The sequence below is a fragment of the Leptidea sinapis genome, chromosome 6 (genome assembly GCF_905404315.1).
Source record: "Leptidea sinapis chromosome 6, ilLepSina1.1, whole genome shotgun sequence".
Classification (NCBI taxonomy): Eukaryota; Metazoa; Arthropoda; class Insecta; order Lepidoptera; family Pieridae; genus Leptidea; species Leptidea sinapis.
The window spans coordinates 3,248,545-3,320,633 of NC_066270.1; the positions used below are offsets into that span (position 1 = coordinate 3,248,545).

Consider the following 72,089-nt stretch of genomic DNA (forward strand, 5'->3'; position numbering starts at 1 on the left):
TAAGACGGTGCTTTTTAGATTTACAAAAGAAATTATGTATCAAAAATATTTTAAAAAAACCGACTTCAAAAACTGAAAAGTATCAAATAACTAAAAATTTAATTGAATACACCTCAAACGTAGTTTTTTTTTTATTTTTTACTTTTTAGTGTCAGTTAATAATTACAATATAATTATAATCAACCGGAATGAATACTCCTAAAAAAGCCGTACACAAAAAACAATTTTATCATTCTCGTAGACAAAAATTTTCATAAAATGAAAACTACTCGACCAAACTATGTAAAATTTTATAGGACAAAATTTATTCTGCATCGAACTAAAGAAGAATTACGTAAATCGGATTATAAATCTCAGAGTAATCGGTGTACATACATAAAAAAATACCGATCTAATTGAGAACCTCCTCCTTCTTGAAGTCGGTTAAAAATATGAAGTTAGCTGACAAATTGTCTTTATATGTTAGGGTTGGGTTAATAATTCCTTCAACAATGCTTCATTTGCTCGATATTTTTGCGATTTCAAGCCAGTTTGTGCTAGAACGCTACGTTTAGTATAAATAAAAAAATATTAATATATAATAATTGTGTAAATAACACTGAAAATACCTACTTATGCTATACTAGAAATAGAAATGGTACAATGTAAGACAATGTGAATGACAAATAGCTATAAAGTACCAACTTTCAATGGAAATATACTAGAATACACAAACTTTGCAAAATCAATCAATTATTCTTAAACTTATATGCATAATATCAAAATTATGGCTCAGTTCGAAGCTTAAATTTGAATAAAATCTATAAGTATTTTTAACCATAAAGTGTAACTAAAGGAAAAATAAATATTCTCAAAACATGTCAATGTTTATTTTTAAATTATTGCAAAAGAATAAGATGCTCCTGGTAAAACTGGTAAAAACATTAAATCCCTAGTACAGGCGTGGAGCGGTGTTAATTATGGCGCTGAGCAATATAGCTGTTGTACCCGACTCGGCCTTCAATCACCGCTCAATATTTAAGCCAGAGCTAATAGGTAGAAGTTGTGCTAGTAAAATTATTGACACCGAAGTTGTACTTTTAACTGCAATGCAATATTCTTGCATTAAAATATTTTAATTTGGCCCATTTATTGGTTTTATGTGTAAGTCCATGAAATTTTTAATAACCGATATTAATAAGAATTTATAAAAAAATGGCTCTGTCGTAAATCCTATTACTCCACTGCTGAATATCTAAATGATCGGACAGCCTGGGACTAGATTGTGATTATTTTATAGCAACTGTACAATATTGTATATTTTTATTGAAAAGAGCGCAAAAAAAAAGAATGCTGGGAGAGTTTCTTGCGCCGCTTCTTCTCTCTCAGAGCGCCATTTGTTTCCGAAGCGGTAGTAGTATCTAGTAGTATAAGAAATGACATCAAAAAGAATTCTAAAGGAATCAATTTTGAGAAAATAAATGCCTTTTATGCCTTTTATGCCTTTTAATCAGAGTCTATTTATGAGATTTTGATCCATTTTCTTTATAATCCTGGGTGTTTTCATCATTCTTGCTTTTGTCGATAACAATTCGTTAAATTTTTTCCTTGCTCTGTTCTTTGCTTAAAAATGAAGGTTCTTTTTCATTAGCAGACGGTTTCTCTTCAACTTGATTTACTAATTTACCGGTACTATCAAGTTTTCTTGTGGTTCTTGTCACTTTCATATCACTTTTATCATTGTTCTGTTGTAGGATTTTATCCTCTGCTTTTACTTTTGTTTCATCATTTATTTTAATGTGATCATTATTGTTGTATTTTTGCGCAGGTTTATTTTCAATTTTATTAACTGTTTCTTTACTTTCTTTAGTTTTTGGTAGAGCATTTTCCTTTTTAGATGGATTTAGATCATTGTTTTCCTCTAATTTACCTCCTTCATCAAGATTTGTGATGATTTTCGTCTTTTTTATTTTATCTTTAGCATCCATAATTTTTTCACCATGTTTTCCATTATTTACACTATGTTCAGCTTGTTTTTTTTCTTCTTTAGATGCGTCTTTAGACTTTGTTTCATTCTTTTCTATTAAGGACAAATTATCTGTTTTCACATTGATTTTATTTGTAGTTTTACTATCATCGTTCTTACCATTTTCATTCTCATCATTATTATTTTGTCTGACAAATTTTTGTGGATCGTATTTTGTGAACTTTGGGTTCCAATAGTACTTTTTATAAATTTTATCCCAAAACATAAAGCTATCTTTCAGCAAATTTTCTTTGATATGTAATCGCTTGGAAATTTCTAGATATTTAGGTGAATCCTTTGTAAAAGGTGGCCACTTAACGGTTATTATAGAGCTTTCGAATTTCGTAGGATTCCTGTAATTATTTAAGACAATATTATTTACCACATCTGAATGAACATAAGAAGGCTTTTCTTACTTTTCATGATTATTTATAACTAGACTTCTTAGTAATATGCAGTATGACTGGTGAGAAACCATGGATACTTAATACTCAGTACTCGATTGGCGTTCTAATTAAATAATTAAATTAGGTTCTTTTTTTTAACAAAGTTACCACTTTAAAAAGCATTGATACTGCGTGACTTTTTTTTGCTAAGCGCAAGCACTATCAGGTTCCTGTGTCCGTCATCCCGAATTTCACGCTCCGCGATTTGCGCGATCTAGTGGTTTACTTACACTTCGTTATTAATTACTTAATTTTCTATTTAGTTTACTGTGTTCAATTAATGTTTATTTTTCGTGTTAATTGTCCCTTAATTGAGTGTCTTTAGTGTCGCAACAGTGATGGGATTTAATATATATACTTAAATCTATATGTTTTTTTCATAATTTGATCACAATGTTAATGCCATTCTTTTATTCATAATAATTTCTTAGTAAAAATAGGTCGTTAAATGTAACGATGACGTCAAGATAACTAAAAATTCTACTCATTGAAACTATATATTAAATTCACCTATAGGTAAACCAGTAACGATGTTGGCTACATATATCAAGTTATAACGATAGAAGCAAAGACACAAAAATAATAATTCAAATCAAACCATCAATTATATATAATAACATAACTTTTCGAATGTTTGTGATTTTTGATGACACTTTGACAGCCGCCAGTCCAGTGGAATAAACTAGAGGTCAGTGCACGACAGGCATTATACCTCTAAGGTCTGTATAAGTATTCCAAAATGTAATATGTGTAAATAGTACGCAATTCGCGATCAAGTCTAATAAGTCACTTATTTCTTAACTATTTACAAAAGAGAGATAATATTATGAATATCAACAATATCCATGATCATACACTTGATTATGAATGGAAAAACAGTTTTAATTTCATTTAATCATATTATTAACTAGGTTTATTTATTATTCAAATTAAATAAATCTTATAACTATATTTACAATACTACGACTACATAAAATTAAAACTATCATTACGTGGAAGCGTACCAAGAATACTGGCAGCATTACCGCGTTGGATAGCAAGGCTGATCCGTTGTCCGAAATAGCTGCCAGCGCTTGGCCCCACGGGCCAAGTGTCTCGACACCAAACGGCATTATTGTTAATATAGTTAAAAATATAGATTTGTTTTGTATAAATATGTTAACTATATATAAACTAATAATATGTTCCAGTAACTTACCCATACTTTGTGAAGTCGGTCCACATTGTAGTCATCCTCTCTCGAGTATCTAAGTCTCTATAGCTATTTGTATAGCCGTAAAAGTCCAAAATATAGGCTGTTTGATCCCTATGACTGGCTCCTTTAAGTCTATCCATATAATGATGTTGTATATTCAAATTGCCAACATAAGAAAATTCATACAAATACAAAGGGTTCTCGGAAGCTGAAGCGTGCAGATAAGCTGACTTTAATATCCAATATTTAAACATGGAATCTGAGAAATAATCTACATAGTTTCGAAGACTTTCATGTGTTATGTTTTTGTTATTGAAATAATAATGTTTTATCTCTCTTATTGCTTCATTTTTTTCTTGCTCTGTATTAAATTGAAGATCAGCGGGAAGGAAATCTTCAAAGTTTTCATTCATCATATCTCTCCAGGTACCGAACTTTATGGATCGACTAATACCTTCCATGTTAGAAAAACCTGTTATTACAGGTATTTTTTTGAAGTTGCCTTTCACTAAAGTATCCAATGGGGACTCTGTTAGAAATGGTTCAATACCATCTTGTATATTTTCAATGCACGGTGCAAAGCCGAATGTACTATTTGTCAAGAAATAGTTTACACTTTTGATAGCTAATGCTTTTTCGTCTACATTTAAATAAAACTCTGTCAAGTCTTCCAAGCTTTCCGTACCATTATATCCTAAGGATAGCGCAATATTCCATGCAGTACTGAAAGGATCACGATTAATTGTAAATGGAGATAGGGCAGAACCACTTTCTAATATCAATTGATTTATTAAACCATCTGTTTTTGGGTTGAGTGCAAGTAATTCAGCCATAGAGGCCCCAACACTGAAACCAGCTAAAGTTATCTTGTCTGGGTCACCACCAAACTTCTTGATATTAGTCTTTATCCATTGTAAAGCAGCTAACTGGTCTTTCAGGCCTGCATTACCCGGTATATCTTCGTTGCCAAGACAAGCAAATCCAAATGCACCAACTCTATAGTTGAAACTAACCACAACGACATCATGTCTCGCAAGGTAGTTGAACTTCGCCATATTACCACTACCTCCTGAGAATGCTCCACTGTGGACATATACGATTACCGGTACTGGATCTTCTTCACTAGCGGATAGAGGAGTAAGAACATTAACCGTAAGACATTCTTCATCTCCTGCGAGTATCGCTTCATCATCACTGTTATCTGTGTAATAACTTTGGTGGCAGAGATTAGTATTTTTACTTGTAGAGATGATGCCTTCCCAAGGCGTTACGGGTAATGGTGCCTGAAAAGTAAGGGTCATTGAACTATCAGCATTAGAATATCAAATCATTAGCTTTTATTTAATGGAAATATTTTCAACCTTAAGAGTTCATACACACAGGTAAATGTTGGCCCTGTGCTTGCCCGGGTGAAAATAGAATAGGGCAGTCCAAGGCCCAAGGATGTCGTATAAGGCTACTCAAGGCTTTTCGATGTGGGAGAGCCACGCTGCTGTCCTATGACGATAGCACGAACGGGCTTGACTTGTATGGATTGAGTACCACACTAGTACAGGAAACTGGCGTGAAGAAGCGGCCAACGCTGTTTTATTTCGCATAGGTTATTGCTCAGGATTTTGATTGGTAGCGCAGAAAAGTATCTAAATAAAATACCAGACTTGGACATTGGTGTAGATGGGCTTGCAACATTTATAAATAAATTTACTAAAATTCGTTAGAAGTAAAGGTACGGACAGACGTGCTCAAAAAAAGCGTGCTTTTAAGTATGCTTAAAGTTAGCATGCTCATGCAACTGTTCACATTTGCCAGCAATAAGCATGCTTGCTTAAGCATACTCATAAATAAGTATGCTCAAAGCAAACGAACCGAACAGACGTGCTGCTAAACGTCTGCTGCACCAGCTCCGGACCGCTTTAAACTGCTGATTTTTCACACTTCAGCATGATACACAGATCTTAGATTTTTAATTTTACTTTTAATTATTTTAATTGTTAAACTTGAATCATTCGTGTTCTATAATTAAGCCTCATAAGCATTGTTTCGTGCAATATTATTTTTATATAATGGAGAATGTGTGTTCCACAGACATTCGTAACTTCGATAATGTGACACAAACAACAAAGGTTTTTTCTTCTACCCAACTCCTAATTTGACGCAAAAACAGTCGCCTGCCGCGGATCGAGATCAAATCGATAATAGCATGCTAATAAGCAAATCTGTCGCAAACGCGCTCGGAGGATGCCCCTTCTACCCGCGCCTCAGGTAGCATGCTCGAAAATCAAACGTCGATTGATTTTTAAGCACGCTCTAAATTAGTATGCTCATTACAGTACACACGTGCTATAACTAATGAGCACATGCTCAATAAAAGCATGCTTTCGTGCTAGTAATGAGCACGTCTGTCCGTACCTTAAATACTGTTGTTTTGTATTGGACTTAATTTGAATCTCACATATTATTTTGATAAACTGTAATTTTACTAACATATTCAACTATTGTAATCCAAGTTGTATAATATGGTAAGGAAGATTAAACAGCTAATGAATGATGTGTAACCATGTAGTTGCGTTCAAATGCCATGCCAATCGTGATTGCACAGATCCCGTCCGCTGAAATTGTAGTCATAACTTCAACGGCCATAATGCCAAATGGCTTGGGTCGCGCACCACAGGACGTACACGTTACTTCAACAAATTGTCTATACGAAATTTATAAAAACCTTTTTTTTGAGTTACATTGTAAATCAATAGTTTCATTAGTCAGTTGTGGTACAGATTATTAAAAACTTTTTAACAGAAGTAATTAGATAACAAAATGGTATGTTTAAAATATATACTTTGGATGTTTAAAAATACACACATCAAAAAAGTCTAAGCAACATGTACTAATTTAAATTTTAGGATGGTTTTTCACATTATAAACTTGTATTTTATTTTTAAAATATTTTTAGCGACCTATGATGTCAAAATAGCAGCTGTTGTCTTTATAAATTCTTTTAATAACAGAAATTAACAATATTAGAATACCATTTACAAAAACGAGCTCAGTTTGCCTGTTCTTCATAATACCCCGAACCTACCATAACTGTTGAGCCGCTGTATGGATGAACTTCCTGAATGCACCTGAGCCTTTCAGTATTTCCGGGCCGACGGTACTCCGCATTCTTCTTGTATCAGGCCTTAACCCGAATCGCGACTCATCGGAAAAAATAATTTTATCCCATTATTCCTGGGGCACCTAATTGGGCGTCGAGCTCGTAGGCCGTACTCATGCAGTCGATTTCACACAGTTAGGGGACTTTCATCTACACCACTTCAATTTTGTAGCCTCAAACTTATCTCTCGAGCGGTTAACATCGGCTGGCGTCTTGCAGTCTGTTGTAAGTACCGGTCTTGCCGGTTATACTCCTTTTACGGCCTGAATTCTGGGGTTCCCTTGTATTATAAGTAATGCCAAAATACCTAGATACCTGAGATTGATTACTTCCCGCTTGCGACATCCCTACAGCTCTTTGAATTTCATTTGCCGTCAAATGACGTCGCTCCATGACGTAAAGAATATCTAATAATTCAATTTTGTCGCTAACTTTATTTAAATGGTTGGTAAAATTTTACAATCAAGACTTAACGTAAGAATAAAAAAAAAAATCCTTCAAAAACACTATTCCAAAACAATAGATATAATGTGCACTAAAAAGTATTAAAATAATTGCATATTTTTATACAATCTAATTAATTAAACTTATTCTAGTTACGATTATTGTAATTTTTGGAATCGGTGTCCTTCCGCCGCAACCCGCTTTCGCCTCTCGCCTCCTCACGACTCAAGCACATCTCACCTATAACTATGTATTTGCCCTGTGCTTCCCCGGGGCGTAAAAAGAATAGGGTAGTCCCAGGCCAAAGGGTGTCGTAAGACGCGCCTACGGGCTTATTGAAAGTGGGAGAGTCACGCTGCCGTCTTATGACGTCAGCACGATCGGGCCAGACTCGTCCGGGTTACTTACCACACTCGCACAGAGTACCGGCGTGAAGTAGCGGTGACCTAGTGCCGCTATGTTTCGCATAGTTTAGTGTCGAGTACCGGAGGCCATCCCTTCCCCCCTCCCCCTCCCCATCACCCCCAACAAAAATATGAGAGCGGTCCTAAAAAAGGTATTACTCCAGGAGGGTACCGGCTCTACCAGAGCCGGAGAATCCCTCCCCGAGCATTCACGCTCGGGCTGCCCCTCGTATTCTGGGGAGGGCACAGTACTGCGTATTTCACAGGACAAACAGGGCAGCAACACCACGGCACCCCACTCCACGCTTAATGTGGACTTCTGTAACATCAGGGGAATTCACTCCAATTTAAACGCCGTCCACCTTGAGACGGCGCAGCCGGCCTTGTGTTTCCTAACGGAGACGCAGATATCTCAACCTAGCGATACGTCATATTTAACGTACCCCGGGTACGAAATTGAGCATAATTTTTTGCCTCATGCTGGGGTATGTGTGTACGTTAGGGAGGATATCTGCTGTCGCCGTCTCGGCAATTTTGAGGGTAGGGACCGGTCTACTCTCTGGCTCCACGTAGATTTAGATGCCCGCGTCCGCATCTATGCGTGTGTCTTCAGGTCCCATAGTGGTAACGCAGAAACGGATCACCTCATGGGCTGCGTTCAAGCAGCATTTGATGACGTGCTTGCACAGATCCACTCCGCTGAAATCGTAGTCTTGGGTGATTTCAACGGGCACAATGCCGAATAGCTTGGATCACGTACCACAGACTATGCAGGGCGATCTGTGCATAATTTTGCATTGGCGTATGGTCTGTCCCAATTGGCTGAGTCGCCAACGCGGCTCCCGGATATGGATAGCCAAATGCCGTCCTTATTAGATCTTCTGCTGACTACACATCCCGATTGTTACCAGGTCACCGTCCACGCCCCTCTCGGAACGTCCGACCATTGCCTGGTCAGGAGTGTAGTGCCTATCCGACGCCAACGTCGCAGAACACCAGCGACCCGCCGCGTTTGGCACTACAAGTCAGCAGATTTTTTTTTTAAGGAATAGGAGGACAAACGAGCGTACGGGTCACCTGGTGTTAAGTGATCACCGACGCCCACACTCTCCTGCAACACCAGAGGGATCACAAGAGCGTTGCCGGCCTTTAAGGAAGGTGTACGTGCTTTTCTTGAAGGTACCCATGTCGTATCGTCCCGATTGGGATAGGATGCGTTCCTTTTTTGCATCCTACCCTTGGGGCAAGGTTTGTTTCCCTTCGGATGATCCTAGTGCCTGCGCCGTTGCAGTAGCCGATGTGATACTGCAGGGCATGGATATTTTTATACCAAGCTCTGTAGTACCGATCGGTGGCAGATCACAGCCCTGGTTCGATGCGTCAGTTAAAGCAGCATCTGACAGCAAAAAACAGGCGTATCGAACTTGGGTTGCGGCGCTGGGCTCAAAGGATCCGAACTGCAAAGTTCTGAAGAGGAAATATAACCGTGCCTCCAGATTTTTTAAGCGGCAAATCGCCCGTGCGAAATCGAAGCACGTCGTCAAAATTGGCGAGCAGCTTTCCAGTTACCCGACCGGAACACGCAAGTTCTGGTCTTTGTCGAAAGCTGCTCTTGGTAACTTCAACCAGCCGTCCAAGCCGCCGTTGCACATGAGGAAATACACCCTGGCCCATACGGCAAAAGAGAAAGCCGATCTCTTGTGCCCTCTTTTTGCCTCCAACTCGAAAAACACCGCCGACCATCCCGCGGTGTCAGAGCTCCATGCCTGAAGAACAGTTCAGACAAAAAACTGTTCGGCGAGCTCTGTTTTCGTTGGACATCAGGAAGTCGAGTGGGCCGGATGGCATTTCTCCAACCGTGCTTAGAACATGTGCCCCTGAGTTGACGCCGGTGCTAACGCGTTTATTCCGGCACTCTTATTCAAAAGGCGTAGTTCCTGACTCATGGAAGTCAGCCCTTGTCCATCCGATCCAAAAAAAAGAGACAGTTCGGATCCGGCAAACTACAGGCCTATAGCGATTACCTCCCTGCTTTCCAAAATCAGGGAGAGCATAATTAACCGCCAGCTCTCGGTATACAGTCACCAGCACCTTCGGTCACCAGTTGATCAACGACCGACAATACGGATTTCGCCATGTTCGGTCGACTGGCGATCTTCTGGTATACCTAACACATAGATGGGCGGCGGCTATTGAAAGCAAGGGGGAAGGCCTGGCAGTAAGCATGGATATAGCGAAGGCCTTTGATCGTGTATGGCACAAGGCGATCCTCTCAAAACTTCCATCATTCGGGCTTCCCGAGAGCTTATGCAAGTGGACCTCCAGCTTCTTCACTGGGTGCAGCATACAGGTCGTTGTCGACGGTTATTGCTCGATTCCAAAGCCCGTGAACGCTGGAGTGCCCCGAGGCTGTATGCTATCTCCCACGCTGTTTCTTCTGCATATCAATGATATGTTGGACACCTCCAACATACATGCTATGCAGACGACAGCACTGGTGATGCCGTATACACGGGCCATGCAGGTCTCTCTCGGGAAATCGTCGACCAGTGCCGGGAGAAACTTGTATCTTCTATCGAGTCCTCTCTCGAGAAGGTCGCGGAATGGGGTAAATTGAACCTTGTCCAATTCAACCCCCAGAAGACTCAAGTTTGCGCGTTTAACACTAAGGAGCTTTCTTCCACGTACTACTAAACTGTGGAATGAGCTTCCTTGTGCGGTGTTTCCGGGACGATACGACATGGGTATCTTCAAAAAAAGCACGTACACCTTTATTAAAGGCCGGCAACGCTCTTGTAATTCCTCTGGTGTTGCAAGAGATTGTACGCTTGTTTGTCCTCCTATTCCATAAAAAAAATGTATGTAGTAACAAACCTATCTTGCATGACACCGACTCAAAAAATTAAAATAATCGTAACTAGAATAAGATTAATTAATTAGATTGTATAAAAATAAGCAATTATTTTTACATAATATCTATTGTTTTGGAATAGTGTTTTTGAAGGCGGTTGTTTTTTTGTTAATTTTTTTTTTATTTTATTATTTTAAGTGAATTTTAAGTACACTAACTAACAATTTGTCTAAATATACAAAATTTTTCAATGCAGCAATGAACGTAAGTACTTTGCAATTTGATTACAGACAGTGTTCCGTTACTTTGTAATGGTTCCGTAATGAGAACCTAACCTAACCAAACTATCTTTGAAGTATATCCTTTCCAATAAAAAAAGAATCATCGAAATCCGTCGGCGCGATATTGAGTTGTTCGTAAATTTATCATCCATTTTGCTATACGTATGCATAGCAAAATTTAAGAATTTTATGGTTTTCTCATGGATTTCACTGTCAGATCTGGACCAAATTACAATGGGACCACTCGAGAAGCACCAGTTTTCAAATAAAAAAATAATTAACAAAATCGGTTCACCCAGTCGACAGTTTCGGGTAACAAACACAAAAAAAAATGCCGACGAATTGAGAACCTCCTCCTTTTTTGAAATCGGTTAAAAACGCATTTAAATTCAAACAAATTCCCTTTTAATTAGTTTTATGAAAAAAACAAAACATAATAGAATTTTTTTTTACAACCAGCCAGTATGTCATCAATAACAAAAAAGTTTACATACCTATTCACTTTCAGTGAATAAAGACTTAGAAATTAATTAATAAAAATGGTAAATTTGTAATATCATTCATATTCTGTAGACTTTTTTGATGTGTGCATCTGCGTTATCTTAGAATTCAGAAATAAGAAGGTATAATAATGTTTTTTTGTGAAAATAAGGGTCGAGACGAGCAGAACGTTCAGCTGATGGTAACTGATACACTATGCCCATCACAATGTAGTGCCGCTCAGGATCCTTGAAATACCCAAATATTTTGAGCGGCTCTACAACTGCGCTCGTCACTTTGACACATAAGATGTCAAGTCTCATTTGCCCAGTAATTATTGCCCACTAGCTACGGCGCCTTTCGGACCGATACACGGTTAATGCTTACACATTACTGCTTCCCGGCAGAAATAGACGCCGTTGTGGTACCCATAATCTAGCCGGCATCCTGTGCAAAGGGGTCTCCCACGGGTATAATGCTGGGTTACATCTATTAATAATGGGAATAATTCTTAGAAAACTGTGACGCCTTTTGTGTGGAGTTATACACCAAATCTATATTGCAGAATCGATGCGACTTAGTGACCTTCAAGTATAGCATCTCATATGCCGCAAACTCATCTCAGAATCTCCATGTGAGCTCACAGCCCCTTCTAATTTTAACTGTACGGTACCTATTTTTTTATGGAATAGTACAAACGAGCGTACGGGTCACCTGGTGCTAAGTGATCACCGTCGCCCACATTCTCTTGCAATACAAGAGGAATCACAAGAGCGTTGCCGGCCTTTGAGTAAGGTGCACGCGCTTTTTTTGAAGGTACCCATGTCGTATCGTCCCGGAAAGACCGCACAAGGAAGCTCATTCCACTGCTTTGTAGTACGTGGAAGAAAGCTTCTTGAAAACCGCACTGTGGAGGACTGCCACACAGCTCCTTAGTGGTAAACGCGCAAACTTGAGTCTTCTGGGGGTTAAATTGGACAAGGTTCAATTTACCCCATTCCGCGACCTTCTCGAGAGAGGACTCGATAGAAGATACAAGTTTCTCCCGGCACTGGATAGATGGTGGGGATGATATCCTAACTTGTGGCGTGTCGTACGAAGGTGGAACCTACTTCAAATATTTACCTCTATGGTGATACTTAATATTTAAATATTCTTAAACATTGAAGAAAATAGTAACGCTAGTTAAGCCAGTAATTTAAGCCCCTATATGGACTGGATAGGTACTTGATATATTTTGTATTATAAATATAAGTTACTAGTTGACCCGACAGACGTTGTTCTGTTCATGATAAAAAAACTCATGGAGTTGGAAATTCATAAAATCCTGACCTCTACTCGGTAAAAGGAATATTCCTACCAAATTTCAAGTCTCTACGCCTTATGGTTCCAGAGATATCGTAATGAGTGACTATACACATTTTCACTATATACAGTTCATTACACCAAACACAGCGGAGGTACAAACCAACGTACTTATAAATGACCAGAGATTGGAACTTGTGGACACCACGGTCTTCTTGGGTATCACGTTAGATAAAAAGCTTCAGTGGGGTCCACATATTGCCCATCTGGCAGATAGACATTGTTCATTGTCAATACATTTATGAAAATTTAATATAATATGTGCACAAAAATCGTCACCTTTTTTCTCTTAATAGTGATTTTCATTATTATAACACTAGAAATAAGGGATTGCTTGTAACTAATTCTACTAGGCTTCATAAAATACATAATAGCTTTAAGGGTAAATGTATACACTTCTATAATAAAGTCCCAGCCACTGTTCAGGCATTATCTATAAAACAAATTTAAATGTTTTATAAAAAAAATGGCTCTGTCCTTTCCTATTAATCCACTGCTGAATATCTAAATGATCGGACAGCCTGGGACTAGATTGTGATTATTTTATAGCGATAGAAATGACTGTACAATATTGTATATTTTTATTGAAAAGAGCGCAAAGAAATAATGCTGGGAGTGTTTCTTGCGCCTCTTCTTCTCTCTCAGAGCGCCATTTGTTTACGAAGCGGTAGTAGTATCTAGTAGTATAAGAAATGACATCAAAAATAATTCTAAAGGAATCAATTTTGAGAAAATACATGCCTTTTTATGCCTTTATACGTGGAAATCTCTTATATATTGAGAAGGTCGCGAAATGGGGTAAATTGAACCTTGTCCAATTTAACCCCCAGAAGACTCAAGTTTGCGCGTTTACCACTAAAAAAACCCCATTTGTCGTATCACCGCTCTTCGACAACACTTCCCTTAAAGCCTCGCCTTGTATCGGAATACTGGGTCTCGAAATCTCGAGCGATTGCCAATTTCATGGTCATCTGGAAGGCAAAGCCAAATTGGCTTCAAAGAAACTGGGCGTCATTAATAGAGAACGGCAATACTTCAAGCCGGCCCACATACTAGCGCTCTACAAAGCGCAGGTCCGGCCACACATGGAGTATTGCTGTCATTTCTGGTCTGGCGCACCCCAGTATCACCTCGATCCATTTGACCGCGTGCAACGCAGAGCAGCTCGAATTGTCGGGGACCCAGTGCTCTGTGAACGGCTGGATCACTTGGCGTTGCGTAGTGGTGTGTCTTCTACCGCATTTATCACGGGAGTGTTCCGAAGAGCTGTTTAACCTGATTCCTGCCGCCGAATTCCACTTTCGCACGACACGCCACAAGTTAGGTTATCATCCTCACCATCTGGATGTGTGGCGGTCCTCCACAGTGCGGTTTTCAAGGAGCTTTCTTCCACGTACTACAAAGCAGTGGAATGAGCTTCCTTGTGCGGTCTTTCCGGGACGATACGACATGGGTACCTTCAAAAAAAGCGCGTGCACCTTCCTCAAAGGTCGGCAACGCTCTTGTGATTCCTCTAGTATTGCAAGAGAATGTGGGCGACGGTGATCACTTAACACCAGGTGACCCGTACGCTCGTTTGTCCTCCTATTCCATAAAAAAAAATATATATATAGATTTATAATAGTATACGTTTACAGGTTTCTACTTAATTATATACAGTTATTATCAATAATTGTTCTTATATTTATTATTATAACATCATCACACAAAATACAGTCCATTTAAAAATAAACTAAAATGTACTAACCTTAAACTTATTCCTTCCCTTTGGATTAGTCGCATATGGAATACCGTAAAATTCATAAAAATCCCCATTCCAATATTTTTCACCGCTTACGCCGCCTGATTCCAATATCACAATCTTTTCTTCCTCTTCCGTAAATACATCTCTTATGAAAATACAAAATATTATAACAGATAGCCTCATGTCCACCTGTTGTGGTAAACTTAAAATAATGTTAAGTATACCTAAATGATAAGCTATAAGTTACTGACATATCTATTGATAAGAATGATAATTTTTGTATGATTCTTGCTCTAATTAATAAGAAATACGTGTCCCTGCGTTATTGATTAGCGTCAGCTATTTCGAGAAATTATTATTGACATCGTCATTAAATTAATTTAACCATTCAATTTTTATTTAAGTACACCAATGGTAAGCTACTCCTTTGCACGGGATGGCGGTTAAATTATGGGTACCAAAACAGCGCCTATTTCTGCCGTGAAGCAGTAATATGTTAGCATTATTGTGTTTCAGTCTGAAGGGCGCCGTAGCTAGTAAAATTACTTTGCAAATGAGACTTGACATCTTATGTCTCAAGGTGACGAGCGCACTTGTAGTGCCTCAGAATTGTTAGGTTTTTTAAGAATCCTGAGCGGCACTGCATTGTATGGACAGGGCGTATCAATTACCCTTATTTTCATAAAAAATCCCGTTTTAAGAGTTTCGTACCAATAGAGCTAGAGGTTTTTTTTGGGAAGAAAAATACATTGACGTATTTAGAACCCGAATCAGAGCCCTTATCATGTCGGGCTGACGTAAGCAGACCTCCCCTACCGACTAAAAATCTCTCTGCTGGTGGCTCGAAAGTAATTCCAGCGGAGCCGGGCGGGGACCGAGGAGGCCATAGTTTGTAGCTCACAGGCGCGGGGCGTCTCGGAAGGAGACTCGAACCTTGGACCGACTGCTCGCTAGAGGATACCCTATTATTAAAGCACCGCTATACATCTGTCCATATGTCGCTCAGCAGGCTGTATACAAATAATACTTACAGCTGAAATATTTACCGAGTGTGTTGCCGCTATAATAACAAAAAAAGCGACCAATTGCGAGTTGGATTCGCCCATGAAGGGTTCCGTAGTAGCAACTAACATAATATAAAAGTTCTTGTAGTTCATTGTAACTTTGATTGATGTCTTAATAATAGTGTAAGTGATAATACGATTTAGGATGTATAAAAAAAACTACTTACTAGATCTCGTTTAAACCAAGTTGTCTTGTCGGGGACCCAGTGCTCTGTGAACGGCTGGATCACTTGGCGTTGCGTAGAGACGTCGCTTCATTGTGTGTCTTCTACCGGATTTATCACGGGGAGTGTTCCGAAGAGCTGTTTAACCTGATTCATGCCGCCCAATTACACCTTCGGACGACACGCCACAAGCTAGGATATCATCTCCACCATCTGGATGTGTGGCGGTCCTCCACAGAGCGGTTTACAAGGAGTTTTCTTCCACGTACTACAAAGCTGTGGAATGAACTTCCTTGTGCGGTGTTCCCGGGACGATACGACATGGGTACCTTCAAAAAAGCGCGTACACCTTCCTTAAATGCCGGCAACGCTCCTGTGATTCCTCTGATGTTGCAAGAGATTGTGGGCGGCGGTGATCACTTAACAACAGGTGACCCGTACGCTCGTTTGTCCTCCTATTCCATAAAAAAATAAACCAAAACTAAGCTCTATTTTCGGTGGAAGTTTGCATGGCAATGTACATCATATATTTTTAACACGAGTCAAAATATCTTGAATTTAGATTTTAAAAATAATATTTTATTTAGTACTTAATAAAATTACAAAATTCTTATCCTACCTTAACAAACGTTTTACTTAAGCTATGGTAACGTGAATGGTGCTCTTCGATACCAATACTACTGTATATATACTGTACTGCGGTACTGCAGCGCGGAAAGAAGACTGTCTTTGTGTAGGATGTGTCTTATTGTTTAATAAACTCGTTCTTCGAAGTCCAGGGTGTTGATATTACTACGTCCTCTCTCTTTGTGTCTATAAGGTCTTCTTATATTGATACCTTTGTCTTCATTATGCTTCTTCTTAACATGAACTGTTAGGTTCTGGGTGGCTTCACTATCCCCCTCCAAATTGTAATTCCATGGTTTTGAACAAACCTTGGATCGCAAGAGTTTACAAGAAGAAATACAACAATAATTACATGATGATGGTTACACTTGTTATCCAACTATACTGTATAATTTCATGTTGTGTATTTTCACTAAAAGATTCTATTTGTTTTAGCTGTTTTAACTTAGATTTTATTTCTAAAGCATCAAACGTTAATTCTATTTCTCATTTGTTTCTTTTGTTTGATATAGTTTAACTCCAGACTGAAAAAAATGTTCGATTCTTTTGTCCACAAGGTTTATTGATGATTATTACACTAAACACTGACTTCAGTTGTTTTATTAAATTACATATATATTGCTTTTGATGATATTTGGGATATCTGTTCGAAAGGACATTTTTTAGAATCAGTTTGACATTTATCACTTTCTATTTTATATAATATTTCAGTTTCACAGGTATTTGTTTTAACTATACTTCCTATACAAATTAAATTATTAAGGTCCAAGCAGTTATTAACTTCATAGATTTTTTCATCGTCATAATATTATGCTAGAGTAACTTTTCGCATTATAGGATAGGAACAGGATAGGTTGTTATGGATAATGGGTACAATTTAATTTTCGTGACTTATATACTTTTATTTTAACTAAAGCTATATTTGTTATAAAATAAACTAATTCATTTATTATCTTACTGTCAACTGTTATAATTGGCTTTATATCGTTAGTATTACTTGAAATAACTACAACTTTGGGTATATTATGTAACGTTTCTTCTAAAATATGAGATTGGAGTATACTATAGTGATACATTTTATGCTCAGCAAAAGAATAGCTGTTGTTTACATTTCAGCGACATCTTGTAATATTTGTGCTAGTAACAAGCTATAGCGATATTTTGTTGAATTTATTATTAAATACACCAAGAAATTGACTATAACTTTCTTTTTGTATTTTAGTTATGTTTGCAATTTGTTTATTATAATCCTCTAAAGTATCATCTATAATAGATATTTGCTTGTTATAAGCTACCCTTAAAGTTTCCAGATCTTACAATATATAAATCATTTTGATATAAATTTCCAGTAATTGATTTAATAACTGATCCTAATCTTTTTATAAGACCTCTTTTTACACGGCTCTTACTTTGAATATTTAAATACTTACATGTTTCTTTTACATGTTCTAGGATAATAATATTTATTCTTTGATAAGTATGCTGCATATTTTATTGAACTCTGTGTACTATCTAAACTATACTATAAATCTAACATATGGATAATTGTCCACCCTCCTTCTAATTTACGAGTAGTCTTAGTTATACTAGTATTAAGTTTTCGGTTGATGTAAATTTTCTGAACTTGAATCCAATGAAAGAGTTGATTCTGAAACAATTATGAGTTCTTCTAAATGATATTATACTCTACCATTATTTCATATTTCTATACTAACGATTTAGTATGGACCTAAAAATATTGATTTAGTTTTATGTCGTTCTGCCATACTATTCTTTAAATTAGCTATATCACCGCTTTAGAATGTTTAATTTGTTTATTTATCTTTAATTTATTTTTTTAATTTATCAAGAAAATTCTTATTTAACTCTCTTCCAAAATAACGGTGTTGTGCTGTATCTTTGTATAGCTACTCTTAAATTGTCAAAACTACGCAGCTTAGGTTTTCTACCAAAATGTACCTCAAAAGGCGTCATATTTATAGAGGTATGTATTGTGTTATTATATGAATGGGTAATAAAATTTATCTTTTGTTTTTGGTCTTTTTCTGAGTCTCTTTGAAGACGATATAATTCTTGTATAGTGTTATGCAAACGTTCTACATCTGAATTTGATTTGTGATGTTGAGGTGAAGTCGTATGATTTCTTATATTATAGGTTTTGAAAAGTTCTTGAATTATTTGACTACAAAAAAGGATTGTTCTTCATCATGAACAATTTTATTTGGTGTTCCTATTAAAGCAAAAATTTCACATAAGGTATAATAGACTCTACTCTTTTCAGTGGATTTGACTATAGCATATTTGGAAAATTTATCTATAATAGTTAAGTACCATTGTCTTTCTAAAGACATGAAATCAATGTGCCATACCTCCATAGGTTCGTAGGGTGTTCAATTCTGTGCCTATTATCTATCAAATGATATTATTTTATTAATTTAATTTGTTCTGCTCTTAATTGAGGGCCTGTTCTCACAGAGACATCCTCAGTTTCATTTGCTAAATTATTTTGAATAGGTTTTTGACTTTGGTTTTGCTGGAAATATTGATGTTGTGGTCTAGTAAAAACATTATTTGGATTTGGATTCCGTTGTTGTCGATATTATTGTTGTGTGTTTGGTCTCACTGTTTGTAACCTTTGGTTTATAGATCTTTGTGTTGGTGGATAATGTTTATAATTTTGTTGGTTTTGTGAATACATGGGCTTAACAATTTTCGGATTCGAATTATTAATAATACGCGGTGGTGAAAGTATATTCGAAAACTTTTGATTGATATTATCGAATCTTCCTTCAGCCTCTAGTTGTAATATTTTTGTCACCGTTTCGTTAAAACTACACTTCGAAACATAAATTTGGTCATGATAAGGTAGACTATTTCGTAATGTATTTTGTGCCATATGGATGTATGGATTCATAACTTCTTCTACTATGGTTTGTTCATTATATTTATCCATTAAGTTACTTTTTATGAAAAAAAGTTTTTGTTTAAGTTCGAATATAAGGTCTTTATATGATCCTTCCCTCTTAACATTAGCTAATTCTATTATTAATGTATTAAATTCACGGTTGTCTCCGCATTCTTGCTTTAGTGCTGATTCTACATTTGAAAATTTAAAGCCGTGGTCTACCATGCTGATGCTTATAGCAGCTTTACCTTCTAGATTACTCAATAATAACATAACGTTTTCAGGTTTATCACCTCCTGCTATTGTCAGCCACTGCTTTGCACAATTTATATAATTATATAAAGTAATAGCGTCTCCATTATAGGATGGAACGAAACCAATAAGGCTTGTTGGGTCCATTGTAGCGTTATTTTTCTTTTCTATGAAGACTTGTTTGCTACTAGGGACTCTACGGCCGTTTGACAAACTATGAGTCGTACTTAAAGTGCCCTCGCAATTAGAAGGAGGGTGATTTACATTACCTTCTTACTTAGACTTGAATACAAAAGTAGGGGATTTTAGGAATAATGGAATTTTGATCAAGGATAATGCTACTCGGTACTCACAATATGTTGATAACGACCGATGTTCTCAGCATACTTCTTTTTACTAATTTATTTATGCAGCTCCCAGCACTCTGTTCTACAAGACTCCGCGAAAATTTACTGAATGCCGAATGAAATTACTTATGATTGCGTTATTATTTCTGTAAATTTTAACGTTGCTGGGCCCCACACGATGGGTGCCAGTCAAAATATCTTGAATTTAGATATTACAAAATTCTTATCCTAGTTTAACAAATGTATTACTTAAGCTATGGTAATGTGAATGATGCTCTTCGACAAGCTACTGTATATACTGTCGTGCGGTACTGCAGCGCAGGAAGAGGGCTTTCTTTGTGTAGAATGTTATTGAAAATAAATACCCAGTATTCGTCCATTGTGTTCTTTAATGAGTTCATTGTGTCACATTGTTTAATAAACTCGTTCTTCGAAGTCCAGGGTGTTGATATTACTACTTCCTCGGTCCCACCCACTGTACCAGTGGGAGGCTCCTTTGCACAGGATGCCGGCTAGATTATGGGTACTAGCCTATTTCTGCCGTGAAGCAGTAATGTGTAAGCATTACTGTGTTTTTCGGTCTGAAGGGCACCGTAGCTAGTGAAATTACTGGGCAAATGTGACTTATTATTATGTCTTACGGAGACGAGCGCAGTTGTAGTGCCGCTCAGAATTTTTGGAGTTTTTCAAGAATCCTGAGCGGCACTGCATTGTAATGGGCAGGGCGTATCAATTACCATCAGCTGAACGTCCTACTCGTCTCGTACCATTTTAATAAAACAAAACCATAATATGTCTACTTGCCTTCTCGCCTGATAGTAGATAGTAGGAACTTCATTAAGTTTATTAATTCGAACAGAATTAGGAAATCCTGGATCTTTAATTGGAGACGATCAAATTTTAAAACTCGTAAATTATTAATTTACTTCAAAGTTGTGTATTTTAGCAATATTTCGGGGAAGTTGAGCTTTTATGAGAAGAAGCCACAAGGCTTATTGCCACTTGTACGGAACCGTACATATTTTTCAATGTAAGTGACATCATGCAATATGATTTGCTAATGTTATAACAATATATTAACTTGAGCCAGTTAGCATTCGGAAGTCGTACCGGGCGCAACTGTCCAATCTCATCTCACCTCAGTAGTTTTGGCCGCAGTAGTATCTAATAATAATAAATAATAATTCCTTTTATATCTTTATAATTTACCCCAGCACTGGCCACCCCTCTTTGAAATTAAAAAATTACAGCTTTTATAATTATTCTAAATTTTTTTTAAAAAATTACCACAGTAGACACTTCATTCTACGACACACACTTTCAAAATATAAAGGTATTCATACAAAAATTTTATAAACATGTGAATTTATAAATTATAATCATTAATACTATTGACACACTTTTACACAAATTATCTGGCACCAAACTAGGCAAAGCCTGTACTATTTAATACAATATATATGCTTAAACATATATAAATAAATTCAAATTCAAATATTTTTATTAAAAATAGGATGTGAAATCACTTATTGAAAGACAAAAAACTACCACCCATTCCAAAATGAATGCCTCAGGCCTGAGAAGAATGGGCGCAAAAAACTCAACGGGCTTTTTTTTTTTCATCAAAAATATGTTTTACAATTAAAGTAACATTAACAAAGTAATATTGTACAATTAAACTTATTATTTAATAGCCTGAGGGCGGTCGCTCCATTCCCAATCTGTGGTATCATTAAGAAAGTCATTTATGTTATAGTAACCTTTACCACACAAACGTTTTTTATCAATTCTTTTGAATAACGTAATACTTTTGTTTTGAACATTTTCTGGGATCCTGTTGTAAAAGCATATACATCGCCCCACAAAAGACTTGTTAACTCGACTTAGTCGAGTAGTAGGCATTATAAGCGTATGTCTGTTCCTAGTGTTAACATTATGGTTATGACAGTTTCTGGAAAATTCACTTATGTGCCTATGAACATACATTACATACATAATTATAAACATCCGTGACTAGGAAACAAACATCAATATTCATCATAAAAATTTTTGCACCTACAGGGAATTCGAACCCACGACCTCTAGCTTAGTAGTCAGGGTCACTAACCATTCGGCTGTATGGGTCTTCAACTAATTAAAAAAATATATATAATTTTAAACTTAATGATAAAAGCGGAGTTCTCGAGAACACGATCGTCCAGCAACAATTAGTAGCGCCCGATTATGAATACAACCGATTGACCAGGCATCGCTTCGCCTCGACTATAAATTTTAAATTATAATGAAATCATTTAAACAGAAATAGAAACAAAAATAAATAAACATGCATGTATCGGATTCCAATAAATTAAGCTATAAAGATGAACAATATATTTGAGTATTTTGTTGAAATTTATTTCACTTGCCTGTAATTGGTACAAGCTGTAATTTCCCGGAGGGCAGGTTTGGTCAAAGCTACAAGCTTAGTATTTTTTATTTAAAAAATACCGTTTCAGTGGCACAGCGAGCTTAAATTTAAAATTTTGTTAAATAATAACAAAATTTGAAATGAATATCTTTGAATAGCTTCTATAAACGTTACTAATACTATCTCTAAGAATCCAATTAAATTTATTAAGTTCCAATTTTTTCCACAACAGACAAACAACTAGTTCAAACACTACAAATAACTTAAATTACTAAATTTACAATGTATATTATATTATACTCTTGATTTACATGTTTTTATTGTATTTTTTTGTAATAGAAACGGTTTGGCAGTGATATTAAATGTGTTGGAACTCTGACCCCGAAACTAGTTAAAAGTGTATCTTCGGGGTCAGTGACTCCTCGACAATTGAAACATCTATCTATCTATCTATCTACATATATATATATAAAAATGAATTGCTGTTCGTTAGTCTCGCTAAAAATCGAGAACGGCTGGACAGATTTGGCTAATTTTGGTCTTGAATTATTTGTGGAACTCCAGAGAAGGTTTAAAAGTTGAATAAATAGGAAAATGCTGCTAAATTAAATAAAAACAACAAATTAGTTTTTCCTTTGATGTGTCCATAATATATAGCATACATTATTTCTATGAGAGAATTGATTGAGGCACGGTTTGACAGTTCTGCTTTGAAACAATTTCATTACGACAGCAGGGTGCATATCTTACGAAGTAACTTTTGATGTTATGATATATTATTGACAAGTTTATATAAAAACATTATTTTATTTATTATATACAGAACAACGTCTGTCGGGTCAGCTAGTAATAATTAAAATTAAATGTGTATGTGTGTGTTTAATTCTCAGTGATTAGGTTACAGTAGACTTTCCGTTTCTAATTATGATAATTGCTTTTTTGCGGTGGTTTTCTTTTTTACCTCAAAATTGCTTAGTTAGATAAAAGTCTTCTCATGAATCTTATTATAAAGCTTAGAGGAGAGAGCATGATATTGACGTTTCGCGAAGGCCGTTTTACAATTATTGAATTGACACAACAAACTGCAATCAATTGGAATTGGATGGCCAACTATTAATGAAAATTATTATATTTTAAAATATTAACAAAAATAAAAACCGAAAAATGTTAAGACGATTATTGGCAACAATACATTGCGCGGATTTCACACTACGGCATGTATGAACGAAGTAAGACTCCTTACAAGATTGAGGGTTGTTGATAATTCTGAAATTGGAAAACGAGCGATGGCTGAAGGGAAACCGCCGAAGCTTATCTGTGTATACAATAAACAACGTGTTGGATATATTGGCGATAGGGTATTAGTTGCTATAAAAGGAGAAAAGAAGAAAGGTATTTTAGTTGGGCTAAAGCAGAAGCAGTCTGTAAGAGTACCCAAATTTGATAGTAATAATGTCGTATTGATAGACGACAGTGGCACACCACTGGGCACCAGAATACATGTTCCAATTCCTACAATACTAAGGACTATTCTAAAACAGAGAACACATGCCAAGGGTGCAGATTATACAAAACTATTAGGAATAGCAACACGATTTGTCTAGTGACTGTCTAACTTTTCTAAATAGTGTTACTTGATACAATAAATAAATATAGTTCTTATGAAACATTTTACTATGGGACATATGGGTGTGGCGTTGTCCAAAAACACGGGTAGGGTAGCATGTTTTCTTATCTCAAACTTAAATCCAACTGTCAGCGGGTTTCTTACATCAACCGAAATAGTTAGACAACCGAAATTTTCAGTGTCACTATCATACTGCGAGTTTGACCATCATTGTGTGAAGTTCAGTAAAATAGGCATCTGCTGTTACTTATTGCTTGACTGGATTTGAGGAAGCTGTAGTGAATTGAGCAATGAAGTGACATTTAAACAGTTAAAGTATTTTTTGTATGGATAGGCACACTTACGGACATTGTTGCGACGTTTGACTTGGACACAGCCTTAATAGTGATTTTCATTATTATAACACTAGAAATAAGGGATTGTTTGTAACTAATTCTAGTAGGCTTCATAAGATACATAATAGCTTTAAGGGTAAATGTATACACTTCAATAATAAAGTCCCAGCCACTGTTCAGGCATTATCTATAAATAAATTTAAATGTTTTATAAAAAATGGCTCTGTCGTAAATCCTATTATTCCACTGCTGAATATCTATATGATCGGACCGTCTGGGACTAGATTGTGATTATTTTATAGCGATAGAAATGATTGTAAAATATTGTATATTTTTATTGAAAACAGTGCAAAAAAAGAGTGCTGGGAGAGTTTCTTGCGAAGCTTCTTCTCTCTCAGAAGCGGTAGTAGTATCTAGTAGTTATTAGAAATGACATCAAAAAGAATTCTAAAGGAATCAATTTTGAGAAAATAAATGCCTTTTTATGCCATTGCAATACTTACTTGTAGCCCTTGTATGAAATACAATTTCACAATTACCGATTTGCGGCGGCCAATATTTTTGGTGTGCTAAAATTTTTGTTTTTTTTTTTTTTTAATTATAATAACGGGTACGCCTCAGCCATTACAATGCAGTGCCACTCAGAAATCTTGAAAAACCCAATGACTTCGGAGCGGCACTACAGTTGCGATCGTCAACTTACCGATATCAAGACATGAGGTTTTAAGTCTCATTTACCCCGTAATATCCTTCAGACCGAAACGCAATAATGCTCGCACATTACTGCTTCACGGCAGAAATAGGCGCCGTCGTGGCACCAATAATCTAGCCGGCATCCTGCGCAAAGGAGCCTCCCACATCAAACAAAGCCACGAAGTCGAAGTTATTTTCATTTGTATTTAGATCAATACCAATATTCGAGATTTTTACTTGTACCACACAATTTCTATCTCTTACCAGTAAAATAATCCCCCGACCAGTTGAATTATGTGCTAATGCGTTTTAGTAATGGCCTCCTTCTGATTACAATTAGCTGACTCTTGATTTGTTTGTTCTTAAACCCCTCGAGATTTAGTATCGTGCTCTTTAGTTAATTAATACCCAAATAAATATTAGTTAGTGTCTTATTACAATAAAATTACTATTTTGACTTCGTTCAGTTCATATTAAGAGGAATTCGGACACGAAATCTTCATAGTGAATCAATTCCTTTGTTCTGCCGCTAAAATATCTATAAAGCTGTCTCGAAATCAAGTTCCAAAAATATGCGAGAGTTGTCCCATAAAATCGTGAATAATCTAACATATAAAATTCTCATGTCGCGGTGTTTGTAGTTAAAGTCCTTCGAAACGGCTTGACCGATTCTCATGAAATTATGAGTGCATTTTGGGTAGGTCTGAGAATCGGACAACATCTATTTTTCATCCCCCTAATTGTCAAGGGTGGTCCACGCCATTTTTTTTTTTAATTTTTTTCAATTTTTTTTTTAAATTTGTTAGATTATGAGTCAGCATAAAAAAATACATACAACTTCAAATTTTCACCCATCGATCAACAGTTACTTTTGTATCGCGATTTCATTATGGGCAATATAACGTTTGCTAGGTCAGCTAGTAAACTATAAAATTTTGGTTTACATCTATTATGCGAGAGTTGTCCCCTAAATTTGCCATAAAATTTTGTCGTACAGACATTTACAGTACAGTTGATACGTTTAATTAAATTATAGTACATTTGGTAAAAAATTCGCTAAATGAGTACCAAAATCATTTTGTGGCATGAGAACATAAAAACAACGTGCACCTGATATCATAATGTATTGATAGTGAGTAGGAAAGCCACGCCCCGATACTACAAGGGACGTTGCAATCTACATGTAGGGAAAAATATAATGAAATCTAACTTTTTGAAGAAAATGTTTACAATTTATATTGATTTTTTTCTACCTGGACCTTACTTTTCACAAAATTGGCAACACAATAACTAAAGTAGCTGTATTTTTAATAGTAGGGCTTACAACGAGGTGTTCCTCAAAAAGTTTTATTTCATTTTATCCAAAGCTTAAAAGACGTACGGAAAGCTAACAAACATATTGAAAGTAGTTTAGAAATAATATAAAAGAATAAGAGCTGATATTAAAAATGGGTAACAATGCCAACATTTAGATTCATAATATAATAGACGTTATAATGTTAAAATTATTCGCAATTCCATCTACTAAGCTCCCTAAAATTGCTTAATCTTTTAAGGTGGATTGTGTACAATAAACTTTCAAATGATTTAGGAACATATACAAAAATTAAAGGTATCGTAAAAAATAAATTAACATCTGAGGTTCATTATAATGTGACTGATTATTTGAATGATTTTAAGATAGTTGGGACTAATGTTTCTAAATTTATTGTTATTGAATATTGTTATACTCATTTGAATACTATTTTTAAGAAACTACATCCTGACTTGCACTAAATAACTTTTTTTACGGAAAAAGTTGGACAAACGAGCGTAGGGGTAACCGGGTGTTACGTGATTACCGCCCTCCACATTCTCTTGCCACACCAGAGGAATCACAGGAGCGTTGCTGGCCTTTAAGGAAGGTGTATGCCATTTTTTTGAAGGTACCCATGTCGTAACGTCCCGGAAACACCGTACAAGGACGCTCATTCCACAGCTTTGTAGTACGTGGAAGATAGCTCCTTTAGAAGCGCACAGTGGAGGACCACCACACATCCAGATAGTGGGGATGATATCCTAATTTGTGGCGTCTCGTACAAAGGTGGAATTCGGTGGCAGGAATCAGGTGAACTTCGGAACATTCCCCGTGATAACTTGTTTTTTGAGTTTCAATTTTAACGGTGTTATTACTAGCTCTCGTGAATCGTCATCGTTCCAATGGAGCCATTATTTAAAACATATTATTCAAGTCGGAGATAAATAAAAAGCGTTTTGCTAAGAGTTCTTACATCACGGTCTAAGACAGTCTATTGATACATAAAGCTAAAGTCTTACCGCTTTTTCAGAAGAATGAAGCTTTGCGACTCCTTAATAAGACTCCCACCAAGCCACGATTGCAAATGACCACCACGACCACTGATGCAGTATGATGACCACGTTGCACTTTTCTGACCACTTCTGTAGCTTCTTTGAAACTATGAACGTAGATTTTGCTTATTGTATTACTCTTCAATTGTGGAATCATTTTCAGCAGTGGGAAAGATATGCATTTTGCAGGTCTACTTTTCAATGTGGTGACATCTAAGGTTCACGCATATTTATATAAGAAACTGGGTTGAGCAATACGAATACCTTGTACCACACCAGAGTGGCCCTTACGGTCTTCTGTCTTTTACTCGGTATCACACTGGTGCCTTCAAAGGTTATAGTTTGGTTTAGGGTTAAAATAATATACCACCACCTTTAAAATCCTCCATATCAATAGATTACCTTAAATTAAAAATGAAAGGATATCTTTTAAATGAATATCAATGTCACTATTCTAGCCTGAATTGCGTTCAAAGAGACTAGGAGCTTTTTGTTTTGTTTTGGAGGGAGAAGAAGTGTGCGCCACAGTGTCACTGTTGAGATTTTATAAATTGCCATGTGTTTAAAACAGTGTAAGAATGTAGAGTACTGTAACGCCCAGCGGCTAATACGCCAAAATGGCGGCAGCGTGCCAGTAAGCGGCTTTACTCGGTTTCAAATCAAAGAATAAAAAAAAAACATACCAAGCAATTTATTAACTAATTTTGTCGCGGCTGGCTTGCAAGCACACAAATTTATTTACTCACGCCGAGTATGGGCCTTAATATCTTTTTGTACTCCCGGTTCGTAAGTACTTCCCTGTGTGTACTGGCCGAAGACGTTGGGATGGCCCGGGTCGGAGAGAGGTGATCGGCGGTGAACGTCTCACGTTGTCAGCTGTGCACTAAGCAGCGACAAGCTCTATTGAAGCCGCGTTCAACCTGCTTCTAGCTGTACGTTACTCGAACTCTGTAACGTCCTCGAACTGTACTCTAACGGTGCTTGAGCTCCGTAACGTTACTCCTGGAAATTAATAGCACTGGACCTCAGCACGTGGCATTTCAATTCCGTTCTGGGGCACCAACGTCGGCAACACGAACAGGTTCAGATATTAACACATAGAAGAGTTGCCGATAGCATAGTACCAGAACCAGAACCAGTAGAGTAACCAGAATGTAATTTACGTTAATATAAATGCTGAAGGCTTATAGAAAATGGTAATAGAAACAACATAAATTTAAAAGAAAAGCTAAGAGAAAATCTTATCTTTTTGAAAGTTGTCTTGTAAAAAGATGATGCAATCAAATTGAGATGTTACAATGAGTATACAATTAATATTAAACTACATCAAAAGTGAATATGCAAAGCTGAATAAAACGTAATGACTAAACAAAAACTACTATACATAAATACAAAAAATGAAACTCTGAAATGCTGAAATAAAAGAAGCAAGCTATGAATTATGATTAGTGAATCGGTACCTATTAATTATATGTGCTATTAAAAATAAATGCAATGACTGTTATGTTCTGTGGTGTCTCCGTTATACTTCTTGCTTGCGCCTTACGGGAACCTTTAGCAATAACAATTAAGGTGGGTTGCTATTTAAAATATGAGGGCTATTTAATATTTTTTAATCACAACTCATAATCTTGACATATTATTTATATATATACAAAAGATTTATAAATACACAATGTGTAACGCATCGTTACAACTACTCTCGAGTATGTAGAAAAATACATCTACCTTGGCAAACATGTGTCGTTTAGTAATAGACGAGGCACCCAAGAAGAAGACAGAAGAGTAGCGATCACCTGGAAGAAGTACTGGGTTCATAAAGAAATATTCAAATCACAGCTTCCAATACCTACCAAGAGAATAGTTATGGACTCTGAAATTATACCATGCTTCACCTATGGCTGCCAAACCTGTACGATTGATCTAAAAAAGAGAAACAAAATATAGACTACTCAAAGGTGGAATGGAGAGAAGCTGTCTTGTTTAGGTTTAAAAATAAAAGAAAGAGTGAGAGACGATGACATCCGAAGTAAAACTAATATGACAGATGCACTTTCTCCCTTGAAAGAAAATGGAAGTGGGTGGGCCACGTGGCCAGATACACTGAGTACTGATGGACACACAGAATAAGTAAAAGGTCCGTACCTCGAAGCATCAGAAAGAGAGGCAGGCCTTGTGGTAGATGGGCAGATGAAATAGTGGTGGTGGTGGGGCAAAGTTGGATAGAGACTGCAAAAACCAAAGCTGAAAGGAATTCTTTGGATAAGGCTTTTCGGGGTTGTAATAATTGTAATTTTTGCATGGAATCAAATAAAGCTTTATTATTATAATTATTATATTATTATTATTATTTGTTCCAATTGTAATAACTTTTAGTAATTTGTATGTTTGTACTTGTTTTTAAGTTAAGTTTAGTAGTGGTTATTATCGAAATATATTAGTTCAGGCGAGGTGTCACCCTTGAGGTCATTTGTGTCACGCTGGCCACAGAAGTCCAGAGATGCACACATTTGTGATAGTGGGCAACGCTTCAGTAATTCTTCTGGTGTTGCAAAATAATGTGGGCGATGTTTTTTTTTATGGAATAGGAGGACAAACGAGCGTACGGGTCACCTGGTGTTAAGTGATCACCGTCGCCCACATTCTCTTGCAACACCAGAGGAATCACAAGAGCGTTGCCGGCCTTTAAGAAAGGTGTACGCGCTTTTTTTGTAGGTACCCATGTCGTATCGTCCCGGAAACACCGCACAAGGGAGCTCATTCCACAGCTTCGTAGTACGAGGAAGAAAGCTCCTTGAAAACCGCACTGTGGAGGACCGCTACACATCCAGGTGGTGGGGATGATATCCTGACTTGTGGCGTGTCGTGCGAAGGTGGAAATGGAAAAGGTGGATGTTCACTTAACATCAAGTAACTTAATAACTCAACTTAACTTAACTCCAAAAAAATTGAATACAAACAAATTAAGTCCTTACAAACTTATTCTTAAGATATTCCTAAGACGTTAACAGCGTTTAATCCGTCAGGTAAGAATATTTTAATAATCTCATTATAATATATCAAGCGACCCCAGGCATAACGGTCGAAGTTCAAACCATAAAAACTTAAAACGAATAACTTAAGTCTGGGAACTTTAGATTTGCTTTCAAACCAATTTAAATCTAATTTCTCTCTACTTTGAAATCTAATTTAGAATTAAATCTACACTTATTTTCAAGAAATTTAAGGATTAAATAGGATTAAATTTGTCATCTGTAATCTATTCGTATTTGCTTAGAACTATACTATTGTATTTTATTTTATTAACTCAAATAAGATCATGCTTTGACTGTGTGTTTTATTATGAATGAAAGAAGTTGATAATTAATTTTATTATTTTAATAGAAGAATAGGTAAAGCTTCATGGTAAGAAAGAGGGATACGAGAAGATAAGGGCATGAAATCTCTCGAGATGAGACATGGATAGGCTTTTCGCCCCAAATGTCGTTAGAGGAATTTCTGAGAAAATTGAAATGTATCTTAATAGATATTTTCTATATAATGTAGATTCTAATGAATAGATAGTTTAATAGTGGGACCTGAGTGACCGAGCTTAATTCATATGAAAACTCAGAAAAACTAGTTTTATCAGATTTAAGACCTACTTAGATAGTATTTTCGCACCCAAAAATGATTGAAATTGAAAGCTGATTGCAAAATATGCAAAATATAGATACAAAAACATATAATTTAACTAGCTGACCCGGCAGACGTTATTCTGTACATAATAAATAAAATACAGATTTTTTATGAATTTGTCAATAATATTTCATAACATCAATAATTATTTCGTAAAAAGTGCTTCCTGTTGTTTTAATGAAATTGTTTCACAGCAGAACTGACAAACAAAAAAAAAAATTATGGATGAGGGCAGCGCAGGACCTATCGTCGTGCAATCATTGGCCATTAATCAGTGACTTCCAGCTGATGATGATGATGATGGATCGAAAATCGAATTAAAAACTATCTTATCCCTCAAGTTACCAGTGGGAGGCTCCTTTGCACAGGATGCCGGCTAGATTACGGGTACCACAACGGCGACTATTTCTGCCGTGAAGCAGTAATGTTTTAGCATTAATGTGTTTCGGTCTGAAGGGCGCTGTAGCTAGTGAAATTACTGGGCAAATGAGACCTAACATCTTATGTCTCAAGGTGACGAGCGCAGTTGTAGTGCCACTCAGAATTTTTGGGGTTTTTCAGGAATACTGAGCGGCACTGCATTGTAATGGGCAGGGCGTATCCATTACCATCAGCTGTACGTCCTGCTCGTCTCGTCCCTTATTTTCATAAAAAAAAGTTAGGCTAAACTGCACTCCATGAAGTAATCCTTTCATTACTTTAGGAGTTTTCTGGAAACATGTATCAGGACACTGGATTTATATATATGTAGATTTTCTTAAATATATCAATTGCAAGAAAATAGCAATAGAAACATTATATCCCAAGTATTTCATCCACAAAGAAAATTTAAATCTCATGATTAAAGCGAAAACATTTTATTTAACATTCGGAAATATGAACACATTTTTTGGTCTTCGTACTCCGCACTTTTGGCGCGTTGCAGAAGCACTGAGGAACATCGCAGGGTCGTGGAGAATTCTTCGGAAGGCTGTGCACAGTAGGGTTATCACATGAAGCTTCCGCTTTTTGTGGACAGTACAGCACTGAATGCTCTCCAGCTGGACATTTGGCTGCGAAAGATAGGGTTTCATTTAATTTTATCATGATCAAATAAATTGCACTTAGTTTTTCACATCCTGTTTAAAAATTTTCTCGAATGTAACGCTTATTTTTGTAACATGCTCTGTAACATTTTCTTTATGATTATAAGGGATGAGACGAGCAGGACGTTCAGCTGATGGTTATTCATACGCCCTACCCATTACTGCCACTCACGATTCTTGAAAAATTTTAAAAATTCTGAGTGGTACTTCAATTGCGCTCGTCACCTTGAGACATAAGATGTTAAGTCTCATTTGTCCAGTAATTTCACTAGCTACGGCGCTCTTCAGACCGAAACACAGTAATGTTTACACATTACTGCTTCACGGCAGAATATAGATATGATATAGCCGGCTTCCTGTGAGAAGCAGCCTCCCACTGGTAAAGGTATAGTTTGTTCTTGTACACTTAGAGTAATATATTATACAGACCAGTATTTGAACAGGCCCGACGGATTTAGCACTTCTAGTGTTCTCATTACTTTTTAACAGTGAAAGCAGAACCTTTAAGACTTGGCACCTTACCTTATATGAAGTATTTTTGTTGGGACTGAAAATTTCCTTAAAGTCAAAGTCAATCATAAAACTTTATTCCATTAGGCTTAAACTAAGCGCTGTTGACTCGTCACTACAAATATTTCTTTTAAACTACTGAATTTATCATATGTTCGTAAAAAGTTGAGCTCGTGAAAAGAACATACAAGAAACTGAACGGCCACTCTTTTCAATCAAATAGAGTATTTTACAATGGGTGTAATGTATACATAACAAATTAGTTTGTGAGGTGCTGTATCCAATATATGAGCCGTGTTTAAATAATATTAATTAATTCAAGAAAAGTAATAAAAAATTAACTATATAAATATAAATTATGGTATATTGGATGCATCAACCTTTAGAGCTTGAACTTATTGTTTGTGTAAGGATGCTTCGTGAACGTGATGGTCGTGATTACTGTCACAATTAGTGCATCCAATAAATACAGTTCCTTCCTTTATTCAATTTCAATTTCCACTTATTTTCCATTATCTTAATTTATCTTTATATAAATATTTGTATAAAATGATAACAAACCTATAGGAAAACCTTGACCACTGATTTCTAAAACTAAGAAAACACTGAGTAAAATTACACACTTCATTGTTAAATATTAATACTTAGAACTCTTACTCGTTGGAAAATTTAAATCAAATATAAACTTTAAGGAAACAAAGCCACGTATTTATACCAACAGTTACCTTTAGGGGAATCACTTTAAAAGGGTATTAACATTTTCCAATTTATATCACGTAATGCATTATTATTCTACGAAGTGTGACTTAAGTATTCTAAGTTTTATTACTTGTCCACATGAATATTTAATGAGCAATAAACATTTAATGATAACAACATTAGCCAGAGGTCGTGGGCTCGAGTCCCGCATCGTTCATTAAATTTTGTTTTTCAAATTTTATTTGTGTATTAATCCTAGAAGTGAGGGTTATCACTTAAGAATTTTTTTAGATGTACAAGAGCGACATCTTGAGTCAATTTCCGCATATGCAAATATTGGGCTTGAGCAGGTATCAACTGTAAAGTAGATCTTGTAGATGAAGCCACAACCTGAGAGTTGAAAAAAGCATACAAGACTTTATGACGATACGTCATTCGAACGGTTAGGTGAGTTGGTGCGAGCACTGGCACGGAACGCCAGAAGTCATGGGTTCAAGTCCCGCAGCGTTGTGTTTTCAAATTTTATTTGTGTAGTATCGGTTTCATTTTACTGTTTCGTACCCGACCGATCGTTCGTCTGATCGTCGCTGATGTCACCGGGATGCACCCTGCATAATCTCTCTGAAACAGTCTCATAACCCGCAATAGTTAGATAGCAAAAATTTTAACAGAGTGTGTTACTGATGAGTAAGTGATCCGACTAAAGCACACATAATTTGTTATGTATTAAAAGTGATTTTTTTTTTATGAAATAGGAGGACAAACGAGCGTACGGGTCACCTGGTGTTAATTGATCACCGCCGCCTACACTCTCCTGCAACACCAGAGGAATCACAAGAGCGTTGCCGGCCTTTAAGGAAGGTGTACTCGCTTTTCTTGAAGGTACCCATTTAAAGTGATAACCCTCACTTCTGGGATTAATTACACAAATAAAACTGAATACAAAATTTTTTTCGCCTTCCGTAAGAGCGCTCTTTCTTTGTTTATAAAATCTTGCTTTGTTCAACTCTTAGGTTGTGGCTTCATCTACATGATCTACTTTACTCACTCGAACGATTCGCTCAGTTGGAAAGACCGCTCGCACGGACCGCGAGGGGTCGCGGGTTCGAGCCCCGCATCGTTCACAAATTTTGTTTTCAAATTATATTTGTGTATATAATTTCTTAAAGGACAACTCCTTGAAAGATCGCAATTACATTGGTAATTTTAAATTTAAATTGGAACTCAAACGTTTAAATTTTTCCTACTCCAAATTTTTTCTTTACTTTGCTTCTACTGCCTTATTTTTGACTTATTCATAAAATCATGTTATTTTATCTGTCAGATAATATAAGCTAGTACATAAAATAAGCATAATAAATAATTGTAACTAACGTTATTTATTTATTTATTAGCATCGCCAACACAATAATCACTAACCAATTAAATTAAATATAATTCTAAATAAGTCTAAATCTAAGTGTTATTGCACTTACAGGCAACGACCACATGCAAGTAAAACATACATGATATTTGAATTTTAACAACATAAGAACTAATACTGAGATACAATATAATACAATTGTAAATAAAAATGAACAAAACTTATTTTACTTCACAGAACTAAAATATTACATTAAAATGAATAATTTTTGTTGAGCAGCAAATTATATTTCTGTCTAGCAACATATCAATTTCCGAAGTTTATACCGAAAAGCAGAGAGCTTATCATTAAAAATGTCTATACTTCGATCAACTTTCTTAAGGCGAACAATTCTATTAAGAGTACGAAAGTGACCTAGGTTAGACTTTGCAGTATGCGTATTATAAATGCGAAATGTCAATGAAAATGCATAAATAATCAGTGCAAGAATTCTTGGCTACATTTGGGCTAGCAAAACAAACTCAGGCTATATATCACTCACCCTCTCCACTAAGCATTGAGATAGGAAATTTTTATTTTTAAAAATAGAACGCAGATCTCAAAGCGAGGGCAAGAATTTACGGTTTTATCTGTGTAGTCGTTTGTTGAGGGTGTCGTAAACATGATTCCATCTTTTGTGTAAAATTTAAAAAATTTGGTTATCTCGGGTTCTAATGAAGATTACAGACTGACATTAAAGGGATAGGTTACGTCATGACTAAAGGGTGTTTGACGGTTTGTTATCATAATTTGCATTAAAATAGGGTACGTAAGCAATTTAAGCTGTCTCCTTTTTTATTTAGTAAGTCCTATTCTGTGCTACTAGGCTTTCAAAGAAAATTGTGATGTTTTTAAAGTGATAACCCTCACTTCTGGGATAAATTACACAAATAAAACTGAAAACAACATTTTATGAACGATGCGGCACTCGGACCCGCGACCTCTCGCGTTCCGTGCGAGCACTCTTTCCAACTGAGTCAACCATTCAAGTGAGGTATCGTTTACAAAATCTTGTTCAACTCTTATGTTGTGGCTTCATCTACACTTTAAAAACATAACAAATTGTTTGGATTAGCAAGAGTGACATCTCAAGTCAATTTCCTAATATGAAAATTTTGGGGTTGAGCAGGTTATCCACCTGTAAAGTAGGTCCTGTAGGTGAAGCCACAACCTGAGAGTTGAACAAAGCATACAAGATTTTATCACGCATCGTCCATTATTAGTAAATATCTTATTATTCAAAATGCTCAAGACTACTCATATCAGAACAACTAAAAATATTTTATTATTCTTTCATTAATTTATTTATTTATTAGATCTACAAGAACACATAGTTCTTAGAACACATAATTAAGTAATATTAAGGAATATATTGAGGATAAAGAAGTTTGGAGTACGGTACCATGCATATCGCGAGTCTCTTCGACCCTGTAGCATCCACTGACATATTTTTAATTACCTACTTACGTAAATTACTTTTTGACGCTTTTACGCACTTGTGAACATTTTATGACTATTAACAGATGCTTTTTGTAAGTTTACGTAAATTTTTTTTTTGTCATTTTCATTTTCAATGCTGCGATTGCGTTTATAATTTTTATTAATTTTGGTGTGGGCGACCGGATTCTTTTTTTAAATTTCAGTAACTTGTGTCGTAGGTCGTCGTGATATTGTTATTTAATTTATTACGATTGTCTCCTATTACCTTCACTATTAGTCACATGTGCTTACCACTTGAAGGTTTTTAAAAGCCTAGCCAAAGTCTCTAAGAATAAAGCGATTGTATGAAACGTGCAGTCATTGATAGGTTGACAGATGACGGCCTTAATGGTATAAAAAACGGAAATAGCCGAAATCCACCACGATTAACGGTCGTTTTCAGTATAGTATCTATCCTTAGTTTAACTTACTAGAGGTAGACAAATCTATCCTTTTACGCTTACTTACATTTCTATAACCTATTGACAGATAGCATTGGACTATAAATATATTGGACATAAGTATGGATAGATTATAATAATAATATCATTTATTTCAGGCGATAGCCCATATAATGTTAAGTAAAGTCTTATTCTTATCTTATAAGATCTTGTCATTAAACGGTGACAGCAATGTATCCGTAAGTTAAACTGAGGATAGATAGGTTATTAAAAACGGCCGCTAAGCAACTGTTTACTTTAAAACATTGCCGGATTATACTTCGTCGCCAATCGCCATATTGTAATTACTACTATTTCAAACTTATGTCAGATCACGTTTCATATTTAACTAAATTTCAATATATATTTAGACCTGCGAGCCTCTTATTACGTAGTATAGATTACGGATTATTAAGAGATACGTTTCTGTATTTATTTCTTACTCCTTAAATTTTTTTACGAGGGTTTTTACTTATTTGTTTTCACAACGCATGTCGGGCCAGCCAGTATTTTATATATTAATTGTTAAATAAATGTCGCTGTGTCATTCAAACTTTATTTTATTTGCCTCTGTTACATCGTCTGTAAATGTTTAATCGTATTACTTTTCATGCCATTCATAATATTCAAGAAGTAACGCGTCAAGCTCTAAATAAAACTGTCTTCGATCAAGGCATCGTGAATCGAATCGCTTAGCTTGAAAAGGTCGACAAATAGTGTGGGGTTATCGACAGTTTGGTGCCAACAACGGATGCAATTTGTCAAATCAAATACCACGATTGAAACACACGGGCTTATATTTCGAATTTTAACGCTGCGTTTTATAGTTGTCTTTAGCGTCAATCGTCTTAGAGCCTAACTGATCTACAGGCATCGTACACTATCATAACTACCATCACTGTAAGAATTTCATACTGTTTTATATCATTTTATACTAAATAAAACGCGTACTGTTAGTATTTCGTTTGACATCTTGTGATATGTGTGCTTATTTAGAGCATGTCTCATGAGCGAATCTTTTGTGTTAGTGCTCTACTCTCGAAATGTAAAAAACTGAGGTTTTTCGACACTGAAATTGTTTTTTTTTATTTAAGTAAATAAAATATATTATTTTATTAACAATTATTATTCTTTTCATAATCCAAATTTTCCCTAAATATTATCTTTTCTAGACGTTCGTGTGTATGTGTTTATTCAAAGCTGTATCTTTCAAGGAAATTGATCGAAAAAATTATCGCACCGGATTTTTTTTTTTCTAAAATAACACACTACGGACTTTCTCAATTAATATGAGCGTTCAATTCACTGTCGTTTAATTTAATTTATATAAAACTACGATACCTTGACATCGATTACACTCGTTACAATATTGTTGAGAAACAATAATGATGGATTTTGCAATTTTAGATATATTTTTTTGTCAATCATGACTCAACTTTACTTGTCACTTGGATCTCTTTAACTCTTAAGACTTTGGCTTCAGTGTAAGCTGTTTATCGGCAATCGATAGTTAAGTAAATGAAAATAAATTTGATGGGCAGATTGGATCATCTACTATCAAGTAAGCCCTATTAATGTTATATACCCCTAGATAATATATATAATATATAAAGATAATACCCAAAGACTTATTTTACCTACATTATAATACTTATTACATTTTCACTAAAAATTTTGGGTTAACGTTTTGTTAGAGTGTGAGTAAATGTATGTTTTCATCAAGAAAAATTGGTATTTTCTCTATCCCATCTAGAAATTGAGTTTAGATTCAAGTGTTTGTTTTTGAACAGTAAATTACCTTTTTATAAAAGATTAAACTACGTTATGTCGTTTATCAATGATGTAGTTGGGAAAGAGAAAACCATCATTTTTCAACAGATATAGGTTAAATATGCAAAGTATAATATTTATTTATTAGGTCACCCTAATAATTTTAGTTGCGTTTCACGTTGCACTTCTGTTTATTTAAGATATACGTCTGCAAAATTATGAATGTTTTTTTTTCTTTATTTATTTAGGGGCTTTTATATACATGTCGGCATCATTATAATCTAAGTACATCAACACTAAAACGAAAGAAAAACAGTATTTTTAACTTAACAAAAACTAAAAAAAAAATCGTAAAAGGAAAAGCACGTTAAAAAGTCATCAACAAATAAGTTTTATCGATTCAAACAGACTTATGGCATCCTTAGATCAGGACGGGCAAGTATATTTACAAAAATGCCCGTATCAAATCTGTTCAAACCCATAAGTCCTACGTTTAATATTATGTTTTTACTCACTTTACTAGTAAATATGTAATCTAATGTAGCGTATGGCGAAACAGGGATATCACCAAAGCTCCTAAGGTCCAGTTAGTGAGATCTCTAGTGTTTCCCATGCTACTATATGGTGCCGAAACATGGACCGTCAAAGAACGAGAGAGACAAAGGATTGACGCACTAGAAATGTAGTGTTGGAGACGAATGCTACGAGTATCTTGGACACAACGCCGTACAAACGTCTCGATAATTGAAGAACTCAAGCTGAAAGAAAGGCTGTCATCAATAGTCAGAGTGCGTATCTTCAGATACTTCGGACATATCACGCGACGAGGAGAGCATGCCATAGAGAGACTTGTTGTTCAGGGAAGGGTCATTGGCAATGGGTCTAGCGGACGCTCTCCTATGCGCTGGACAGACCACATCAAAGCCCTAACCAAAACTCCCCTCAACACATGTGCTAGAGAAGCAACAGCCAAGGATAACTGGCGTAGAATCGTTCGTCGTTCGACGTGACCACGACTGCTCTGTCAAGAGTAATCCAACGAAGAAGAAGACTGGTAATGTATCTCTATAAATAAATATACGATAAATAAGAGTATTATCCTAGAATGAATTGTTTAATATAATTTAAAGTGTTCAAACAAAGCGTAAGCCAAGTGTCTCGAAGTCAAGCCAACTGTTTGCGTTGCGAGTTATTTATGGTTCGAATATAATTAAACTCTGTAATTACACTCACCTACAAATAAGCAACGTTTATAACCTGAATGTTAGCTTTGAACTCTAGGTTTAATTATCACTATGAATATTACATCTCTTTTTTTTTTATAAAAAGGAACAAGACGAGTAATACGTTTCGATAAAAGCACATTACAATGCAGTGCCAATCCTAAATTCTGAGTGACATCGTAATTGCGTTTGTGTCATTGTTTTGAGACATGATAATATGTTAAGTTATGTGAAACACCAAAATGGACTAGAGCAATAACTGAATGGTACCCCGGAGGAGATAAGAGGAATAGAGAAAGACAGTTAATACGATGGGAGAATGAACTGAAACAGATATGAGGACCACTATAGACTAGAATAACAAGGAACCGGAAAAAATGGAAGACCTTTTAGAGGAGGCCTTCGTCGAAGGACAAACAGTTAACAGAAAGAGGACACAGACTGTTTAAAAGTTACTACATATAATTAATAATTAAGTTAATATAGGTATGTAAGTCAAGTAAATTAATTAAATTGAATTATTATATTGTGTGTATGAGTTAGTAAGTAAATATTATGTTTTGTTAACTGTAATAATGTTATTATTATTATTATTAATATGTTAAGAGCGGTCAACCCGTCATATTTTCCATACAAACGCTAGTACGTGATTATGGCGTTTTAACGCATCGTTCTTTAAAAAAAATCTGTCTAGAATCTAGTTCTAGTATGCCTATTGTACCTAGGCTTCTTTCAAAAAAGAAAATATAAATTTCAGGAAACAAATTCAGTATAACCTTTCCAAATATCTGCTTTTTTGGACAAATTTTACCTGAATTTTGGCGGTTCATAAAGTGCTCTTAAACTGTAATAGCAAAGGAAACATTGCAATAGAAACCTCGTGAGATTCTATATGTTAAACATTTATTACACAAATTTGTAAGAACTACACAAAAACACGTATTTTCTGTAAGAAATTTTATGGAATTTCTGCACACTATTTTTAGTTGAATGTTGTCGCTTTTTTATGCTTGTCGTCAACAGGAGGTATGCATTGTATGAAGGAACATGCTCTTCGACCATGTTCGCGTTCCCGAAACCATTTCTCGACGGTGTAAATAAAGCTTATATTTTTAAAACTGAAACCGTAAAAATGAACCTAACGCGAGAAAATTTTCGGTCAATGATTTATTATGACTTTCGCTGTGGGCTTTATTTATTTTTTTATTTATTAATGAAGCCCCACCTCGTGCCACTATTGATAATTGGTTTAACGAGTTTAAGCGTGGACATAGATATCTTAATGATGATACGCGTGAGGGACGTCATTTAACAGCGACTACTGAAGATGGCATAGGTGTATTGCTACCTTTCGAGGATCGGCCAACTAAGGTAAAGAAAGGAAGAAGTCAAGGAAAAAAGGTGATTGCCTCATTCTTTGGTCGGAAAGGTTATATCGCGACAGTTGTGCTAGAAGATGGAAGGACAGTTACTGCAGACTGGGATGTCAATCGCTGTTTGCCTATTGTCTTGGAAGAAATTCATCAGCAGCGCACTCGAAGCAGGATCCTTCTTCACCACGACAATGCTTCAGCGCACTCTGCAAAATGGACTGTTAAATCTTTGACTATGGCCGGTGTCGAGATGAGTCATCCGCCATACAGTCCTGACCTGGCACCCTGCGACTTATATTCATTCCCAAGAACTAAAGATGAAATTCGAGGTATTCGCTTTACGAGCCCAGAAGATGCGGAGAAAGCGTACGAAAATGTCATACAAGAGACCCCTAAGGAAGAATGGGCCCACTGCTTTTCTCAGTGGTTCTATCGAATGCGTCGATGTGTAGAGAGGAACGGAGATTACTTCGAAAAACAATAAAAGTATTAGCAACTTTTTTCACTCTACTTTATTCCTCAAGGCCGTCGGCTTGGTTGCCAGCCTTAAGACTCAGTAGCCCAGCAATTTCACTAGCTACGAAACTCTTCACAGCGAAACACAATTATCACACTACTACGTGACGGCAGGTAAATGCACCACTTGCTACCACCGTGGTAACATCAGCTAGCTAGCATCCTATGTGATAAAACATACTTTTTTTATGAAAACAAGGGACGAGACGTATAGGACGTACAGCTGATGGTATTTGATACACCCTACCCACTACAATGTAGTTCCGCTCAGGATTCTTGAAAAACCCAAAAATTCTGAGCGGCACTACAATTGCGCTCGTCACCTTGAGACATAAGATGTTAAGTCTCATTTGCCCAGTAATTTCACTAGCTACGGCGCCCTTCAGACCGAAACACAGTTACGTTTACGCCGGCTTCCTGTGCAATGGAGCCTCCCACTGGTACTTTCTGATCTTTCTTAAATGTTTTTTTTTTGGCTGAAGGGAAGGCCTTTTGTTTAATACCTTTACCGTATTAAAAATACTAAGGAACTAATTCCAAGCGTGGCTCACTGTTTACGATTTATGAATCAAAATCGGTTACAGTAATTGTTACTTTTAACTTCCCTATCTAAGATAGATATTGTATTGTTGTTGTATCTCCGTTAGATAATGTTTTAATATGTATACTAGTATATTGTCAGTTGCAGCTAACAATAATTTTCGACCGAACATCAAATCGGCGAATGAGAGAGCAGATGACGTCATCAATCATGGCGGATACAATGTACAGCATCTGTTCAAATCTGGATATTTTAAAATTGAAATGTTTGTTTTTTCACTGTATATCTAGGATAGTAATTATGTTGCTTCATTTATAATTATTCTATGCTTGTATATAACAATGGAACATTCGTTGATTAATGAAATACATTTTCCAAAGAAAAATCGACTTTATTTTCCTCCCACAGAACGCTTATTTCATAATATCTAAATTCTGAGCACTATTATTTCGTCGGGTAATGTCAAAAATCAACTAATTTCACATGACATGATACAACGTATAAAACAAAATGGCCGCACTACATCAGCGACGCAATTAAAAACCAGACGAGCAATGGAAAACAAAAAACAGACTGTGAAAGATTTCCATAATTCCGTTCACAATTTTCGCTTACACTGCTTCATAGGTTTTGCATATTAATTCCACATCACGGTATCCATATTATGCAAACGAAATTCAATTATATTACGTGAGCAGTTTGATGTAGGCCATTATGAGAGACGACATTAAACGTAGATTAAATTTCAGCTTTATCACAATACTGTTCGAGGATTAAAATTAATTAGTTAGCGAACCCTTAACAATATTCTATAAGATTTTATCTTAATCATAATATTATAGTTGATATAATTAATATAAATTTTATACTAGTGCATAAATAAAACTTAAGTTTCTTGTTATCTTGTGCATTTTAAATAGTTCTAGGTTTATTGACTTTGGCTATTTTTATTTACTTTTACTTTGGCTATATGACTATTGCTATTTGTTAAAATTATAAAATAATTTTTATAATTACAAAATTATACTTTTTGTGAAATTAGGTACAGATTTTGTGTACGTTAGGGAGGATATCTGCTGTCGCCGTCTCAGTAATTTTGAGGGTAGGGACCTGTCTACTCTCTGGCTCCGTGTAAATTTTGAGGACCGTGTTCGCATCTATACGTGTGACTACAGGTCCCATAGTGGTAACGCAGAAATGGATCATCTTATGGGCTGCGTTCAAGCAGCAATTGACGACATGCTTGCACAGATCCCCTCCGCTGGAATCGTAGTCTTGGGTGATTTCAACGAGCACAATGCCGAATGGCTTGGGTCACATACCACAGACTATGCAGGGCGATCTGTGCATAATTTTGCATTGGTGTATGGTCTGTCCCAATTGGTTGAGTCGCCAACGCGGCTCCCGGATGTGGATACCCACATGCCGTCCTTATTAGATCTTCTGCTGACTCCCAATAATTACCAGGGTTCTTTCCATTGCTTAGTCAGGAATGTAAGGCCTATCCGTCCCCCGTCGTAGACCAACAGCAACCTGCCTGCAAGTCAGCAGATTGGGATAGGATGCGTATCTTTTTTGCATCCTACTTGGGGCTAGGTTTGTTTCCCTTTGGATGATCCTGCCTGCGCCGTTGCAGTAGCCGATGCGACATTATGGAGCATGGATATTTTTTTACCAAAAAACCAAAAATACTTTAACTTCTCGATAATCATTCAATGCTCTTCGAGTATTTTGGAAGTTACTTTCGAGAACGATGAATATAAGATAATGGTCGGAACTCGGACTAATACCAGATACGGTTGAACAAAGCATACAAGATTTTATGACGATACGTCACTCGAACGGTTTATTTCAGTTGGGAGAGCACTCGCACGCAACGCGAGAACATCGTTCATAAAATTTTGTTTTCAAATTCTGTTCAATCCGTGGGGTAAATCTACCAAATACTAACCTACAACCAAACCCTAATCTATTGCTCGTCAAATAATAAGAAAAGCGCTTAAATTTTGACGGAATATATAGAACGATAAATTGAAATATAGGCTTTAATATAAGTGCAGTTACGGTTGCAACGGCATGCATATTTTACGAGCACAATAATCTTGAGTGCTTTTGCCTTCATAATGTACGAGATACTTTCCATTTGAATACTGTTTCGTAATGCACTACTTCATATAAAATTGCGTCTTGATATCACGCCTAAGTTTCTGCAGTTTCTAGTATTATTTTTTTCTATATTCAGTTATTTTATATCTCGTTATTTAATTATAACTATATATAATATTTTCGTACATGTCATATTGTGATAATTGATGGCAAGGAATCACAGGATCGTTTCCGGCGTTCGAGGTGTATTTGCACCAGAATATACTAGCGTATAGACGATCTGACAGCTCGATAATGCGTGACAATTTTGATTTGGCAATGTATGCGTTAACTAGTTGATATCTAGTTTAAAATTTATTTATTTCTTTGGAAAGAAATACAGATACATCCTTAAATATAAAATAGATAAAGTGAAAGTAGAAATATGGACATGTCTGCTTAAATAATTCCACTAATAAAAACCACTAAAAAATATAGAAAATATTAAATAAATTTAGTACAGTGCATTAGTTACATTTTTGATAATGTTCTGTATGTTCATAAGCACATTGAGGAATTTTCTAAAAACTGTGACATTCATAATGTTAACACGAGGAACAAACATTAACTTGCTATGCCTACTACTCGGTTGGGTCGAGTTAGTAAGTCTTTTGTTGGGCGATGTATATGCTTCTACAATATGATTCCAGAAAATGTACAAAACAAATGTGTTACGAAATTTAAAACAGTTGTTAAAAAACTTTTGTGTGGGAAAGGTTATTATAGCATAAACGATTTTCTTAATGACACCACGGACTAGGAATAAAGCGAACACCCTCAGGCTCTTTAATTATAAATGTTTATTGTACGATATCACATTGTAGTATATTTAAAAAAAGCCCGCTGAGTTTCTTGCGCCCATTCTTCTCAGGTCTGATGCAGTCTCTTTTGAATGGGTGGTAGTTTTTGACGTTTAATAAGTGATTTTAAATCCTATTTTGAATAAAAATATTTGAATTTGAATTTGTACAATGTACAATGCAAAATAGATACCATTTGGTCCCATAAAAAATTTACATAGTTTGGCCCAGTAGTTTTAATTTTATGAACATTTTTTATGAAAATTTTTGTTAACCTCGATGATATAATTGTTTTTTGTGTACGACTTTTTTAGGAGCTTTCATTCAGGTTGATTATATAATATTAAGATTATTAACTTAATATTACATTAGAAAAAGAGATAACATTAAGTAGTAGGTATGTATAACCAGTGGGAGGCTCCTTTGCACAGGATGTCGGCTAGATGAAGAATGGGTAGTCTGAAGAGCGCCATAGCTAGTGTACTGGGCAAATGAGACTTAACATCTTATGTAACAAGGTGACGAGCACAATTGTAGTGTCGCACAGAATTTTGATTTTTAGGGTTTTTGAAGAATCCTGAGCGGCGTTGCATTGTATTGGGCAGAGCGTATCAATTGCCGTCAACTGAACGTCCTGCTCGTCTCGTCCCTTATTTTGATAAAAAAAAACATAGTGATAAAAACACAAGTGTTAAAGTGCAAGAAACAAAAGGAGACTCTAATTACACAGCAATCAACAGATTATTACAAAAAAATCTCTGTTAGAGATTCTTCTTTTCTCATTAACGCTTGAAGTAAATGAGCTAATTACACAATATGAAATGAAATTGAAATGAATGAATATTATTAATAATCCAATATGTTTCGCCAATTGACATGCAAAATATGTTATAGAGTTGTCTATACGATCGTTATTGACCAAGAATCTCTCCATTTTTGTAAAATTTCGCAAATGTTGTCGCTAATGGATATGTATAATATGAATAAAGTTATTTGAAAACTGCACTGGAGAGGAACGCCACACATCTAGATGGCGACGTTAATAATTCAGTTGATGGAGTGTGGATGTTGAATATGGGCACAGGAATCTTTTATTGATAAATACGGTAGAAGACACAATGAAGCGAAGCCTATAAACATTCGATCGAGCCGTTCAGAAACTACTAGGTCCCCAGCAACTAGAGAGCTGTGTTGCACGCGGTCAAACGGTTTAAGCTGATGCAAGGGGTATAAAACCAAAGAGAGATCAAAATTCAAAAGTATATTCACACAATCAGCGAACTAAAGTTCCTAAGGCGCCTCTTAGGCCCAGAACACACGGTGAAACGCAAATGCAACAAAACCCTTTCGACCATTTTCAACCATTTTCCACACACGCTGCAACCGCAATCATTTCGGTTTTCGTTGAGAAATACGTGTGCATAATGAGTTCTTCAAGTGACGAAGAAATTGTGCTTCATCATATGCTTTTAATTATTTCATTAATTAATTAAGTAATTTTCCCGTAACAACTTATAGTTCCGCCGTGAGAAAAAATTATCTAGAGAGAAAAGTTGTTAATTCTTTTGCCCACATTACACATTATATTTTTCAAAGAGAACAAAGGCATTAAGAGTATTTATTTTTATAATTCAATACAAAAATTTAGTGAAAAAAAGCGTAATATTTCTTTCGTCTGATTCCATTGCATGGCGATGTATTCACGATTATTTTTTCTGTAAATATTATTTTATTAATGAATATTTACGAATCTATTCGTTTCTTTTAAAAAAAACTGTCTGATTAAAATTCGCGTAATTTAGAAAATAGAAAATTTCTAAATAAGTATTAACTTTTACTGACAGCTTGTATAATAAGTGAAAAGAAGATTTTTTGACACATTTTATCAAAAAAAAAGCGGATTCGATAGATTACTAAATAAAAAGAAATACCAATTTAAATAGTTTTTTCGCTCTCCTGTAAGACACACTTTTTACACTTATGCAGTTGTTCATCGATGTACGATATGAACAATATTTGTTGGAAGTGTTGGAAAAAATAAGCCGTATGGGAGCTTTCAATGAAAACGCTGTCTAAACCCTTTGAGATACAACAAAATAATGTATAGAGGAATTGTGTATCTTATATAGGTCTGCAGAAAAGTCAGGCATGGCATATGTGTATATCTAAAGGATAACATACTAAATCCATACTAATACATAAAAAATGGTAATTATAGTGTGATGTAAAAGTATTTACACAAATACAATATTAACCCTTATCATTTAGTACATAATATTATAAATTATTAAGAAATAGTTTTTTTTTTCATTAATTACTCATTAACTTTGAATGGCTACATTGTTCGCTTTCATTTTTCTTTTATCAGAACAGCTGCAGCGTCGGTCTGGTCAGCTAGTAAATAATATTATAAAGAGAACAAGCTGACCCAGCAAACGTTGTATTGCCGATATTAAAATCGCGATACAAAAAAAATGTTGATCGTAGATGGGTTAAATTTGAAGTTGCATGTATTTTTTAATGCTGACTCATAATCAAACTAATTTTAAAAAAAATGTCAAAAATATAAAAAAAAAACCGGACCACCCTTAACATTTAGGGGGATGAAAAATAGATGTTGTCCGATTCTCAGACTTACCCAATATGCACTCAAAATTTAATGAGAATCGGTCAAGCCGTTTCGGAGGAGTTGACACCATGACACAAGAATTTTATAAATTAGATGTATGACTTATATGCCTTTTCTGTTAACAAAAGGTTTGAAATTACTAAAAGTCTCAAAATTTATAATATTTTCTCGATGTATGTTTGTATTTATGCTGTTAGTTCCTTAATTGGTTTCAAAGAAGAATATTATATACGGTCAAAGTATAATAATATTTCCCTTCGATTTCATAAAAACTCCAGTCACTAATTACAGCTCAGCAAAATGGAGTTGTCGTCTACAGATTTCCTTCATAATTAATCTCATCCACAATATTTTTATACAGAATATTTTAGCCACGAAGATTGTCTGTTCTAGTATTGTCCTCCCTAGTGAATTTTATTCTCTCTTTGACAGTTGGTATTCCGCGATCATGGTGTAAAAAATCATTTAGTATATCCATTATAGAGCACTGGCTATCATGTGAAAAGTTGTGTTCTGAAATCTGTGCAATATTTCAATATATTAGTGTGATACATACAGTATACAATTATGGTGTACATAACATATCAAAAATTTTGTTATGAAATAAGGGACGAGACCATCAAGACCATCAACTGATGGTAACTGATACGCCTTGCCAATTACAAGAGCCACTCAGGATTCTTGAAAAACCCAAAATTCTGAGTGGCTCTACAATTGTGCTCGTCACCTTGAGACATATGATGTTAAGTCTCATTTGCCTAGTAATTTCACTAGCTACAGCGCCCTTCAGACCGAAACTCAGTAATGTTTGCACATTACTGCTTCACGGCAGAAATAGGCGCCGTTGTGGGACCCATAATCTAGCCGGCATCCTGTGCGAAGGGCCTCCCACTGGTAAAAATAGGTTTAAGAATTATATAGCACCTACCTTGTTTTCGAGTAACGCTTGTGACTAACGTTCAATAAGCCAGTTCAGTTTACTTGGTTTGATGCCTAATTGTTTCTATTTACTGTAGATTTTTCTTGCCATTTAAGACGTTTGCCCAGATGTAGGCCAAGATAGATTGCTTCGTCTACATAGGATTGTTACATTATTTAACTGAACAGGAGGGCATTTAGCTCTTTTAAGTGCTAAAGTCACATTCTGTTTTCACTTTGTTGGCCTTCTCCAATTTTTGAGCCAGGCCGTTGGATGTTTGTGTGAACCATAATGGTGGTATCATCAGCGAAAATGCCTTTTGTTACATATTCAGGATAGTAGTAAATCTAAAGTATAGAGAAAGTAGAGTGTAGGCCCGAGCAAACTGCCTTGCGGGATACCAACTTCAATAGTATGTAAGTTTGATAGATATTCGTCACTTTGTACATGAAAATATCTGTCTTCTACGAATGAAATAATTATAAAATCAGGTAAGGAAGTCTTAATTTTGTAGAAGAGACTCTTGTGCCATACTTGCAGGCTTGAGATTTGTCAAGAATAGCGCTATTGCTGTATGCTTTGTCGTCAAAAGATTTCTTTTTTTTCAATTTGTTATTTTTTCAAGTGATAGGATTCACTTCTAGGATTCAATACACAAATTAAATTTGAAAACAAAAATTTATTATTTTTTTTACCCAAATTGGTGGGATAAGATTTTGTAATTTGATTTTGGGATAGAAGCAGAGATTCAAACATTAAAATTGAATTGAGCATCTTCCATAAATTTTGGTACAAATTAAATTTGTAGATTCTAAAATGTTTGAAGCTATACGACTTACTACTACTACTACTATAAGACTTACTGTTTTGTAGAACTTTGCTTTATTCCGGTGGTTTTCTGACTTCATGATCATTGTGATTTTTGCAACTTTCTATTATATTGAATATAGAGCTGAGGAATGTGAGTCCCGAGTCAAGGAGTTCTTGTTGAATTTTGTTGGTTATCAAGTAAAAATTCCCAGGGATTTTTTTACCATTATCTTTGCTAATAATTGTTCTGTAGACTTCTTTTTCAGTAAAATTTTCAATCTTTTTATCAATTACAGAATATCCCAACGATCACGGAGCCTTGGAGAAGATTATGATCTCATAACAATGACATTGCATTTTTTGTTGTCATCACAAAAACGTAGTTTTTGACGTTCAATTAGTATAGCTGTGGTAGGGTTTTAGCTGATATTAAAAAAGTTCAAAGTAAAATTCTGATCTACTCGAATTAAAACTCCTTCGTATTATCATTCAATGCGACTGACATATCAATAACGATTTCAAAACGATTCATCATCGCAGAAGTTAACTCTATCCATCTGCTATGCAAACAAAATTCAACCTTATTATTCTGTGGTAGGGGTGTATTTGTCGAATCAAAATGAGTTACGAAAAGCCATCAGTCATAGAAAGTAATTGAAACCGCGTTCTCTGATTTGTGACTCGGATATGATTGGGTGATTAACTCGTAATGTGTCAGAGAAATTATTATGGGATCCTTCATTTGGAGTGACAAAACTTTTATGAAAATTACTATATTAAAAACGAGTATCTATATTTACTCGAATTAATTATTTTGAAATAAGTTTTAGATGGATATCTACATAATCAAATCAAATCAGAATTATTCAATTAGGTCTAAAAATGATACTTATGAATGTCACAAGAGATACATTTTACCATTTACCACTACTTTGGAAATGGTTAACCTTTTATGTGAGGAAGTAGAAGGAATCTTATTGCCTCTCTTTTGAAATGATTTTAATTATTATTTATAGTTACCTTATTTAATAAAATCCTTAATCATATTCTATGTGAAAATAAATCACCCAAAAGTCACGATATTAAAAATAAACTACAATAGTTATTGAGCATAGTAGATGCATCAATCCATATGCACTTTACTGTAGACCAATAAAAGCATAATTATGAATTTATAAAATACATTAATACTAATATATTAATTAATAACCATCCAGCTAACACTCTGGAGATAATACTATAAGATAACATATTATGCATTAAATTTTGCAAAAATAGAAATAGAATACGGTCATGATTTGAAGATGGCCCGAGAAGAATGGGTGCAAGAAACTCAGCAGGCTTTTTATTTTTAATTAGATTGCTGCAGAAGCCCTTCAATATCCGGGGCATTGCAGGCGCAATATTGGTTACAGCCGTGCCGCAAAGAACTAGCACTGATAACATTTCTTATTAAAATTGCTATGTATTAAGCCACATTAATATGTTTCCAGCTTTACAAACAATAAGTGGCATAGATAAAAAAGAAGCAGATAATCTGCTAGAAGCAATAAATAGGCAGGTCCTAGGTAACTAGGTTATACACTGCTTTCCCCATCAATCTCTGAATGCGTCTATAGAATTATCTATTTCAACAATAATGTTGACAGTGAATAGAAATTATTAACAGCAATAATTTTCCAATATAATACCCAAATACCCAAAGACTAGTAAATGCAACTGTGTCCCGATTGACTTCTACAAATATTTTAGGTAACAATATATTATTTGATCTGATAATATTCATGACGTTATCAAAATGCTCCGCTTGAGTTTCTCGGCAAATAGTGGAAAACTTATGCAAGACACAAACAGTGGAAGATAGAGTAAACACCGGGAAACCAACTTATGAGCGAGTCTCCCCGGGGAAATAACGAGGTGTGACAAGCTATCTGTACGGACACCGCCATGGAATACTTAGAAATGGGAATATCTGGTTATTATTGTAAGCAAATACAATAGTTGTAATACGTGTTTGATTATTTGACTAAGCACTCAAAGGGCTATAAATATTCAGATGTCTGAATGTGCCGCAAAGAATCGGTCAAGAGTATCTTACGGTTTGGGTCACGTATTTGCAAATAGGTGATGAAATATTACGTAGGTGTTTTTGCTATCTTTATATTAGGAAAAGACACCAAACACAATATTTCATCTCCAAGTTTTTTTGTTTTCTTTTCCTAATATAAAGATAACAAATTAGACAAAAATTAAATTGCAAACGCTATCACTGCTCGTAGCGTATTCTTGCAGTGATAACGTTAAGTAAGTGCCTCCATTCCTGTTTGCGGTTGATTTCGCGGTTGTGCTGGGAATGACGAAACGGCTAATACTAGAGTAGGAAAGAGAACTCGTAATTGTGCAAACATACGGATGTCCTCAACCCGTGTTACCCGCCCCCTTTAGAGCCTGGAATTTATCTGGAACATTTCAAGTTGATATTTTCACGATCGCATTTTTTATTTGTGTTTGGTACATAGATTTGTGATTTGACAATAATTGATTGTTGTACCTAGTACTTTTTCAGTTTTGTTTTACGTAGTGGTAGTTACGTAGTAGTAGTTTTGTTTTGTATTATGTATATTTTGTAGTATGCCAAGAGACTTTTTAATACTTCTTTTCTTCTATACTTGCTGCACTGACCAACAATATACTGAGTCAGCACCTTTTAGCATGGAATCACGCGCCGCACAGTTATTTTTAAATTTTAATTTTGATTTTTAAATAATTTTTGTTACCTTTTTCATTTAATTTAGTATTTTTATATTGAAGGTGTGTGTTTTTTATTGCTAATAAAGTGTTTCTATTCTATTATCTACATATATAAAAGAAAGTCATGTTAGTTACACCGTATATAACTCAAGAACGGCTACAACAATTCGTCTGTTGTTAGATTTTTTGGATTTCACTTAGTCTGGAGGAGGATAGGATAATAAGTAATAAAATATCAAAAAAATTACGAAAAAATATTATTATTAAAAATTTTTTTGATACATTTAGTATGGATTGACATTTTGATGACATCTCGAGAATAGAAAGAATTCAATGAAGTTTTTTGTTAGTTTCACGCTACATGAGTAATAAAATACAACTGACAGTGCACGTCATTTTATTCAAGTTGACTGGTTGGTGTATTTGTTTCGAGTTTCTATTAGCTTATTGTGCCGATATTAACATTAACAATGTTACGACCAAGACGATCAAATTATTCCCGACAAAGACGTAATGCAACTAGGATTCGAAACATTGCGAATGAAAGGACTGAAGAAGGACAAGAAATTGCAGGTGAAAAAACCGCGTTAGTATGGATCGACTTCGTGTTATGAATCACAAGAGCAATGCAAGGCAGCCCGTAAAACCTCAGAGATCAACAACTAGATAATTTTCGACGCACAAGAAGAAATTTATGAAGTACTGATTTGAATCGAGGAGCATTTCGATACGATTGCAGTAATTATTATTGTTTGAGAGTGTGAAACTACCGAATCACGACATTTTCTAGCAAACACTCAAAAATAAAATGTTTGTTTCTAAATAACCCCATTTGAGGCAGACATTATCTAAGAACGAGGAAATTCAAGTTATTTATTTATTTATATACTTAGACACTAACAGTAGAAGAATAACATACTTACTATATTTATTCATGTGTATTATGTATTCTAATTAAAAAAAAAGTGTTTATAATTCAGTAATACGGACTTTGTTTTTGATATTGTAGATATAAGGACAGATTCACCATCGGATTGGATCATTGCAACCTCCCGAAGATGCACAGCAATAATTTTTACAATTATACTTCATGGGCAACATGGAGGAATAAATTGATCGATGTCAAGAGATCAATGCAGCAATGATAATAGCAATTCTTCAAGATTTGCAGCAACTACTTCATGAACATTTTGCATGTCGAGTTAGCCCGGAAATCTTTTCTTTCCGATCCGTCTCGCATTCGCCCTGACCAAAGTGCAAAGACCTGAGTGCAACCCAAACACCAAATACACAGCCAATAAAGAATCTTTAACGAACTTGATTTTTTTATTTCCTTATATTTACTATCCTATTAAAATATTGAGATTAATTAAATCCAAAATATGCTTATTTATTGCCTCTAAAGCGGAACAATGTTCGCCGGGTCAGCTAGTATTCAATAAAACTTGATTATGTACTGTTTTAGTCAATTAAACATTATCAAATATCATCATTATTATATGTTTGTTTTATAATTACAAGCATATTTGTTGTGTGTTGTATTTGGTAGGTACTTATTCTGGCTATTTGACTAATTTCACAAAAGAGTTTGATAGAAATTGAAGAGGTAATCGATGGCGAAAATGATGATTTTACCTAAAAAAAAATTGAATACTTCGAGTAGTGTGAAGAAACATTATGTGTGTTTTAATTTAAATCTAATCCAAGTGCTCTATGCAATAAGCTGATGCGACATTGATATTTTACAGTTCGTGCAAACCCGGGGCGGGTAGTATCTTCGATTTTAATTAAATGGCAGAGAGAAATTACGGAAAAACACCAATATTAATATTATGTAAATAAAATACAATAGTGCTTTTTTTTTGCGCCCAGACAAAGGGATATGACGGGAGGGAGGTGGTGAATGCTCATGCATACCAACACAGTCTAAGTCTGCGTTGGTTATGTTGGACTCACATAAAACCTAAGTGTCTACCCACTAAACACCACCTGAGGTTGGCTTTGGGCAATTGCCCTCTAAGCCTTCATAGAAGGCGACCTTCTCTTGGTGAGAGCGAGACGCAAGCGGCACTCCCTATGGAGTATCTGCTGGGATAACTACAATAGTGATATCAACTAGATAAGATCATATACTTTAGATAAAATCTTATAGCATATTGAAAAGGGTTCGCTACCTAATTAATTTTAATCCTCGAACAGTATTGTGATACAATATAAAGCTGAAATTTAATCTACGTTTAATGTCGTCTCTCATAATAGCCTACATCAAACTGCTCACGTAATATAATTGAATTTCGTTTGCATAATATGGATACCGTGATGTGGAATTAATATGCAAAACCTATGGAGCAGTGTGAGTGAAAATTGTGAACGGAATTATGGAAATCTTTCACCGCCTGTTTTTTGGTTTCCATTGCTCGTCTGGTTTTTAATTGTATTGCCGGGGGAGCGCTGCCATTTTGTTTTACCTACTCTTCGTATCACGTCATGGGAAATTGATTGGGTGACGCTGAAACGTAATCCCTAGACATTCCCAGACAACTGACCGAGCATTTGTCGAATTAGAGGGGACGTGACTAAGTAAAATTTGACGAAATATAAATGTTGTTACAAGCAATATTATTATTGTAGGGTTCTGTACCTAAATAGGAAAATACGGAACCGTCAGCCACTCTTGGTATAAGTAGCTCCTTAGTTTTTTGAATAGTAAGCCACTAGCTAACATACGCATTGACTTATTAATTATTATCATCATCAGGACATCTAAATGCTATAATTTTATGCTTATAACAATATCTATCGCTCTCTTTTGCACTCCCATTTTATAAATAGGTGTGCAGATTTTTTTATTTAAAAATAATTTTATTGTACGTTCACCGATTTGTTATTTTTCTCCTCTTTAACGATAATAATATCATTTTCGTTTGAGATGCATATTTTGCTGGTGAAGTGGTCTAAGTGTTATGAGTTTTCTTGATTGTTAATTCCGCTAAGACTTGTCTTTGACTTTTGATACTGAATGTCGCGAATTGATCATGGTGATGATGATGGATTTGGATACCATACCACGGTGTCAGAGCTCTATGTTTGAACTTTAGTTCAGATAGAAAACTGAGTTTGGTTTTCCTTTGATGTAAAGAAGTCGAGTGGGCTGGATGGCATAAGCCCATCGTGCTTAGAAAGTGTGCCCCTGAGTTGACCTCTCGATATACCTAGAGGGTCACCAGTTGATCAACGACCGACCGTACGGCTTTTGCCATGGTCAGTTGGCAGGCGATCTTCTGGTATACCTATCACATAGATGAGAGGGGGCTATTAAAAGAGAGAGGGAAAGCCTGGTATTTAGCCTGGACATAGCGAAGGCATTTGATAGTATATAGAACAAGGTGCTTCTCTCAAAACATAAATCGTTTGGGCTTCCCAAACATTTATGTAAGTATATAGTTTTAGTAGTTTATAGCAGCTTCCTCACTGGGCGCAGCATACAAGTCGTTGTCACCAACGCTGGAGTGCCCCAAGGCTGTGTGCTATCTCCGACACTGTTTCTTCTGCATATCAATCATATGTTGGACACCTCCAAAATACATTGCTATGCGAGCGACAGCACTGTTGATGCCGTAAACACGGGCCATAGAGGTCTCTTTTGGGAAATCGTTGACCAGTGCTGGAAGAAACTTGTGACTTCTATGGACTCCTCTCTTGAGAAGGTAGCGGAATGGGGTAATTCCCGGAAGACTCAAGTTTGCGCGCTTACCATTAAAAAACACCCATTTCTCGTATCAGCGCTCTTCGGCAACACCTACCTCGCCTCGCCTAGTATCGGAATACTGGGTCTCAAAATCTTGTCATCTGGAGAGCGGAACCAAATTGGTTTCGAAGAAGCTGGGCGTCATAAATAGAGCACGGCAATACTTTAAAGTGGCCGCTCACCTTTGAGCGCTCCACAAAGCTTAGGTCTGGTCACATTTATGGAGTATTGTCTAAAGCCGCGCCTAGTTTCGGAATACTGGGTCTCGAAATCTCGAGCGATTGCCAATTTCATGGTCATCTGGAAGGCAAAGCCAAATTGGTTTCAAAGAAACTGGGCGTCATTAATAGAGCACGGCAATACTTCAAGCCGGCCCACATACTAGCGCTCTAGAAAGCGCAGGTCCGGCCACACATGGAGTATTGCTGTCATCTCTGGTCTGGCGCACCCCAGCATCAGTTCGAACCATTTGACCACGTGCAACGAATAGCTGCTCGAATTGTGTGGGACCCAGTCCTCTGTGAACTGCTCGACCCAGAGACGTCACTTCATTGTCTTCTACCTCATATATCACAGTGAGTGTTCCGAAGAGCTGTTTCACCTGATTACTGGCGACGAATTCCACGTTCGCAAACGCCAGAATAATTTAATAATTTTAAAATGAATGTTTACGCAGTATATTCAAACCAACGCCTTAAAAATGTGTATTTGACAGATTTCTAGATAATTTCTAGAAGTTTCTAGCTCTTTTCTTGAGACATCTTCTGAAACCTCATGCAGTTATAAATGTGTTTAACGATACTATTACCACTTAGATTACTTTAGAAAAATAAACGGCGTGGTGTGCGCTTTAGCCACATGCTGAAAATTTTATCAAAGCAAAGATAATAATTCGAAATACAGTACGAAATACAGTCTTATAATGCATACATTCAAAACACGTTACATATGTACATAATATAACAAATATAATTCTGTATAAATTACTCTTGTAAATTTTGCTCTAGTTGACTTTATCTGAGCGTGTTTAATGACAAAATAAAATAAGACCCGTGAAATTATGAACGAATTCCGTATGAAATCTATGCGAACGAAGTCTCGGAGATTCGCTTGTTATTTTTTTAATAAATATCTATCAATGCATTTCTCACAATCAACTGTAGTAAAGTCACATCGAGCCAATAGTATGTTATATAAAAGAAGTTACTTATTGTATTTATTTTTTGTTATTATGTTTGTTTCCGAGTCATGGATGTTTAAATGTATTTATGTATGTTTATATGAATTTATGTATGTTTTTAAGTAAGTATATTGTATTAAATATATCGTTGTCTTGTAACCCATAACACAGGCTATATATGCTTAAATTGGGGCAAGATAATTTGTGTAAAAAGTGTGTCAATATTATTCTATTATATTATTATATTATTTATAACAACGTAATTTGCATATTTGTTGTATCTGCATTATAATTATCAACCATTTTGAAATAAAACAACTCGCCGAAATAATTAGTTAAATTGTACGCAGCGTTTAATATTCATACAGTCACGTGCATTTAATTATAAACAAATCTGTAATAACGCACAAACGTGTTGTCAGCAAATGAACTGCTGCAATTAACGACTTGTTATATATGATTTAACGAGTGACTGTTGTCCACATTTACGACTAGTTAATAATACATGTAATTTTAGTGATAATGATTTTGATTTTACCATTTGATATTACATTTTGATATCGTTAACTATGTTCTAACAAATGGAGGCGTCTTTTGGATACCGGCTTGATTTTTTTTATAAAAAGGGACGAGACGAGCAGGACGTTCAGCTGATGGTTATTGCCTTGCCCATTACAATGCAGTGCCGCTCAAGATTCTTGAAAAACCAAAAAATTCTGAGCGGTACTACAATTGCGCTCGTCACCTTGAGAGATAAGATGTTAAGTCACATTTACCCAGTTATTTCACTAGCTACGGCGCCCTTCAGACCGAAACACAGTAATGTTTACATATTACTGCTTCACGGCAGAAATAAGCGCCGTTGTGGTGCCCATAATCTAGCCGGCTTCCAGTGCAAAGGAGCCACTGGTATAATACAAATTAAGATATTGTCGCGTAGCAACGCTTCGACGTACATGATGAGAGTTTTGTAAATTTTGTAATTGTAAGAAATGAAGTCGACAATCTACCGTTAAATTGTAATATCACTTGTGAAATTGTAAATATATACTTGGCAAATATAACTGCAACATATACAAAACTTAAAATATCACAAGAGCCAGAACACTATTAAAATATTTTACTACAAGAAAATACAAAAGTGCACTTTTTTTAGACGTTTTTTTAATGTTTTTCTACTTAATAATACACTATATTTTAAGTAAAAATTAAAATTATTGATACTTGTATTATACAAATGTTTTGAGCAATTTTGGCGAGTCAACATATCCTCAGGATGCCTCGTGTAGAGGCGAAACACGTGCCGAATTGTTTAAAAGACAAATATTGGGTGAATTAACACTAATGAAAAACTCAAAACATTTGGATAATTATGAATGGCTTTACAAGAACCTGCTTCACTCAAACTGCCAAACAATTTATTAATATTAATTTAGGTTTTATAATTTTTCTATTTCTTTTTATGCCATTTCATCTTTATTCATTTTTATTTAAAGTTTGCTCTTAGCTAAAAAGTATTAAATAAAAATTACTGTATTGTACAGTATGTTTGTAATTCTGTCTGCGGTTAAGTAGCATGTTAGGCCCGGTATCCACCAAAACGGAGAAGAGAAGGGATGTATTTTGATTACAAATCAGATTTCGTTATTTCCACATGTCCTTTCCGCTTAGCTTCGGTGGAAATGGATCAAGCGGAGAGGAGAGGAGATGTCTCATTTTTCTTTAGAATGCGCCGCTTCATCGCTCGACGCCGCAAAGCTGAGATGCGTGTAGGCGTGCGGCCGGGCTGCCTTTTTTTTCATGAAAATAAGGGACGAGACGAGCATGACGTTCAGCTGATGCTAATTGATACGCCGTACCCATTACAATGCAGTGCCGCTCAGGATGATTGAAAAACCCAAAAAGTCTGAGCGGCACTACAATTGCGCTCGTCTCTTTGAGATATAAGATGTTAAGTCTCATTTGCCCAGTAATATCACTAGCTACGGCACCTTCTCACGGCGCCTCGCACACCCAAAAGCGTTATTTGATCTAGACATCACTTGACTGATTTCAATCTCTAACAGCTCACATCTCCTCTCTGCTTTGGTGGAAATAGCCAGACATCTTCGTGGCTTACCTCCTCTCGTCTCTGCTCCTCTCCGCTTTGGTGGATACCGGGCATTATATTAATTAGCCTAGATCGCTTACAGAAGAAAAGCCTTAGAAAATACGATTAGAGCATAACATTTTGAATATTTACATTGGATATTGTAAAGCATCAAGAAAATAAATTCCTATTTATTTTTAACCGACTTCAAAAAGTAGGAGGTTGTCAATTCGATCGGTATTTTTATGTACGTATTACTCTGAGATTTATGATCCATTTAACGTATTTCTTCTTTAGTTCGATGCGGAATAGATGCCATTTGGTCCATTAAAAATTTACATATTTTGGCCCAGTAGTTTCCGTATTATGAACATTTTTTATGAAAATTTTTGTCTACATGGATGATAATATTATTGCTTTTTGGGTTTAAAGTTTTTGAAGTCTGTTTTTTTTGCACACACCGAGGAGATTAGATAAGATAAGTAAACTGCTGAAAGGCGCGAGCCTCGGCATCGGGCGAGGTCATGCGAGCTGTACAGCTGCATTAGGGGAATATACTTACAACTTACTTTACAACAAATGTAAATTTCAATTTTATAAATGTCTCTTACTTTTTTTTATGGAGAGAGCACAAACGAGGGCACGAGCCACCTAATGTTAAGTAATCACCACCACCTAAATTCTCTTGGAATCACAGGAGCATTTCCTGCCCTTTAGAAATCTATAGATACATGTATCTTACATAGTTTTTGAATTATCATTAAGGACTTTTTATTGAATTATAGTTCTACATCATAGCGTCTACTTCCATAACTTTTTACCTATTTTTACCTCAATTTAATATAAAATCATCATCGTCCCAAAGGTAAAGAAATAGAACTTAAATTATAACATCTGGCATAAAAGCTATTCACAAAACGATAACATCACTTTAGGAAAAATCCATAAAGTAGCCTTGACCGTAACAACTCAAATATTGAAAGCATCATGTAAGTACGAGATAAAAGTAATTTCCAATTTTCCAAGCAAAAGACCTTTATAACTCACAGCCGACCCGTCCTGGGATGGTGACAAAAACTATCCCGAGCAAAAGGATTGTGAATACAGATAAAAGAATAATCGTAGATAGAGCGGGGAAGTGAAAACAGATGATCATAAACTAGTCATCATTAACCGGAAGACGTCCACTGCTGGACAAAGGTCTCCCCCAAAGACCTGTACGACGACCGGTCCTGCATTGCCCTCATCCAACCTATTAAGGCGATATTGTCCAGATCGGGGGAGGGTACCAATACTGATTTTATTGCCCCACCAGCCATCTGTCCGTCGAACTATGTGCCCTACCCACTGCCACAAAGTACGCTTAAGGCTTTCACTGTTACAAAAAGAGAAAGAGGAAGAGTAGTCTAGTAGATACAACACAATAACTGTTATACATAAAATAGAAAAAATATACAAAAGACAAAGTTACTAAGTTCCTACCAACACAACGTCTTCCAGTACATGGTCGCCATTCGAGAACTTTCCTGCCCCAACGGCCATCTGTCCTTCCAGCTATGTGCACTGCCCACTGCCACTTCAACTTTGCAATCAGTAGGGATATTTCGGTGACTTTGGTTCTCCTTATTCCTGATTCTGATCTCACATGGAAAGCACCCTTTTATGCCTTTTCATAACCGTCTCCATTGCTCTCTGGGCGAAAATGAACTTTCTCATCAAGCTCATAGCTACCGACCACCTCAGCGTACCACAAGTCATCACCGGCAACAGACACTGGTTCAAAACCTTCGTTTTCAGACTGACCATGGTTTATGATCATTCTCGGCTTATTTTATTTCTGGGTATTCTGATCAGGCTGCAAGACAGTCTCTTTGATGTCATCGGAACTGCATTCTTTGCTTCCGTCACTTTTTCATCATTATGTAAGATGGGTTTCTTTTTTTGCGCAGCCATTTTTTCATTTGGTCTTGAAGTATGACCCTCAGATCCCCTTTTAGCCAATTCATTTGGAAGTCTGATTACTAGTCACTACGAAATAACGAAGGAACTCGTCATAGGTTTGAAGCAAAGATATTTTGAATGAATCTCAATAACATTGGTATCAGATAATGAAAAGGAGAGAGGGAGATGTTGAAAAGAAGACGAGAAAGAAAATGGTGTAAGAGCACATAACAGAAGTGTAACTTTTTGAAGGCGAGATTAATATATGTATTCATGAATTAAACATTAAGTTACCAAAATATAAATAATATTAATTATATATGAATTCCTGTAATTGTATATTTAATTTTTTTTTCTGACTGATCGCGCTCCCTCCGTAGATTCGAGCCGACCTTATCCGATCGTTACACAGCCGGTCATGAACACTCGGTGTCATTCAATATTCACAATCTGTGGGATGAAATGAAATGTTTTATAAAGATGAATAGATACTAATCGCTCTGTCTATATCCTATATATCTAGTAGAAATATAAATCACGTGGATTGATTCCGGGACCACGGAGGCTCGCTTATTCATTGTAGTCCGGGAATGATATATACTGATATATGGGAGTTGGAAATAATTTTACGTTTTATAACGCATATATGTGAGCGTTTGTTTAGTTTTAATTACTTACACAAAAAGTAAACTATTAAGTAATCACTGCGCATTTTTTTTATGAAAATAAGGGACGAGACGAGCAGGACGTTCAGCTGATGCTGATGGTAATTGATACGCTTTGGCCATTACAAGGCAGTGACGCTCAGGGTTCTTAAAAAACATAAAAAAATCTGAGCGGCACTACAATTGCACTCGTCATCTTGAGACATAAAATGTTACGTCCCATGTGCCCAGTAGTTTCACTAGGTACGGCGCCCTACAGACCGCAACATACTAATACTTACCTACACATTACTACTTCACGGCAGAAATAGGCACCGCTGTGGTACCCATAATCTAACCGGCATCGTGTGCAAAGGAGCCTGCCACTGGTAATGGTACGACATAACATTATAATCTATATTTTTATTAAAAAAAAGCCCGCTAAGTTTCTTGCGCCCGTTCTTCTAAGTCGGTCAGTTCGGCAGTCTATTTTGAATGGGTGGTAGTTTTTGATGTTCAATAAGTCATTTGGAATCCTATTTTGATTTTGAATTGTTGACATGTTCTAGTGAACAAACCTCATATTCAATGTAGGGGGTAATTTTTGAATCTAAATACTTTTTGATCCCGACTTTAAAGAAACCCAAATTCAACGATTTTAAGCTTTTCTCATCAAATACTTTCCAACGATTTAATTTATTTCTCAATCACAATAGGTAAAGACACCTATTGTGACTGAGAAATATAACGTATATTACATAAATAAACATAGGCCTTTGCAGTAACCATAATCCATGCAATTTGAAATATCAGTTAAAAAGATTGTTAGCCTTCAAAAGATAAGCTACGTTAGTTCTACGTGTTACATTTTAAACATACGTTAACTCGAAATATATTATTTTAAAGTTCAAACTATTACTCAATGGTTATTTAATTCCATTCGTCTCTTTACATAACAAATATGAAAAAATATCTGAACTCTAGGTGACCCGACAGACGGTGTTCTGTTACAAATACAAAAAACGAATTAATTTATTATTTATTAAAAAGTTTCTCGTGCATGAGGTCTCGAGTTATCATGGAGCAATAATGGTGAAGTTCGATTCATAAGTCGGGGTTTGTGTTGTTTCACTGTTAGTTTTACTATCATTGTTCGGAAGTTCGGCGCAGTAGATATCTGCTGTAATTGCATGACCAGATCGGAGAAAGCTATATTGAATAGGTCCTAAAGAATCATTGAGAGCAAAATTCAAATAATTAACATCTTGACTGTTTCTTCTCAATATATTTTTGATAATGTAATGTATGTTCATAGGCACATAAGTGAATTTGCCAGAAACTGTCATAACCATAATGTTAACACCAGGAACAGACTTAAGCTTATGATGCCTACTACTTGGCTAAGTCGAGTTAGTAAGTCTTTTGTGGGGCGATGTATATGCTTTTACAACAAGATCCCAGAAAATGTTCAAAACAAAAGTATTACGTTATTCAAAAGAATTGTTAAAAAACGTTTGTGTGGTAAAGTTTACTATGACATAAATGACTTTCTTAATGATATCACAGATTGGGAATGGAGTGGCCGCCCTCAGACTATTAAATAATAAGTTTAAATAAGTTTAAAAAAAAAAAGCCCGCTGAGTTTGTTGCGCCCATTCTTCTCAGGTCTGAGGCATTCATTTTGGAATGGGTGATAGTTTTTTGAATTTCAATAAGTCACATCCTATTTTGAATAAAAATATTTGAATTTGAATAAAACCTTGCTGAGACCACCAAACAGTTACCTCTTTCTCTCAACGTAAAATTACGTCCATATTTCCATTTACAAAAACGAGCTCAGTTCGCCTGTTATTCATAATACTGCACTTTGAGTGAATAAAGACTTAAAAATTAATTAATATTAATGGTAAATTTGTAATATCATGCATGTTGCTTAGACTTTTTTGATGTGCGTAGTTTGGCTCGGATCGGTTTTCACCACCTCTTACAATTCATTGTTATTCACCTATGTAGGCGGTGTTACTCGTGGTTCGTTCTTCAGATCAAAGTTTCCATCACGAAAGCGTTTAAACCAAAATCGCACTGTGCGTTCATTAGCAGTCCCATTTCCAAATGAATATTAGTATTGCGAACTGTTTCTGCTGCGTTAGTTCCGCGTCGGAAATCGTATTAAAAAATCACTCGAATTTTCCAATCTTTCTTGTCTAAGCTGAATAATAAAAAACTGATAGTTGATAATCGAATGTTGCACACTTTTGTAAGAAGATCTATATAGGTACCATGTGGAAAGAGTTTCATTCATAAATCTCAAACCATGAAGGTTCTATGTCAATTCGAAGTACCTATAACAATAAAACGGCAATTTCATACTTTAACCCCTATAACTCTTATTTTAAGACTTAATGGTACCTTATTACTGAATAAAGTATGCTTTTAGACCAACGTCGATAATTTTTGAAACCAAAAAAAATAATAGGAGGATGAGGCCCATTTGTAATGGAAGACCCTGGAATGGAATGGAACCTGTTTTTTATGAGCGACACTTGACGACCCCATAGCCCAGTGGTTAGTGACCCTGCCTACTGAGCTATAGAGGTCCTAGGCTCGAATCCCGGTAGGTGCAATCATTTATACGTTGAATGCGAATGTTTGTTTCCGAGTCATGGATGTTTACATGTAATACATGTCTTGCACCCATAGTACAGGCTATGCCTAGTTTGGGGCAAAGATAATTTGGGTAAGATTGTGTCAATATTATTATTATCATGGTCACACTTTATTACTTTTTATCAATGTGCAAAATTATGCAATTGAACGAGTTGTCAATTTGCATGAAGCACATTTTATAACAGCAAGCGTTTGTAAGCGGGCGATACGGTTTCTAAATGCGAAGTTATGCGATTTGCCTGCGACGTTATAGATTTAATACAAATTTAACAAGATGAGATAAATAGCAGCGCCTACTGTAATAATGATCACGTCAAAGTTATACAACTTCTTCAAATAATTAATGATGGCACCTGACTGAATTTGAAACTCTGAGCTATGTACATCAGCGACGCATATTAAGTATAAAGTATGTGCTTATGCGGGCTTAGTGTGGTGCAAGTTTATAAGTGGCGCGGGTAAATCATATTAATAGTAATTAAATTTTTGTAAGGGTTCGTCATGGACAGAGAATGGATGAAAATAGAATAGTACATTACGATACAAATGCTCAAAGTAGGTCATGCGAAGCGAGTGCAGGATGACCAATGTGCGCACGAGTATCGTATACAATTTTTCCTATTAAGTTGCGCAAATTTCAACCACTATACTTATTTTCACACATTTCCGCACGCTCAGCTACATTCCCGCACGCCCAGTTCATTCCCACACGCTCTTGTCAACGTGTGGGAAAGTGGTGGCATATTGCATGCGCAAAATCGAACTTTGCGCACGATAATAGGAAAAGATTATTTCTGAAGTTACGTCTTATGACTTAATTAATGATACTGATCTGTCACGCTATTGGCTATAATAACTCTTTCGGGAAAAAATCAGCTCAAGTCCCAAGACCCAGGGAGCTTGATAAGTCATTAAGAGAATTTATAATAGTAATTTATACCCAGTTATATATTCTGAATATAATAAAATTGTAAGGAAGTAGAAACTGTACTATTTTATTGTTGATACACGTTTTTTATTAGCTTCACCTGTATGTATGTTTGTTTGTAACCGACTCATTTGGACGCGATTTTGACCCACTTTTAATAGTCATATTTCGTTCAAACCTCATAGATATTTTATTATTCGAGGACATAAATTTGATAAAATTATTCAATTTTTGAATTTTGCAAAATGAGATTTTTGTTTTATATAATTTTCATCTACCGCCTATTAAGGCAGGGAATAATGTTAATTTTAAATTTCACAATAAATTTTAAATTTTTTAGTTCGGTTTTCTATTAAAAGCGTGTTTTTAAGTTGTCTTACCTACTATTTATTGACTGATGACTGTAAGTGCTAATAACACTTAGATTTGCCTACTTATAATTTTATTTATTTATTAGTTAATGATTATTGTGTTCGCGATGCTAATAAATAAATAAATAAAAAAGTGTTGAGTGCAATTGCGAGGCTGCACAGAGTATTGAGTTCAATCAAGAATATTGAGCGGCACTGCATTGTAATGGGCTTGGCGTATCACTTGTGGTGAGGTAAACTTATTTTACGTCTCGTGACTTTTCTTTCCTTCAAAAACATAACAAATAATCAACAATTATCAAGTTACGATCAATATAAGTAAAAGCACCAAAGGCTTGAATCCTAAAAGCTATAAACGCTACAACTTACCACGAAAGCTTCTCACCGCGTAGAGACGACAAAACTTCCGACAGCTTACTTATATTATCGGCACACAACAAAGGGTGGTTCGCACTAGAGGGGGCTGAACTTTGAGATCCGTTGACTTATCGTGTGCACACAGATGTCTCTTGAATAACCTGTTCTAATTTCTGTGTTTCGTCTTTAAATGGGGACGAGACTTGGAATAATAATGTCGTCATTTGTTATTGTGATTTCGCTTGTAATTGAGTTAGGGGGGGGGGAAGCCATTTCAGTTTAGAAGGACTGGGGAAAGCTTAGGACAAAAGCATTAGAAACAGAATGTCCCAATGATTATTTGGGCTAACTGGAAACAGACTTTAGATATTGTAAAAGCAAAGATCTAAGAAAATTTAAGATAGTGTTTTATAGATTATATATTCAGAGGGATAAAATTTTTTTGAAAGTAAATTGATTGTAATTCAATTATTGTAAATCTAATTTAACGAATTATAGTAATTAAATAAAACACTTTTTAAAGGATTAAAACGCGTGTAATTGTAACTTTGTTTTTACATTACATTTTTGAGTAATAGTTACATTTTTATTATTATTTTAGTTAACCCGACACTTCAAGAAATTTCCAGATCTTGTTTTCAGGGGGACTCGAAGAAATCAGGGACATTTTAAGTACATCATTTTTAATTCTTAATATGAGTGAAAAAATATAAAATGCTTAATTATGTATGTCTTTAGCATATATACCTGTTGCTTTATCGCAGAGAGTAGTATTTTAATATTTTTCTCGCATCTAATCTCTTACAAAATAGTTTAATTAAAAAATTACATAAATATATAAGTTTTGAAAGAATTTTCCAAAATATTAAAAAAACACGGACCCAAACGATTATTGTTTGATTGATTGTCCTGCCTGATCCTTGCTTCAATTGTAATCTATATATATATATATATATATATATATATATATATAATTGAAATGCTGTTCGTAGGCTCGCTAAAACTCGGAAACGGCTGGAACGATTTGGCTAATTTTGGTCTTGAATTATTCGTGGAAGTATAGAGAAGGTTTAAAAGTCGAATAAATATACTCGGAATTAAATAAAAACAACAATTTTTATTTTCCTTTGATGTGTCCCCCGTTGTTCAGAAATCAAATAAAAATAATAGTTTAAAATGAATAACTAATTAGAATTTTTATATCTTTCTAACTTTCTCAGGACGTAAAAAGTAAACTTCCATAAAACACGGGTAATAAGACTAAAAAAGGATTCCTTTTGTTTGTTTTAAGTCTATTTTATACAAAAGTTTGGGTCTTTTATTTATCAATTGAGGCAAAACGAAGTCTGTCGGATCAGCTAGTAATATATATAAAGAGAAGTATTAAGATTAGTATGTATGTATGAAAAACATCGTTATAGGATTGTAAAATCAATAGAAGGGTGTCTACAATATAAAACTAGCATTTGTCTGTAGGCCCTCTAGGGAAAGGGTTGGACAATGGGCCTCGTTTATGTCTGTTGCGTAATCTTTTTGCGGAGGGTGAAAATACATTTTAGATGATAACTCATGCCAAGGCTAATGGTAATTTCCTTACGTGTGGTGTGGTACAATAGTTTATGCCACGAAGAACAGTGAAGTAAAATTTGCAGGCGAATTATGCCCTTATTTGAAATAGATTATCTTTTCAAACCGATTCCTTATATAAAATGTTCTCATTATAATAAACTACTTCATTACTAGCTAGTAATTAAAGCGATGTATGATTAGTAATTAAAGGAAAAAGTTGCGGGTAACTGCGATTGAAAATATATTTCTTACTAGCTAGTAAGGAATAAGTTTATAATCGCCTTACTATATTACTATAATTGTATGTTCATAAGCACATTGAGGAATTTTCTAGAAATTGTGACATTCATAATGTTAACACGAGGAACAAACAAAAACTTGTTATGCGTACTACTCGGTTGGGTCGAGTTAGTAAGTCTTTTGTTGGGCGATGTATATGCTTCTACAATATGATCCCAGAAAATGTACAAAACAAATGTGTTACGAAATTTAAAAGAATTGTTAAAAAACGTTTGTGTGGGAAAGGTTATTATAGCATAAACGATTTTCTTAATGACACCACGGACTTGGATTAAAGCGAACACCCTCAGGCTCTTTAATTATAAATGTTTATTGTACGATATTACATTGTAATCCATATTTTATATAAAAAAAAAGCCGGCTGAGTTTCTTCCGCCCATTCTTCACAGGTCTGAGGCAGTCTCTTTTGAATGGGTGGTAGATTTTGACGTTCAATAAGTGATTATAAATCCTATTTTGAATAAAAATATTTGAATTTGAATATACTAGCGGCACGCTATGATGGCCGTTTTGACATATTATTATTATTAGTGATGTGAAATGTCAATTTATCCTCGAAAAAAATATAATCAAATCTATTAGTTTTTGTTGCAAGTAGTACCTGATTAAAAAGGTTTAATAAAACAAAAATATAACTGTTTACCTAATATATGTATTTGAACGAAATGAATATTGGATGGAAAATGTATATATACATACTTTATATGCACATTAGAAACATATGAATGCAAAAAGAGACCAATAAACGGTCAACAGTAATGCAGTATCAATATCCGAAATACAAAGCCAGGTCTACTATACTATACAAAACTATATCACAATCGCAATGCACTCACAATTTGTACTTTTCGAAGCAGCGTCAAGTCGAAACTGCTTTGTTTTGAATTGAGCGTTGACGCGAAATTGTCCTAAAATTATACATTCGATAAATTTTTATGACTAACTGCACGTCACTATTGACAATAAAGAACAGTAATTTGCTTCCTAAATGGTAATTATTAATTAATACGAAATTTCATGAGTGGACAAACGTCAAAACGGAGATCATAGCGTGCCGTACGTAACGTTCACGTTCACTAGCTAGTAAGGAATGATTTTATAATTTTTTTGCGAGCTAGTAAGTTATAAGTTTATAATCGCTTTGATAGTTAGTAAGGAATAAGTTTATAATCACTTTACTAGCTAGTAAGGAATAAGTTTATGATCGTTTTACTAGCTAGTAAGGAATAAGTTTATAATCGCTTTTTCCATAGCAGTTACGCGCATCTTTGGCCACATTTACCAGTATAACCATATTATTATTGGTGTTGTCACATGCAAAGATACAAAACAATAATATATCTCTTATTGTTAAGGCAGCATTCGTATTAAATGTTTTCGTTCGAGTTTTTTTTCTCTGATTTATTTGCAAATCAGAATACAACGAAAAGTTCTTTTCAGCTTTCTGGTTAAAATTAACCCTTTATCGTCACTATCATCATAATTTTAGCTGGAAGACGTCCACTGCTGGACAAAGGCTACCCCAAAGATCGCCATGACGATTGGTTTTGCGTTGCCCACATCCAACATATTCCGGCAATCTTGACCAGATCGCCGGTCCTTTACAATAAACTATATAAAGTATAACAGAATCAGTTAGTTCGATCCAGATATTACTATTCCTACTACTATATAACTTTACCGCTATATTATAATATTAGTAAAAATAACATGGACTGTAGGATTATTGAGACATACAGACAGATATTTTTATAATATTTCTCAAAGTGCTGTTTTTTCGCAATGGCAAAGCTTCCATAATTATTATTCATTAAATTAAATGCGATTATACACAATTGTAAAGTTAATATTTGCAGCTTCGGACAGAAAATAGTTTTGGTTTAAACGTTTTCTTGAATACTATAATAAATATTTAAAAGCAAACCTTTGACGAGGGTAAACAAGAACGAGGCAATAATTGCCTTCCAGTGTACGAGGTAATTATTTAACAGCTTACACGACAACGCTTCTAACAGCCTCTTAAGTTGATAGTTTATTATTTAACGTGATTACCTTACACAGAGTAGCAAGCCCCTTTGATGTTCTAATTCTTATTCAAGCCCTTATGCTAACAATTTTATTATGGCAATAAGGGAAGAGACGAGCAGGACGTTCAGCTGATGGTAATTGAAACGCCCTGCTCATTACAATGCAATGCCGGTCAAGATTCTTGAAAAAACCAGTAATTCTGAGCGGCACTACAACTGCGCTTGTCACCTTGAGTCATAAGATATTGTCTTATTTGCCCAGTAATTTCACTAGCTACGGCGCCCTTCAGACCAAAACACAATAATAATTACACATTACTGCTTTATGGTCGAAATAGGCGCCGTTGTGGTACCCATAATCTAGCCGGTATCCTGTGCAAAGGTGCCTCCCACAGGAGGAACAAATTTCCTCCCATTGGAACACTATCCTCAATACTTTACCAAACATAACCTAACTGGTGCTGGAATTGTCGAGAATCTGTAAACGTCTCTAATACTGGGTGGGATATTGCAAAGAGACGTCGCTTCATTGTGCCTTCTAGTGTTCCAAAGTTCCAGTAATCAGTAGTAATTAGAGGATTGTGATATCGCGAAGTTTGTTCATTGAAAGTATTATAAATGTTGTTTTAGAAATAAATTGAATGCATATAATAATAAAATTCTGTTGCTTGCTGTTGACCTCAAATAATAAAGGATATTATTCTTTGAAACGTTGCCGCAATGACAAACATCTGATAAATAAGAATGCAATTTTTATTTGGGTCTACAATATAAATTAATATCTTAATAAAATTGTATAATGATACATTAATAAGGTGATCACAATACCCTCGTTTGTCGTAGTTGTAGTACCGCTCCGAATTTTTGGGTTTTTCAAGAATCCTGAGCGGCACTATTACTATCAATTACCATCAGCTGAACGTCCTGCTCGTCTCATCTCTTATTAAATCTGTAATATTTCATGAACATGTACCCAATCCAAAAGTTAAATAAAGTTTGCTAAGTAAGAATGAACTTTATTTATTTATACATGAAAAACTGATGTTTACATAAAACAAATATGATTATAATGAAAAGCGCTTACTAAAAATTTCTACGGTTTCAATAATTTTCCTTAAAACCTGTAATAATTGAACGGAAATAAATCTGGAGGACAATAGCAATAATCTTTTATGTGTAATATCGTCAGATTCTGTCGGCAATTTGCAAAATAAGTTCTGCCAATGACGGGGATGATGTTTGGGTTCGGTTTTTGTGCTAATTTCCATGGCCATTACGTCTGGTCCAGGCACCGTTTAGCTAAACGATTTACGATAATATTCTGTTATCTAGAGATTAAGAATCTGGATTTGATGTGAAAATGTAAGCATTTTTCCGTTGTTATTCCTTAGAGTTTTTCGTTTAATATTCAGGTTTAATAATAATAATAATATATTTATTTGCATAAAACATAGTATACTATGTTATCACTATATAGTATAATAAAAAGTCTCGTTCTCTGTCCCTATATTCCTATGTATGCTTAAATCTTTAAAACTACGCAACGGATTTTGATGTGTTTTTAATAGATAGAGTTATTGAAGAGAAAGGTTTATATGTATTGAAACATCCATTGTATAGTGGAGAAATACTGTTATTTTTCAGGTTTCTAATGTGGAATCAGCGAATCTGCTATATATGAATCTGCTATAAGTGGAATCTGCTATATTTCTTGGCATTACTCTTGATTCCAAATTGCAGTGGGGCCCCCATATTGAAAGATTGGCGAATAGGCTTAGTTCTGCAGCATATGCGGTTAAGAAAATCAGACGGTTAACTGACATAGATACGGCGAGATTAGTATACTTTAGTTATTTTCATAGTATTATGTCCTATGGTATATTGTTATGGGGCAGTGCGGCCGATATTAATACTATCTTTGTGCTGCAGAAGAGGGCTATTCGCGCGATTTATAACCTAGGTCCTAAAGATTCATTAAGAGAAAAATTTAAATAAATAAACATTTTGACCGTTGCTTCTCAACACATTTTTGATAATGTTTTGTATGTTCATAAGCACATTGAGGAATTTTCTAGAAACTGTGACATTCATAATGTTAACACGAGGAACAAACATAAGCTTGTTATGCCTACTACTCGGTTGGGTCGAGTTAGTAAGTCTTTTGTTGGGCGATGTATATGCTTCTACAATATGATCCCAGAAAATGTACAAAACAAATGTGTTACGAAATTTAAAAGAATTGTTAAAAACGTTTGTGTGGGAAAGGTTATTATATCATAAACGATTTTCTTAATGACACCACGGACTGGGATTAAAGCGAACACCCTCAGGCTCTTTAATTATTAATGTTTATTGTACG

General features: G+C 35.3%; 2 protein-coding genes across 2 annotated transcripts; one reads left to right on the forward strand and one right to left on the reverse strand.

The window, feature by feature from the left end:
• Positions 1–1,230: 1,230 nt before the first annotated feature.
• LOC126964916 (esterase E4-like) lies at positions 1,231–14,562 on the reverse strand. Its single transcript, XM_050808236.1, has 3 exons — positions 14,373–14,562; positions 3,650–4,929; positions 1,231–2,358 (listed from the first exon to the last, which is right to left on the reverse strand). The coding sequence occupies exons 1-3, from the start codon at positions 14,550–14,552 to the stop codon at positions 1,575–1,577; spliced, it is 2,244 nt and encodes a 747-aa protein (XP_050664193.1). The 5' UTR covers positions 14,553–14,562; the 3' UTR covers positions 1,231–1,574.
• Positions 14,563–23,328: 8,766 nt separating this feature from the next.
• LOC126964943 (39S ribosomal protein L14, mitochondrial) lies at positions 23,329–23,802 on the forward strand. Its single transcript, XM_050808276.1, has one exon. It carries the CDS (start codon positions 23,356–23,358, stop codon positions 23,737–23,739), a length of 384 nt encoding a protein of 127 aa, XP_050664233.1. The 5' UTR covers positions 23,329–23,355; the 3' UTR covers positions 23,740–23,802.
• The last annotated feature ends 48,287 nt before the right edge of the window (positions 23,803–72,089 follow it).

Excerpts from the sequence above, each read along its gene's own strand:
- LOC126964916 (XM_050808236.1), bottom strand. The coding sequence starts at position 14,552 with ATGAGGCTATCTGTTATAATATTTTGTATTTTCATAAGAGATGTATTT. Across the intron at positions 4,930-14,372 it reads AGGGAAGGAATAAGTTTAAG|GCACCATTACCCGTAACGCC; the intron begins GTTAGTACATTT and ends CTTACTTTTCAG. Across the intron at positions 2,359-3,649 it reads ACCGACTTCACAAAGTATGG|GAATCCTACGAAATTCGAAA; the intron begins GTAAGTTACTGG and ends AAATAATTACAG.
- LOC126964943 (XM_050808276.1), top strand. The coding sequence starts at position 23,356 with ATGAACGAAGTAAGACTCCTTACAAGATTGAGGGTTGTTGATAATTCT.